Raw genomic sequence first — 72089 nt, 5'->3', positions numbered from 1 at the left:
TCTCGTCTGTTAGCATTAAACCATGAACATAAATAAAAATTTCATGCAAATATAACTAATAACAGAAAAATAATAGATTACACAGAAAAAAGAACACAAGACACCAAGATTTAATGTGGTTCACCCAATCCATGGGCTATGTCCACCAAACAACAAGTCCGATATTTTTATGATCCAGTGATTACTACCTGATTACAATCCGTAATCCCTTACAGCTCAATACCACCGCAAGAACCAATTTCACACCACAACTATAAAAAAACCCTAACCCTAAGCCCTTTCATACAAGTATTAAATCGCTTTAGGGTTACTACATGTCAACCATAAATTGGCAAATATTAGCCATTACTTTAGTGGTGAATCTACGAATAGTACCAAATAATTTATGAAGTATGTACAATACGTTCTTGATTAGTCACCACTAACTAACACTATTGAAATGGGACCTCTCTAGAATCAGGATCAAACAACCTGTAGACCTTAACATCCTCATAGTAGCCAACAAAAATGAGGTGTCAGCTCTTCTGCTCCATTGCTCTCCTCTGAGCATCTGGTATAAATGCCCATGCTTCACTACCAAAAACTCAAAATGAAGATACATCATTCTCGACATGAGACCAAGCCTCCTCAGGAGTCATTAGTTGAACTGCCTTGTGAGGCATCCAATTCTGAATATTGTTGGCACAATTGACTGCCTCTACCTAAAAACATGAACCTATGGACCTAGACTGAATCATACAATTAGCCATCTCCCGTAGGGTTCTGTTCTTTCTCTCGGCCACACCATTCTGTTGAGGGGTGTAGGGCATTGAAAACTAATGTTGAAGACCATGTTCAGAGCAAACATCCTTGAAAGCTTGGTTCACATACACCCCCCATTATTTGTGCATATCTGCCAAATAGAAAGACTAGACTACTTCTTAATAAATGTCTTAAATACTTGAAATGAATCAAAGACATCAGAGTTGTACTTCAAAAAGTACACCCATGTACATCTGGAGAAGTCATCAATGAAAATAAGCACATATCTAGCACCTAAAAAGGAGTTGGAAATGACATGAGGTCATTATAAATCAACTCCAATGGTGCCAAAGCACGAGTGGCTTGTCCATGAGGAAAAGGATCCCTATGTTGTTTTACAAGAGCACAACCCTAACAAACACCATTTGTGTAGGAAATCTAGGGAAGCCCAAGAACAAGTGCCTGTGTGCTCATCTGCTGAAGATATCTGTAATTGACATGGCCAAAATGCTCATGCCAAAGTCTACTTACTGGATCTGCATGTGCTATAAGAAAAGAACTTGTGTCATGAGAAGACTCAAATCCATCAAATCTGTAGAGGTGAGATGCATAGTCAACACTCCCAGTGGCCACAATCAACTCAGAATTAAGTAAGTCCCGAATAACCACATCATGTGGTGAGAACTCAACTGTCTTACCAAAGCCAGAGTGGAAAATCTAATAAATAGACAATACGTTTGTCAATATGTCAAGGACAAAAAGAACATCCTAAAGAGAACCCCCAGCTAATGCAACATAACTAGAACCTATGACTGAAAGATGTGATGAGTTTCCAACAACAATCTATGAAGTAGCACAAGGAGTACATGAGGTAACCAACTGTTGAATGTTTGTAATATGGTGAGAGGCACCAAAATCAAGAATCCAAGTAGGCCCAGAAGTCATAGCTCGTGCAGTAAGAGCGTGATCTTTCCCTACAGGGGGGGAATGAAAACTTAGGAGCTAAAATGTGATGCTCCTGCATGGCTTCCTCTAAAGCCTCTAAACATTTCCAACACCTACAAATGAGATGTCCATCCTTTCCACAAAAACTGTAGGTCTTAGCTGATTTCTTCTTAGTCTTGGAGGTAGACTCAGTAGACTTCAAAAGAGATTTACCCTTGGAAGGGTTAGCTAGAGGCTTGGCATCAATTTTTGGTGTATCTTTCTTCGGTTTGGCTTTCTTTTTTGGTTTCCCCTGAGAAGTCTAAGCAACCAATGCTTGGATGGAAGAGCTAGAGGCATCCATCTATTGGATCTTTGCCTGTTCCCATGTCAATCGATGACAAAATGTCTCAAAAGAAGGCATCTGATGTCTGTTACCCAAGGCATCCATAGTGGAGTAGAAAGTGGAAGAAAAGAACTGACACTGTCCTCGCAACTTTGAGAGTATAAAAAAAATACACTCATCATCTATTTTGTTTTTCCCACATCCTTGCAAAACTGTATGTAGAGTTTTAAACTTCATCAAGAAGTCCTCAATGGTGGGCAAGCTAGTAGGTGTCAAAGAAGTCAACTCTGCATCAAGTTGTAGTACCCGAAACTCATTCACTATGCCAAGCAAGTTGTGAAACTTGGTCTAAATAGCCTGAGGAGTGGTTAAACCATCCAGGTGAAACAATAGACTATCAGAGATGTTCACTGCAATCAATCCCATGGCCTCATCCATTTTGTTCCTATGCTGAAGAACCTCAAAAGGGTGCTACAGGATAGGTTCATTTTCATCCAGACATGACCATAAGCCACGTGACATAAGAAGTTGAGTCATGTGTGCTTTCCAATTGTGATAGTTGTGTGGCGTTAGCCAGGCCACAGAGGGGTTCAACATTGAGAGAAAAAGACGAAAGTAGAAGGGTCGATTTTGAAGTAAATTATAGAAAAGAAAATGGTTACCCCCACAATGGATAAATATATCCCTCAAAAACCAAAGCAACAACTATTGAAAGCACAAAAATTGAGAAAAGAACCTGGATTCCGGATGCAGAGTGAGAGGAAATTGAAGCCTCTTCTTCAACACAAAAAGTGGGAGCTCAAATAGACTCAAAATGGAATGAAACTAGCATCATTATCTTTGTCTTGGAACCAGCATTTTGATGCTTCTTTCGAATTGAAAAAAGACCTCCATTTTCTCAAATTATGGCCAAAAAAGCAACTGTTGCTACAATAGACAAGCTCATTGGAAAATTACAGACATGACCATCGTTGAAAAAAATTTCAGCCATTAGAATGATGACATCAACTGTCAGATTGATGATGTTAGCAAGGTAAAAAAATCGGTGCCAGAAAATGATGTGGCTCATCGAAAAGATGACATAATCAGTCGTGATGTTGATGTATTCTAGTCTGAAAATGATTTCATGCCTACATCATGCCTGCGCAGGGGTTATCAACGGTGTCACTGGCAGAGGTTGTAGTGGCAGTGGCAGATCTGGGTGGTGCCACTAGTGTTGATAGCGATGGGGTTGAGTGGATGTGGCTGGAGGGCGATCGTCGGAGGTGGCCTGGAGTGGCTAGCACTGCGGCTACGCATTCGGTGTCGACTGAGCATGAGCTGAGCGCAGGCTGTGCTCCAATAGTGGCGGGGTGGCCAATGGGTGGAGTAGCCTGTACGACCATTTTTTAAACCATTTTTTTAATTTTTTGCAATAAATTCATTTGTAGGACCTTCCAGGAGGCAAAAAAAATTTGCCTAACGCTATAGTAGTCGAAAAACAAAACTTTTATATGGATTCTGACTGTAATGGCAACATCTATTTGGGCCCAAAGTGAGCCAAAAAAATGTCCTCTTGATTGAAGGAAAAAACCTCGAAAAAGCTAGGATTTTTGACTCCTAATCATGGCTTCAAACTCTGTAAACCAGGAAGCAGTAAGGACGCTCTGATACCATGTAAAAGTTGTCAAAACCAACTTCATAAATCGCCAAGAACACATGCATGCAAATAACCTGTACTGAAGAGAAATAAAAAAAGGAAAAAGCAGAGCTTGGAAAATCTCAATGGTGTGAGAGAAAAATTGTATTCCATGTTATGAAAATAAAAGGTACAAAAGTTCAACCTTAAAGGTGAACAAAACCCTAAAGGCAAATAAAATTAGATTTGTGCATTATAATTAATATAAAATATTAATTATATGCATCTAAGAGAAAGCTTAAGTAACTAGAGTAATAAAGAACTTGATTAATTAAATCAATACGATCTAATTAATAAGCAAAATAAATAATTACTCTAACAACACATTTAAGTAATAGGATAAAGAGTGTGAATGAAATTGTTGAATGGTGCAAAGATCATTTTGCTACTCGAGATATTGAACACAATAATTGCTATTTTTGGGAAGTGAAAGGAAAATATTATATATACATTATTTATTTGATATAATATTTACATATGTATATTTTTATAATTCAAGTTTTAAATTAAATTATCTGTATTTGTATGTTTAGATATAGATCAATCTAATCATTACAATTGCCAAATGATTTCTAGTATTAGAAGTTTACATCAAGTGGTGACTATAGGACACCACAAGCCTCCAGTGATTAAAGTATGAGAGAAATCATATTTTTGTGATGACTACATGAAGGACAATCCAATGAGTTTATTTGAAAATATTACGAATGGATATGTTTCACATTGGGATTTGAAGCACATAGTCAGAAAGCCTCCTTTTGAAGATGCTGACATTGACATTGACATTCATGATCCTATATATTTAGTTGATTATGAGTGTGTTTCTAATTCAGTTATGGCAGGTTTGTGGCATGTATTACACACACACACACACACACACACACACACACATGTATGCTCATTAAAGAAAACTTATATATATATATATATATATATATATATATTAAAGTTTTCACTTTATAAACATGTCTATTTTTATGTAAATGTAGGAGATATTTTTGCTGTCCAAGCCTTAGCAGATAATGTAGAAAATGTAGACTATTATCTTCGAAGATGCACAAAAGCAAAACACAAGTTACTAGAAGGAACTATAGATGTTGATGGACAGTCATATCCAATTGGATCAATTGTTGTTGAAGGAACATATTATCAACAAAATAGGATAACCAATAGTGGTATTGAATTTATTGAATACATGCTTGGACAATTTTTTTTACAATACAGTAACCAAGTTATAGCGACAAAGTTGCAATTTGACACAATACCAAGAAGAGGACATCATGGAAATCAAAAGTGGAAACTGTCTATTGAAGAACATGATAATATTCTAGAGATAATTAAAAATAGAGAGGATCCTAACAATAAAATGTTTGTGGAGCTCTAGTTCAGCTATTTGTACTTATTTTCTATATACAACTCTCATACTTACATATTTACTACATACACATCATTTTGGATATATGTTTTATAAATTTATATACATTTGATCATGGATCTTGGATATATGGTACAAATTATAAGTTACATGTATTGTTATTTATATCTTGTGTATGGTTTGATGTATATATATGTATACATCCCATTAGGACTTCCTCTTTGGACCTCCCCTTAAGACTTCCCCTTAAGACAACCCCTTAAGACATCTCATTAGGACTTCCCCTTAGGACCTCCTCTTAAGACTTCCCCTTAAGACAACCCCTTAAGATATTCCATTAGGACTTCCCCTTAGGACATCTCCTTAAGACATTCCATTACGACTTCCCCTTAGGATCTCCCCTTAAGACTTCCCCTTAAGACAACCCCTTAAGACATCCCATTAGGACTTCCCCTTATGACCTCCCCATAAGACTTCCCCTTAAGACCCTCCCATAAGACTTCCCCTTAAGACAACGACTTAAGACATCCCATTCTAAGAACTTTCCCCTTAGGACCTCCCCTTAAGACTTCCCCTTAAGACATCCAATTAGGAAAACCCCTTTACTAATTAAACACACTCTTATTAGATTCTATAGCTCATGTATTACATTCTTTACGTTTGTATTTATTATTTGTGTTCTTATATGTATACAATTTAGTGATTAAATGTTGTAACACATGTTTTCTTTACTAGTACTCTTTATGTTCTTAAATATATATTAAATTTATTGATTAAATGTTGTAACACATGTATTCTTTACTAGTGAGCTTTATGTTCTTAAATATGTATATAATTTATTGATTAAATGTTGTAACACATGTAATCTTTACTAGTACTCTTTATGTTCTTAAATATGTGTACAATTTATTGATTAAATGTTGTAACACATGTATTCTTTACTAATACTCTTTATGTTCTTAAATATGTATTAAATTTATTGGTTAAATCTTGTAACACATGTATTCTTTACTAGTGAGCTTTATGTTCTTAAATATGTATACAATTTATTGATTAAATGTTGTAACACATGTACAAAATAACACATGATCTATGAAATAAAAATATCAATATTGAAAACATAAATACATTCAACATGAACATAACATGTACATCTACAAAATAGCACATCTATGAAATAATGGACCCATGTAAAATGTATCCAAAATACCACATCAATTGTCTCTAAAATGGCACATCAAATGTATCCAAATAACATATAAACAACATCAAGGTCTCCAAATCAAAGTATCTGAAATAACATGTATATATATAATGTCCCAACAAATCAATGAAATAGACATCTAGAATGAGATTAACCACATTCCCCTCTGATCCATGATCCCAAGACGCACTATGATTTGGGTCTGAACCCTGTGTCAAATGAACAAAATTTGTTATATTATATAAAATTATGTACGTGCATATATATATATATATATATATATATATATATATATATATATATATATATATATATATATATATATATATATATATATATATATATATATATATATATATATATATATATATATATATATATATATATATATATATGAATCAAATATATATTAAAAAATACAACATACCTGTGACTCATGTTGTGCAGGATCTATTGGGGTCTGAAGATCTCAAAAATCCAACGCACTATCACTAAGACCCTATAGAACAAATGTATGTACACAAGTCAGATTGAATCACTTGAATATATGTATGTCTTTAAGTACATGTATAAAAGCTCAAGTACACGTTAAACTTATAAGTGTAAATTATAGTAACAAGTAAATTTAAACATATATAAATTTATATTTACCATAGCATCATGTAATGCTTTGCCAATCTGATTGATATCTGAATCATAAAGTGATAAAGTAGCTTGGTCCAAGTTGACTACCTCATCTGAAAGCATAGTGGTAAATAAACTTCGTTGTACTGTGGGGGCCTGATTATGGGGGGGTGCTTTAGGAGGTGGTACAAGATCCTGAGCAGTAGGTGGGGGGTGGGTGCTGTAGGGCCCCGTATAGGAGCAGGTGTTGTAGAAGGTGCAAGGATATCCTCCTGTCTCTGTGAACCCAGTGATCTTGCTATGCATGAGAGAATATGGCTGATGTGTCCACCAATGTCACTAAGAGTGATATAAACCAAGAAGATCAGATGCTAAATAGGATGCCATACAACACAATTCATCCACATCTAATATAGCAGAAACCTTCAGTGGAGATGTTATATCTGCTATCACATACACATCATCAACTCCTGTGCTAGAGGGTGTAGCTCTCAGAATGGTACCACGAGATCATAACATATATCTACCACATCGATCTGAAGACATCTCCTGTAACTGTGTAGTAACTGTGGCAATGCTAGAATAGATTTGAGTTGGATTGTATCATCTAGAATAGTCATACCTACAACAACCATCTGTGGAGCTCTTAGCATGACCAAAAGGTTTGGACCCATCATTGCTCGTTTACTAACGGGTGTAGGGGTGTCTGCAAGTCTAAATCTCTCTGATAATATATCGAGGCCCTGTCCAACATGACTTGAAAATTTTGTATAATCTACACTTAAAATAATATTAATTTGATTACTAAAACACTTTAAAATAATTAATTTGATTACTAAAACACTTAAAAAACAATTAATTTAATTACTAAAATACTTAAAATACAATTAATTTAAGTAATACTCATGGTTGTGCAAAGATTTGGGATGGAAGATTGTCACAAAGTGTTAAGTGAATGCCGCCTTTGTCAAGGCTCTTTAAGCAATGATGTTGGGGTGATATTAGAGTGGATGCAAAACTCCATTAATGGGTCTTAAATATATCTTTATATATGTATTACTGATACTCTAAGATGTATGTGGGCATGTTTTGGAAGAGGGCAGCCAACTCATCTCACATGTTAATTTTGTAGTAGAATTTATAGGTAGTCTAAGGCCATCACTCTATTATCAAATTTATATTATGTTCTGCTTTTTTTCTTAATGTTGGGTATATTTTGTTGTTACAATACTTGGAGGATTCCACTCCAGTATTGTGTTTGGTCTATCATTTTGTACATTTTTTAGATATATCATATCTGTTTATCATTGAATATTTTGCCTAAATATAAACTGTAAGATCGTAATTCCAATGCAGCATTCACCTAAGTTTTTGGTTCTGCAGCTTTTTGTCTCCATTCCTCTCAAATTGCCTGCACCAAACCCTGCATGGAATTATCCGAACTCTGTACAATTGAAGCTTTGGCATTATCGGTGGTCACAAGCATAACTATGACTGATTTTTATGATTTATCTATGCTCATCATACCTACTTAAATGCTTACCTTGTTATAAAAGATGGCATGCTAGGTTAGCTTCCTCCTGAGCTTTACTTAAGGTAGGGTGTTAGAGTAATTATTTGTTTCTCTTATTAATTTATAGATCATGTTGATTTAATTAATCAAGTTCTTTATTACTCTAGTTACTTAAGCTTTCTCTTAGGTGCATATAATTAATATTTTATATTAATTATAATGTGCAAACCTAGTTTTCTTTCCCTTTAGGGTTTCGTTCACCATTAAGGTTGAACTTTTGTACTTTTTGTTTTCATAACTTGGAATACAATTTTGCTCTCACACCATTGAGATTTTCCAAACTCTATTTTTTCCTTTTCTGGCTTCTCTTCAGTACAGGTTATTTGCATGGAGGTGTTTTTCGTGATCTATGAAGTTGGTTTTCATAACTTCTACATGTGTAACATGCATGTATATATAATTTAAAAAAAATTAAATCTATGTGTGTGGGTGTGTGTGTGTGCGCGCGCACGTGTGTCTCTCTAGACATAATTTATACATGTATATATTCTATAAGTAGATCAAGAACACACTAAATGTATGTACATATGTACCTACAAATTCATGTTGTTTAAGTGCGCACTTTATACATGCTCTTGCTCCATCGTGCTCCCCTTTTCCATGTCCACTTTCAAAGCAGTTCCACAAAAAACTAACATTTCTTCTAGCAAGTTGCATGGCTAACCAATTAAATCCTTTTGCAGATTTAAGTTGTCTTGTGAGTTCATGAAATGAGATTATTAAAAATAAAAATATATACCAATCAAATTGAAATATGTGTACAAATCAATTTAAGTTTCGAATTTAAAGTTAAATAAAAATGTACACATACATACACTAACCTACACAACCACCAGACCAGATCCATTGCTCTGAAAAATTTATTCGACAATTTTTAAGATCTTGAGAGATCATTGCAAAAAATGAGCAACATAGCTCCTATCATGAACTCTATCATCACTAATATAGAAATGAACCTCCTTGATGATAATGTGTTCATTTTTCTCCAAACTTTCTATCTCATCCACCTCAAATTTTGCATGTCTATAAACCACTTGCACAAATATTGCAACTTGTTCAAAATGAAAATATTTTCCTTGAAGCTCTGTTTGAGGTGAAAATGTATAGTTCTCAGAGAAATCTACAACTAGAATACAACCAAGTGGAAAACAATTTTTTGAATCACAAAATTGTCTAGCTTGCCATCGTGCACCATGACAATGTTGGATATGTAGATATATCAATGGACGAAAGTTGTTCGCAAACTCATCATACCACATTTCACTCTCCTTCAATACATTTTTTTTGGATTCAACTCCTGTCTTATTTTGGTATGTCTCATATTCATATCTCATGCATGAAACTGTTGTTGATTCATCAATATTCTCAATTTGCGATGGAAATTTAGATAAATCTCCATAATCTGGACATTGATTTATGATGCACTGTACTTTGAACTCATCTAAATCTTCTAGTATATCACGAAACATAGACTTCACAAATTGTGATGTACTGCTAAGGATGACCAAATTTGGATCAATTACTGGCATAACCTTTTTTTATGATTACAAGTGTAGACCAAATTCAATATGGTTTTGACAACACCAAGTTTTACGTTTCTTATTTATGCATACAAAGGAAGGATGTAGGCTCTCAAACATTCTCTAACATATTTTCACATTTGAAAATTTTTGCTTGAATATTTGAAATAATTCACTTTGTGTTATATCTATAAAATGTTTTGGATGTTCAATTTTTACCCCTGTCTCTTGATCTTTAATTTGTAGAGTATCATGTCTATTGGAAGAAACACGAGACGATGTGGTCCCAAATTCAATAATCTATATTTTTTTATATCTTCAAAAATTTTGTCTTTTCGAGGAGCTCTGCAAATATTCACCCAAATATTCTCAATGTTTTCATCTAACATATTTCTCCTCCTAATGTATCTTTGAATAGTTCTAGATATATGTAGTAAATCAAAAATTGCACGTACTTGTTTTCTATGTGTTAACTTTCTACTAGATATAATAGTCATCAACGCTCTATATGTAGCACTCAAATCACCTCCTTGAGTTGTGTTGTCAATTTTGTTATAAGCAGTTTGCAAATTTTTAACTATTGTTTTATTAACATTATGTGCATGGTTTTTCCTGTTATCAACACCCAACAACTCCAAAACAGGCCTCATATATTTTCTCCTAAATAACTTGACAAATAATTGTGTCTTTCCAAATATACTTTTGTTTTTGAAATATTCATCCCACATGTTTTGACAATGCTTTTTAATAGTGTTCTCTTTTGCCATTTTTGTAGATGGAATTCGACTATAAAATAGGTCCTCATCCATATCCATCAAATTTCCTACACCTAATAATATGTTTCTATCATTAAAACTATCAATTTGTTCATCTTCATGAATCTCGTCCTCTTCATGAATCTCATCTTCTTCATTAACTTCGATAGGTTGGTTTTGATTACGTTTTGTATGACCCTTCATTTTGTCATCTCTTATTCTGTCGTATTTCCTTGATCTAGCCTTTTTATTACCTATTCAATACTTTGACGATCCTTTAATTTAGATTCCACTAGAAATATATTTCAATACTTCAATATAGAGTACATAAAAATAACTAGGTGAAAAAAAATACCTTATTGACGATCCTTTGTAATTGTCATTAAACTCCACGAAACAATTGATAAACACGGCTTCAAAAAAATATTTATTTTTGAAAATGCTCCTTTAAATTTTGCAATTTATTGTGCAGTTATTATAAATTGAAATTAAAAGAAAATTATTTTATATGAAACCACCAATGTAACCAGTAGCGATTTTTTGGGGCCGATAAGGGTTACGGCCGAAACCGTTACAGCCAAAAGAGTTGCGGTCGAAAGGGGTTTGGTCATAACTGTCTATGTGTCATCCTAAGTGGCAGCCACACAAACAAAAGATGCAATTTCTCGAAACTTTTCACTTTCAATACTAATTTCTCCATACAAAATGAAGTTTTTCTAAAAACTAAAAATACCCTTTTGACGAGCTTGGGGTCAAGATTATGTTCATATAAATTTTGTGGTATTTTGATTATTTTAAGTATGTTATATTTATAAAATATTACGAGTAGGTCTTTTAAAATTCAACAAAATGTTTGTTCAAAAAAAGAAAAAAAATAGTAAATCATGTTCAAAAAATAAAAACTTTATGTGTACCTCTCCAGGAGAGAGTCATCTTCAAGAATATGTAATTTTTTTTTTTTAAATGTGTATATTTGATAGAAAAAGTTTGGCGGGAAAAAAAACTGTCAATTTCTGACAAGTTCGACTTTGAACACTTATAACTTGAAACATATAAGTTTAAAATCTTTTTTTGTCCTCTAGGTATACAAGTCCACTATAACATAGTTTAAATTAGACCAACATATGATCATTTGCATATATTTGTTTGGTGCGAACGAAACTGTATATTTTCAACATTTTAAAATAATTTAAAAATAGACTTAAAAAAATTTTAAAATGATAAAAATTTCACTCAATTAAAAAATAAAAAATTATGGGCATAAACTTCATCCAATTTTACACATTTCATTAGTTTACATCATCTTGAAATTTTAAACACAAATGTCCCTTTTCTGTCATTAAATTTGAACAGTTTAAATTTTGATATCATTTTCCTTTATAAAAGGGTGACACATGTTTGTGCTTTTACCCTTAAGTCTAAGTAAACCCACAAAGGATCAAGAACAAGAAGGAACCAAGACTGGTAGGAAGTAATGATGATGTTATGAAGATGTTTTCATTGATGTCAAGGCATAAGAAGGAACCAAGATTGGTAGGAAGTAATGATGATGTTATGAAGATGTTTTCATTGATGTCAAGGCACAAGAAGGAACCAAGACTAGTAGGAAGTAATGGCCAAAAAGGCACATTAATCTTATAGGTGTGACTCTAGTTCACAGGGGTGATCAGAGAAAGATGAAGTACAAGCCTAGTAGAGGCAATGACAAAGGAGATCCACTTAGATGGAATTATGCTAAGTGAAGAGAGAATCTGTTGAAGGATGTCAAGCAGAAAGAATGTCAAATCAACTAGTGACTATGAAAGATGGCTTGGCCAAGTTAGCAAGAAAAACATGAAGCAAGATACTAATGACTGCGATGTCACCAAGTGGGTAGAACTGCACTCATCATTGCACTTAATGGTGATGGGGTTGACATATCAAGGAACGGTCGAAAGAATTCAAATTTGAATTCTTTCCAACAAAAGAAAGTCATCGAAGACACAAGACACCCATGACTCCTATACAAACATACTACATCTAACAAGAGTGATGCACTACTGCAACGAGATTGTTGATTGATTAGCCAAAGAGTCAAGATAAGTGTAATCTAAAAGTGTGAAGAAAGTGACAAAGTGAGGGAAGATCTTACACCTAAGAATGTGTTGAGGATAATCTAGTGAGCCAAAACAACACAAGTGTGATCATGTGCGAGAGTGAGCAGAGCCAAGTCCACAAGTGATCGTGTATGAAGTTGTTTAGCCAAGAGAAGATGGAGCATAGTTCCAAATGTGTTAGAATGGCTGAAGAGGGATCTATTTCCAAGCTAAGTGTAGTAGCTATTTTATTAGATCAATCCCTATTGTTTACTAATCTCTATAACAGAAAATCTCATTGAGAGTGGACCCTAACAGGGTTCTTGCGTCAAATTCCCTAACAGGGTGACACATTAACTTGTGTTCCAAAGTCCTTTGACAGGGTTGCTCCTAATAGGGCAAGATTTTTATAGGCCTCATCAAAATCCCTTAAAAATGTCTTTGTAATCTTTTAACACAGATAAGATTGACCAGGCGCACTTTAGGAGAGTGCAAGCTTTGTGAGGATCGACTTACACATTGTAGTTTTTACCCTAGCCGGATTTCCATGAGATAAATATTGTGTTATGTGTTGCTACGTTCATGTTCATTGTTTTTACTTAATTCTAACTAGTTAAGTTGTAGCAAGCACAAACCTGTAGACTAGTGTGAAGTGTGATATAAGCAAAAAAGTTAAAACTAGTATAGTATATTAATTCACCCCCCTCCCCCTCTCAGTATACTAATTTGTGTTTGGGCCAATTGTATTATCAATTGATAAACTGATGTGGGCAAGAATAAAAATACAATTTTTAAAATACTTGATAAAGTAGTTAAGTATGGTATCTTAGTTCCTATTAAAGTGTAATCAATTGTCTAATGAAGAGGATAAAAGAAAGTTAGAGAAATGAGTTATTGATCAATTGATAAATTTTAGTAGAACCTTGGTTGAAATTGAAGATCAATTACTCGAGCATTGATATGGTATATTGGAGGAGAGATCGATTGCTTTAGACAAAAATTGGAAGATTAGTGAAGCATCACTACCTATAATACTCCATTTAATCACTATCGATGAGATATGTAACATGTTGGAGCAAGCTAAAAGAAGAATAAGTATTTTCACAATCGAGAAGCAAAGGAAGTTACCGCAAAATTGATGATGTTATACATAGAATGATTGGGGAAGTTAGACCAGATGTTCCAAGGAAGAAAGAGCCAAGAACTAAGAGGAACAAAGACAAGAAATTTGTTGATGATCAATTCTTTCACAGTTAGAGAATCAAATTTGTTTATAGCTAGAATCCTTGTTACAATTCATTCACATGAGGATATCAATTTTGAGATGAATGAGCTCAAAGATGTAGAAATTAATAAAGGCCAATCTTTAATTGACCCTATAAATATTGATTCTAGACCATAAAGTAATGTGCCTAATGTATTAGACAATTTGAGATCCATTTTAGTCATTTTAAATTGTCATTTTCAACTCAATGAAGTAGTATCTAATTCACCTTCTGCTAAAACCTTTTCAATCAAATATGAGCTTGAACCAAGTGGGTCCACTTTCCTTGGTGTAATCAAAGGATATAGCTCTATTTCCTAGTTCGCATAAATAAAGTCAGGAACACATTATCCAACATTATAACTACTATCAACAATCATAATTAATCTTACATATAAACAAGATTTATTGGAAGAATAACACAACACATGAGCATAACACATTGCCTGAGAAATTGTATGTCATCTCTAAGTCCTATAAGTCTGAGCATACAATAAGAATCACCAACCAACAAATGAAAAAATCACAATGAAGATAAGTGCAAGCATCCATGTTAGATCTCTTAAGATCATTACTCACTTTCAACTGAGAAATGTTGTCCTTGCTCAAACTTAGATGCAATGTGTGTAACCTCAATTGGATAGTCAACTGTGTAGTGGTTTGGGGCAACCTCTTAACACCGAGTTGCAACAAACTTTTCATTGGATTTGGGATTAGGGCAATCAATGACCACATGCCTAATGGTGTAACATCACCAACAACAAACGTGTAGTTCTTTGCTAGTACATGAGAAACCTAATTTGGTCATCCACGCTGGGCTTTAATTTTCTGGTAGATCCTTTTATATGTTTAAATCTACCAAAATATGTGTAAATGTTGTGGATGAAATATGGAGTAATTGTCAATATCCAAATGTAACCTAATGCATCACCAATCACCTCAAAACAAGAATCACTACAATAATGTAGTGGGAGATGTTGAACCCAAACCAAATTGAATATAGAATGATTCTACAGAAAGATCAAAAAAATGGTCACAGTTTGACCAAAAGATATTGTTCCCATGCCTTTAGATTGTGGAGAATTGCATTACAGTCCTCAATATGATCACAATACACAATTGAGAAGCCACTAACACAAGGATAAATTTCTAAGATTTCCTTCAAAATAAGCTTCTGGATATTAGTGATCCATTGATATATAGCAAAAAGAGAATGTCAAAAAATTAAGTGAACAAGAAACTCATACAAGCCTTGGTCGATTAGCATCACCATTGTTGAGTCCCTTGCGTTATCTTTAAATATCAAGTATTCCCCAAGCTTTTCAAAAGAAATGATCACATAAGACTTTAGATACTATATCAACACAAATCCAGATCATATAGTAAATTTAAGATATTGTTAGATTACTTGAATAATTATATTGATGTGCTCTATAAAAACTTTAAAATAAAGACATCCTAAGAAAACAATCTTTTTACATATTGTTTTTAATACTAACATTATAGAAATTATTCAAATTTGATACTAATTATACTTGATAAAACAAATAAGAATTTATATCTATAAATGCAAGATAACTTTCCATTCTCCAACCATAGTAAAGAGATCCACTAAAGGACTAAAGGCGGTGGGATGTCAACATCGGTCTTAATATGTACCTTTCTAAGATTAGGCAATCCAATCTTCCTTCGAATGGAAGAATTATTCAAAACTAAATATCTCGAGAAGGATAGATAAGTTCAAATAATGGAAGACATTATGACGTAGATAGAGATGAGGAAAATAATAATCCAATGAATACAAATTATTTAGGTGGATGACTTTATTAATTGAAAGGCGTATAAAAGAGAAATATTAGTTTGCCCATATTCAACGTGATTTTAGAGAAATTACTAAGAGTACAAATCTTAAATAAAAGAGTAAGGCACAAAACATAAAGCAGGTATATATGTACATCAGTATATTTAAAAATATTGATGGTTATGTTACAATCCTTATTTTACTTTATTGATTTATGTGCGTCTGGTGTTTTATTATTAAATGATAATAATAAATTATTTAATTTAGGTTTGATTCTATTTGTACTTTTTTAAAATTTATATGTAAAATATCAATTATGTTAAAATATATATATATATATTAATTAACTTATTTGGTAGTCACGAATTGATTGGCTTGTGAGAATATTTAAATTGTGTGCTATATTTATGGAGGAAAAAATTTATTTTATTTTAAACATTGAAATGAGAGAGCATAGGTCATTTATAATCCATTGCACAAGCCTACCTCATACTTCAATATGTAGGAGACATCTGATTGCACTTCCAATATTAGTTGTACAAACCCTATCTCTCATACATTTGAATTCGTGACTTCTCTTACAAGAACACAAGTTTCTCACCATCTAGAGTTGGAGTATTTAAATTGTATGCTATGTTTATGAAGGATGAACTTTATTTTATTTTGAACATTGAAATGGCATAACACATAGGTCATTTATAATCCATTATACAAGACTACCTCATACTTAAATATCTAGGAGACATGTTATTGCACCTCTAATATAAGGTGTGCAAACCCTATCTCCTATACATTTTAACTCGTGACCTCTCTTACAAGAACACAAGTTTCCCACCATCTAAAGTTGAGCATTGAATCATTGTTTTAGCCTTTTTTAACATTCAAAGAATATGATATTAACATTATTTCATCACTTGTGCTTCTTCCAATGTGTATAGCACCACTTATGCTCGGATCCTAGTTGAGGTCAACATCTCCAAAGGTCTCTCAGCGAAGATTTGTTTGGCCTCTCTAATTGGATCTTGGATCCAGTGTCTTGATTACGAAGGTATCCCTTTTCGATGCAGGAAGTGCCACAAGACCGGTCACCTTGCTGCTCCTCTGAAAAACCTAGACAGAAGAAGTCTCCTTGGTGGAAGAATGTGTCGAATGATCATTACACTATCCTCAAAGCCCCCTCTGTTGGGGATGGTGACTCTCCTTAGGACTCTTTGGTGGCTGCCACGACTGTTGTCTCAAATGGCTCTCTTGTGGCCCCTTCTTTGGAGACCTCCTCTATTCTACCCTTGTCTACGGATGTCTCCCTTGCAGATGATTCTTCGGTGGAGGAGTTTGTTGTTCCTCGTGGTCCTATTGGGGGCCAGGACCCTGTTCCCTCTCTTGGCCCCGCCCTTGTTCTGGACTTTCCTCCTGTTTCAGTGGGGGGCCAATTGGCTTTGGGTTCTTCTAGGGAGATTGTTGTTTTCTCGAATTCTCTTGGGTTCCATTGTTCTGTTTCTTCTGGAGATCGGATTGCTGAAGCAACTAAAGTGGAGGATAGTTGGAATGCAGTAAAAAGAAAGAAAACTAGGCCATCTGCTCCTTAAAAAGAATATTCGATCATGCAAGGGAGGCTCTAAATCAAAGGGCAAATCGTGATGTATCTGGCCCTGCCTCCTAGCTGGATCTTTTCTTTTGGCTGGTGACTGGCTTTTTGTCACCATGGTTACCCTTAGATTGGGGGGTGACTAGTTCTACATTTATTTATTGTACCTTTTGTTTATGCACTCATTGAAAACTTTAGGCTTGTACAAGGTTTCAAGCACCCTTCAAACCCTGTTTTAGTTAATCAAAAACATTATTTCATCACCCTAGGATAGTACTCTTTGGTCGATTGCTATTCTTATTGTGCTTATATTAATGCTTTTAATATAAGGTGTACAACCCCTCCCCACTACAGATTTGAACTTTTGACCTCTTACAAGAGCACAAGTTCTCTACCATCCACAATTGGCAAAGTATCAATTCATTTTTCACTTTCTGTATCATTCAAAGAATATGATATTAACATTATTTCATCATCCTAGGGCAAAAAATTTGGATTATTGTCATCCTTCATCTTTGCTCCAGGCCTTTAAATCTATTCATCTCAAGGTTTGATGAATGGAGAAACTAACCTTGCCTAGTTTTTGTGTGTGCGTGTCATCATTTACAATTTGATGAAGCAAATTATGTCATGCCCTTACACATCAACAACAATGATTTTAAGTGATTGTCACTGTTTTTGCACCAATAGACTCAACAAGACTTTGCATAAAAGCATGCAAATCAAAAGCCAACTTATGTTGTCAATCTTCAAATGTATAGCTATGGAAATAGCATGCAAATAAGCTCAAAATGTAAAATCATAAAGTTCACCCCACATGCAATATTCTGATATGTGCAGTTCTCTACCACTGAGTGGAAGTTCCGTACAGAATTCAAAATGAAAAGATATGCAGATGAATGTGAAAAATTGTACATTTAGCATTGGTTTGTAGCTATAAATCAACAAGCAAGGAAGCAAAAGTATAGGAGCAAATAGGATTTATTGAAACCAGAGCCCTCCCTTTCCCAAAGACATGTAACACCATATCCAGTACATTTAGTTTGGATATGTAATAACTTGTTAAATGTATTGGATGTAGTATCACCAAAAAAATCAAGCCATGAACTAATTAACAATAGTGCAATGCAGTCTTTTATAACAAGGTAAGCATTTAAGTAGGTACGATGAGCATAGATAAATCAAAAAAATCAGTCATAACTATGCTTGTGACCACCGATAATGCCAAAGCTTGAAATGTACAGAGTTCGGATAATTCCATGCAGGGTCTGGTGTAGGCAATTTTAGAGGAATGGAGACAAAAAGCTGCAGAACCAAAAACTCAGGTGAATGCTGCATTGGAATTACGATCTTACAGTTTCTATTTAAGCAAAATATTCAATGATAAACAGATATGATATATCTAAAAAATGTACAAAATGATAGACCAAACGCAATACTGGAGTGGAATCCTCCAAGTATTGTAACAACAAAATATACTCAACATTAAGAAAAAAAGGAGAACAGAATATAAATTTGATAATAGAGTGATGGCCTTAGACTACCTATAAATTCTACTACAAAATTAACATGTGAGATGAGCTGGCTACCCTCTTCCAAAACATGCCCACATACATCTTAAAGTATCAGTAATACATATATAAAGATATATTTAAGACCCATTAATGGAGTTTTGCATCCACTCTAATATCACCCCAACATCATTGCTTAAAGAGCCTTGACAAAGGCGGCATTCACTTAACACTTTGTGACAATCTTCCATCCCAAATCTTTGCACAGCCATGAGTACTACTCCCTTGCACTAATTACAAAAAACAAGTTGCAATGAAAGATGTCCCAATAGAAATGCGGTTAAATTAGCATATAAAGGTAGAATCATATAAAGCGATTGGGAAGCATGAAACTATTGGAAGTAACCTAGAACCCTAATAAAAACACTTATATATTGTATGTAGAACTTCGCAGAGAATTATGTATCCTCTTTGCCATAAGTCACAACATGAATGAATGCATGTCTCAAGGTTCGCCTTTTTAAGCTTATTATTTGAGTCTGTAAGACATGATTAAACTCTCCTTATGAAACAGTGCAACAACTTAAGGACAATGAATTAGTGAACAGTAACCAGCCAGGAAGAATGGCACACATTAAAGCAATTTAAGCATAAGAAGAAGTTTCGTGCAGTAAAACTGAAACACAAAATAGTAATGCGTAACAGAGGAGTATATGTCCGTCAATGGAAGGGTGGTTTTTAGGCCTTATTTCTAGATCTGAAATCCTTTGACCTCTTTGCCGTTTCAAATTTCTTGTAGTGTTACTTTTAATATTTTATTGATCTGTGTTAGTATTTCTTTATTTAGTTATTAAATTTTATTTTTATTTCTATTGAATTGACCCACAAATCAGTCAGCAACCTTGGTTAAAAGCCAGCAACAATTCTTTCCAGCCTTTAATCTGATAGAAACTTATCTTCAAAATCAGACACGGTAGCTGAATGCAGAACATTAATTGAACCTTTGTGCAGATGCACAAGGCAATTGCAAGCATTTCTATCATTGGTTAAAATGAAGCTTCTGTACAGTAATACTTACAAATGTTTAACAGGATAAACTCAACCTTAATGTGTATTGATTTCAGCATCTGTGTAATTAGTAGACACGTATTAAAGAGCTCAGGAAATATTGAACTCAACCGCAGTGTTTTCAGAATTACAAATTTTATGGTAAAATTGTCAGTGTAGCATAAAACTTCCAAAAGATTCTACAAAAAAAAATGGTTTGACGGTGAAATGTTTGCAAATTAATGATAGACTACTTAATTTGGTACAAGCAGTTCTATGTCTTGTCTGAGATGCATGAGTTGATTTCTAGCACCACAATGCACAACATGGAAAAAAATTATCCTGTTTTTTGAGACAATTTGGTATGTATTGCCATCTCACATCAGAGTTAGGCAGTGAAAATGTCTTAAGGTTGTTCGATCCCAGTGATCTCTGCCCTTTTTTTCTTCTGGCATTGGTACTAACCAGTAATTGCTATTGGTGTGTGATGGGTACGCCAAAGAGGAGTGGAAGGTGAAATGGGGAAAATTTTGGTCTATTTTTGACATACGTTTTTGATGTCCATGAGAGAGAGAGAGAGAGATACAGAGGTTGAGGAAGAGGAAGCTAGAGAGGGAGAGAAAGAGATGAGAGGAGAGATGAATGGGCAAAGAGACTAAGACATGTCTAGAAGTAGATGCAGATAGAGCGAGAGAGGAAAAGAGAGACAAATAGATAGATGTAGAGAGAGAGATAGAAAGAGAGAAGGGGAAAAGGGAGATAGAGAGGGAGAGGGAGAGCATAATGTTCCCTATTAGAACTTCACTTAATTTTCACTAGGACCCCTAAACGAGGTCTGGATTAATACCTTGGTTTAAAGCCCGCACCAAGTTAGTTATCAATAGCTAAACAAACACATAGTTCAACAATGTTCCAAAGAAAATTCTAATCATTATTATATAATCCTAATGTACACGAGATTTCCTTAAGGCTTTTTCAAAGAACCCATCCTCATTATGAAGCACCATGGGAGATCGTACAGGGCACATGGAACCTATCCATCAAGCCCAAGAGCGAGAAAGTGACAGCCACCATTCAACCTCCCTGCCCCACTCAGGGTTACCACTCTCAAATGGATCTTATACTACTTACAATCCCTATATGTACACTCCCCTCCATGATGGAATGGTAGATTAAGCTTATTGGAATCTTCATTATTAATTATACATTAGAAGCAATAGAATATCGGCACACATTCCCACTTCCCATCAAATGAACGTCCAATAACAAAAATTAGCCAATTGATATTGTAAACCATTCTTGCTTACTTTGAGTGGATACTCATACATTCCCATAGATGATCAGAAATCGTGACCTCTTGTATGGTTATAACTGTTATATAGGCGTGATTGGGCTATTTGCATTGTTTTGAATATTGGATTCATAATACATCTTTGATCCATTGTTGGCAGAATTCGTGATCAAGTTACCGATTCACAAAATGGGCAGCGTGATGGGCATTATATTTACCCCATGCTTGATTTGTTTCAAGGTCACTGTTTTAGCAAAATTATTCTAGAATCACAACTAAAAATGAGATCCATAAATATGATGCAATGGACAAATTTTATGGCATTTAATTGACAAATGTTGGAGTCCATTATGAATAGCCCTATGATCGACTATGCAAAGAACATTGGGAAGTAGGAGAAACACTTCTTTCTTATAATCCTTGGTTAATTTATGATGTAGATATTATTGGGTGGCTAGTGAGTTTCAAAGAAAAGCCCGACAAGAACGCCCAAAGTTATATTTTCTCCCGGCAGTTTATAAAGGCTTTGGAATAGCTGAGATAAGCAGAGGATCGGGCTCTTTCTTAAGTTCAAAAAAAATGCATGCAACTCCAATGCCGAGCTCCAGCTCTTACGGTCAATCTCCGAAGTTGCAAAAATAGAGGATTATGAGGCAAAATAGTGGTTGAATTGTCTATGCATGTGACTGTATCATGGTTACTCTAGAGAGAGCTCAAGAAATGGTGGTTGCTGCAATTGGAATGTCTGAAGCACATCATCAAACCATTCTGTTGTGACTTCTCTATTGGAACATTTCCCAGTTGGCTATACTGCACCGGTGGATTGGACTTCGTGACACAGTGACAGATATTCACTGTGTCTTCAGTACCTTTGAAGAGAATGTCACATGTCATAAAAGAATGCTTATTGATTTTGAAGCCCAGGGGGATGCTGTTTTTCAGAGACTGTGGTCTTTATGACATGGCAATGCTATGATTTCCTTCTGCTCAAAACATTGCAGATCGTCATTATGTACAAGGTGACAGTGTAAGGCCTATGGATACTCTACATGTTTTATTTGCTGACATTTATCAAGCAATTCATGAAATTGTGACGCTGAATGGAAAGACTGGGGCAGATCATACAAATTGCCAATGTCTGGTTGAACGATTGAAGCTTTTGAAGCCTCTGCTGGATGATGTTAAGGACTCAAAGATAGCTTTGACGGGATCAGTTGTCAGGGTATTTGAAGAACTATATTCTTCTTTGAAGAAGGCTCAGGAACTTATAGAAAGATGTAGTACAAAAGGGAGTCAAGTTTATAGGGTACTTTGCAGCCAGCAGAATATCACTAAATTTCAAGAAAAATCTTTGGATATCTATCATGTCCTGAATTCCTTGCCTCTTCTCTACATACTCCAGACCAGTTACAACTTCAAGTTGAAATTTGTGCTGAGGAATTGCGCAGGTTAAGATACACTATCTCAAACATAATGCCATTATAGGAATCGACACAGTTGGTAAAGGAGAAGCTCCATGAATGGTTATTCAAGGTTAGGGCGCAACTTCTGCGGGAGATGCAGGATACAAGTTTTGAGTTTGTTCTTCAAGATATAAATAAGGCAAAGAAGGCAATGGATAAGGCTCCTTCTGGGAGTATTATCAAAGTTATTGAAAACATGCTAAATACTGGAAATCTCAATACTCAATCTGGTCTTGATCTTCAATAGAGTTCTGTAATGACTGTCATTGCAGAGAAGCTCAACTTTTTCCATTTTCTTTCACATTTCCGATCTTTTCACAGGGGAGCATAGTTTGCACAAATGCAACCAGTGCAGTGTGCAAGCTGCTTCCAGAGTCATGGGGCTTTATGTGTCTTGTGCACACACACCAGATGATCACACTCCAAACCGAAGTGTTAATAATGTTAACCTGATCACCTACAGGTCTGATAGTACATACCATAAATGTTCTTCTCAATATAATATATCTCTAAATTAGCATTTTATATAGGACTCTAAGGGCCAGAGACTTCTTAGGAAACAAGATTATAATGTTTAACCAAACTAACAATTAGTTTGTTAAGTGCTATTAATTATATCTTCATGAATCGCCGACTAGGAAGGAGTTTGATTAGTGCTCATTTAGGAAAGGTTATGTCCCTCTAAGGGACATATCCTTTAGAAAGGATATATAGTAGGTTGTAAATGCAGTTTATATGACACACAGTTACAGCAGTCTGCTCCTCCAAGCATTTTACATCCAGCGTATTCTAAATCAGAGATATTCTAATTCAATCAAGATCGATTGTAGAGTACTGGATCTGCATTTAGGATAAGTGTTAAATTCCTCAACAATCTGAATATTCATAATATTTAGAAGACCATTTCAGCAATTCAAGACTGAACTAATAGTCTGATCCAAAGAACAAAGAATTAGCAGAAACTTTACATGGTATCAGAGCCAAGTTATCGGTTCTAGGGCTCTGCAAAACTCAGTTATCAAACTTCATATATATTTAGTAGCTTTCTCCTATCTTCAGTGGCATACACAATCAGACTTGAGGACAAGTTTGATGGAAAAGAACACTTTGAAGCCTGGAAATTCAGAATCTTGATGATTCTTGAAGAGAACAATGTTAAACAATTCGTTGACGGAGCATCCAAACAACCCCCAGTTGAACCTCACAAATCTATATGGCGAAAAGAAAATAGAAAAGCTATTCAAATCATCTTGGATGGAGTTAAAAATGATATTGTACCTATGCTTACAAAACATCAAACTGCCTTTGATATGATGAACGTATTACAAAATGCATATGAAATAAAAAATGCAACCAGGGTTCTTGCACTAAAAAGGCAACTAAATCACATTCAAATAAAGAAAGGAGAATCGATAAATTCTTATTTCCTAAGAGTTGCCGGCATTAGAGATGAACTATCAAGCATAGGAACCATCATTAGTGACACAAAATTAATACTTATGGCTATACATGGATTGCCAGATTCATGGGAGACATTCGCACAAAGAATAAGTGCTAGAGATCAGCTTCTGGACTTTAACAAACTCAAGAAAAGTTGTCTTCAAGAGGAATCTAGAAAACTAAAGAAAAGAGGGAAACCAAAAATAGAAGATGAAGAACTTCACGTTCTTAATACAAACTCTTATAAGGGCAAGAAGAAGCATTTCAAGAAGAAAAAGGGAAATCAAAAAAATGTGAAGCCCAAGAAAGATCTATCTAAAATAAAGAGTTTCAAATGCGAAAAATTTGGACACTATAGATCTAATTGTCTTAAAAATTCCAAACAACAGGCAAATTGTACATATGTCACTAAAGAAGAAGATACTAATGATCCTGAGAACCGTGTTTTGTATTCCTCTCTATCAAATGAAATTTCAAATAAAGCATGGGTAATTGATAGTGGATCTTCTAGACATATAACGAGATACAAAGAAACTCTAGATTTTTTATCAGAGAAGGTTAATAGTGAAGCTAACATTGGTGATAACTCAGCACACCCCGTTGAAGGAATTGGAAATTGTACTTTGAAACTAAAATCAAGAAATACTCTTCTTCTTAAAGGTGTACTCTATGTACCAGGGATTAAAAGAAACCTAATCTCAATTACAGCACTTGAAGATGATGGACATAATGTTGCATTCATAGATGGCAAAGTATTAACTTGGGCTAATAACTCTTCTATCAAAAAAGCAAAGTTAATTGGTCAAAGAAAAGAATATTTGTATGAATTAAATACAGAATCTAGTCAATCCACTCAAGCCCTAGTCCATGAAGCTATAGATACAAATGAAATATGGCACAGAAGATTAGGGCATCTAAATTTTAAAACCTTATCAACTATGGAGAAGATGGTTACTGGATTACCCAAATTAAATAAAGACCATCCTAGTATTTGCAAAGGGCGTGCTCTGGGTAAAAGCACCAGAAGTCCCTTTCATGATAGTACTAGAAAAACAAATAATGTACTAGAATTAATTCATTCCAATTTATATGGACCTATGTCTATTCCTTCTCTTGGAGAATTTTGGTATTATATCTTGTTCATATATGACTTCTCTAGGAAAACATGGATTTACTTTTTAAAATGCAAGGAATTAGAAAAAATCCTACAAAGATTTAAAGAATTCAAAGCATTAACTAAAAAAATTTCAGGACATAAAATTAAAACCCTTAGAACTGATAACGGAGGAGAATATACCTCAGACTTGTTTAAAAGTTTTGTAACGAATCAGGAATTAAGAGGGAGTACATTGTTCCTTATAACCCAGAGCAAAACAGGGTAGCAGAAAGAAAGAATAGGACAATTATAGAAGCTGCTAGGGCTATGATTTTTGACCAAAATCTAGAATACTATCTTTGGGCAGAAGCCTCTTGTACTGCAAAACAGAAGCCCTCACTCCTATCTTTAAGATAAAATCCCTGAAAAAGTATTTACTAAAGTAAAACCCAATATAAGTCCTCTTAGAATTTTTGGACGTCCTGTATATATCCATATTCCAAAAGAAAATAGAACCAAGTTAGAACCCTCTGGGAGGAAAGGTATTTTTGTAGGGTATAGTGAAACTTCTAAAGCATATAGGATTTTCATACCTGGACAAAAAACTATTGAACTTAGCAGAGATGTAATCTTTGACGAAGATCTTGCATTCAAAAGAGTCATAAGTTCTGATGAACCTTCTTCTTTATCTATTTTTGAAAGAAATAGTGACTTTGGGTCCCAGAGGGAGAACTTAGAAGAAATCAAAGATGAAATTCAAAATATGAACCTTAAAGAAAATTCAAAGAAAAGACCACTTTGGGCCATTAAAACAATTGAAGCAGCCCAAGACTTTGTTGCACCTTCCGAAACAGTCAGAGAAAGCAAAAGACCTAGAAGATTCTCTGGTTATACAGCTAACATGAGTGACTTATCCAAAACAAAGCCAACCAATCCCTCTGATGCTATTAAACAGATAGCTTGGAAAGAAGCTATGACAGAAGAATACCAATCTATCATAAAAAATGATGTTTGGAAATTGTTCCAAGACCTAAAGGAAAACCTGTTGTTTCTTCTAAGTGGATATTTAGAATAAAGCATGTTGTTGACAGTAGTATTGAGAAGTATAAAGTCATATTTGTAGCCAGAGGATTTTCTCAGAAAGAAGGGATTGATTATGAAGAAACCTTTGCTCCTATTGCCAAATATACCTCCGTAAGAGCAGTCTTAGCAATTGCTGCATCAAAGGGATGGAAGGTACATCAGATGGATGTAAAAACAACATTCCTAAATGGAAAGATTTAAGAAGAAGTCTATCTAGAGCAACCGGAAGGATTTGAAACTCATGATCCTAACGCTTTTGTTTGCAAGCTCAAGAAAGCTCTTTATGGGCTTAAACAAGCTCCCAGGGCCTGGTATGAAATAATTGATAAATATCTCACCGGCTTAGGATTCTCCAAGAATGAAGCCGATTCAAACTTGTATTATAAAAGAGATAAAAATGATATGGTAATTCTGATATTGTATGTTGATGATTTATTAATCAAGGTGATGATCATCTTATAGATCAATGCAAGAAAGATCTAACTAGAGAATTCGAGATGAAAGACTTGGGGCTTCTCCATTACTTCCTAGGATTAGAAGTACGACAGTATTCTGACAGTATCATACTTAATCAAGGCAAGTACACATCAGACATTTTGAACAGATTTAGAATGTGGAATTGCAAGTCTATGTCTTCTGCAATGGAGACTAATTTACATAAACTTAAAGAAGCAGCAGCAGAATCACCTTCCATAGATTCTACTCTCTACATACAGATGATTGGATCACTTATGTACTTCGTAAATACAAGACCAGATATTTGCTATGCAGTTAATGCCTTAAATCAGTTTATGTGTGAACCAAAGGAGATTCACCTAGTTGCGATTAAACACACTATGAGATACTTACAAGGCACCCTTAATTTTGGACTCAAATATGAGAAAGTTGCTTTAGATTTGCATGGATTCACCGATTCAGATTGGAGTGGAAGTGTTAAAGACGGGAAAAGCACTTCAAGATGCTGTTTCAATTTAGGATCAACTCTAATATCTTGGATATGCGGAAAGCAGTCTTTAGTTGCTCAGAGCTCCATAGAAGCAGAATACCTTGCAACAGCAATGGCCTCTCATGAAGCAGTCTGGCTGAGGAAGTTACTTGTAGGATTATTAATTTACTTGGGCAAGCCATGAATCCTACGATTATTCATTGTGATAATCAGAGTTCCATCAAACTCTTAGTGAATCCAGTTTTCCATGACAGGTTTAACATATTGAAATTTCTTACCATTATGTAAGAGATATGATAGACAGGAATTCTGTAAAATTGGAATACATTTGTACTGCAAATCAGACAGCAAACATACTCACCAAACCTCTATCTAGAGTAAAGATAGAACATTTCGAGAGGAGACTTGGTATGGTTGAGTTGTAATCCATTTGTACTCTTTTGATTATTAATAAAATAATTTTATTTTTGTCAAGCTATCGACTGTTATGGCTCCACCATTTGTATTCATTATTTTAAGAGGTGACGATCTCTGAAAAATAATGGACACTTGTACAAAACATTATGAGAGATGACTATCTCTTAGATAATGTGTTAAACATAAGAGTTCTACTGTAAGATCTAGATGAGTTCAAGATCATATTGTGATGTAGACATTGCTATGTTTATGAGTCACAGATTGGATAAAGGGAGAATTTTCTTCTTCTCTGAGGTTATCCTGTTTTTTGATAGATCTTAAACTCTGGATATTGTTGTGATACTAGTTTCTATGAAATCACAATTTGGATAAACGAAGAGATTACTCTTCAGATTTATCCTGTATAATATCACTAGTAGTAGTGATTTGTCATACCACAGGTTTAGTAATATGACTTTGTATCATGTGTTCTATGATACCATATACTAAGAAGAATCAAACAGATAGAGAGTATTAATTCTTCTGTATTGGTGTTGCTAGATATAATATCTCTCTATAGGATTATCAGTTTAAGAGGGAGTGTTAATAATGTTAACCTACAGGTTTGATAGTACAGACCATAAATGTTCTTCTCAGTATAATATATCTCTAAATTAGCATTTTATATATGACTCTAAGGGCCAGCGACTTCTTAGGAAACAAGATTATAATGTTTAACCAAACTAACAATTAGTTTGTTAAGTGCTATTAATTATATCTTCATGAATCGCAGACTAGGAAGGAGTTTGATTAGTGCTCATTTAGGAAGGGTTATGTCCCTCTAAGGGACATACCCTTTAGAAAGGATATATAGTAGGTTGTAAATGCAATTTATAGGACACACAATTACAGCAGTCTGCTCCTCTAAGCATTTTACATCCAACGAATTCTAAATCAGAGATATTCTAATTCAATCAAGATCGATTGTAGAGTATTGGATCTACATTTAAGATAAGTGTTAAATTCCTCAACAATTTGAATATTCATAATATTTAGAAGACCATTCTCAACAATTCAAGACTGAACTAAAAGTTTGATCGAAAGAACAAAGAATTAGCAGAAACTTTACACAAAGTGGGTTCAACTTTCCTAAATTTACCCTTGAATGGCAAAGGTACATCAAAAAATTAAAAATTATATCCATTTCCAGAAGTAAAGGGGATTAAAGGCAACATTTTGCATGAAGTATGGTATTGAGAATTAAAAAATTATAGTTCTCTCTAGGCCCAACAATATGCCAAGTGAGTATTGCTACTCAATTGAAAATATTTACACAAAGTTCTGAAAGGTGAAATTCACTGGACAGGAAACCTGGATATATATTTGCGATCTCAAGTGAAACTATATTCACCCAGATTAGCAATTTTTAATATCTATTAAGAGATTAAATCTTTTCATTAAAGGTGAAAATTATGTTCACGGGAGAGTTAACGTAAGTGTTAGCCATTTTTGCCTCCCATTCAACCCACCATCAATAACCGATCAGGGATATCTTCAATGGGCTATTTTCTTTTTGTGGGTTAACACATAATTAGGTTGGGGTTAACATTTTGTGTTAACTCGGTCTCTTCATGAACCAAATTGACTCGGTTCCTTCATCAATCGAGCTAGTTCAGTGTGTTCTTTGACCTAGTGAACTAGGTCGTCTCATTTGTCAAGTTGCAGGTTAACACACGTTTTCTGTCAGGGTTAACCATTTTCGCCATTTTAGAGAATGACTTTGCTCCTCTTTCCGAAATAACGAAATTTGCTATTTCGGAAGGCTTACCCTTTTGCTTTCATGAAATCGCATGCTGCCTCCTCCACCGTGCAATTGGGAATGTGTTGACCAACTGATTCATGCCACATGGAAAATTCTTCTTATGTTGGGTTGCTTTTGATCCAATGGTTTTTGTATTTTTGCATAGCTGCCTTAGATCTGGACGCATCTTTTAAAATTTATGTATGCATCTCAGCCATCCATTTGTTATGAAGATCTTGATCTACAGTTGGGTTTTATTCACTTGTTGAGGAGATTTCTTGCAGCATTTGGGCCGTCTATTTCAGAATGAAGATCTACATCGAGGATTCATCTTTTTTGGGGCAAATCAGATTTATTCCACGCGGGTTAACTCTACAATTTTGCTGCAGGTTAACATTGCATGTTATCCCATCACGCGTTTTCTAACAGTGGTGTGAATTCATTTGTTGCGGCCATGACACATTACAAGGATTGTTCTTTAATGCTGAACTACATTCTTAGGCCTTGTTTGCACGACACCTTTGCATCTCCATGCCTCTTTATTGAATGTAATGATCAAATCTCATGGGATTTGATTTCTTATGGCTGGGTGCATTTGTTTTTCCCTTCTTGTCACTTCACTACAGCAAGCTGATTTTAAGATCAGATTTTACTCTGATATTCATTTATTGCTCTCTACAATTCAACTCCACTTAGGTTGGGGTTTGAACTCCATAGTTTAGATCCGAGTTATGCCTGCTCTATAAAGACAAGTTGTAAATACATTTTCTGGGTTCTTCTCTGTTCTTCTCTGGTTCATGACAGCAGCCTTGTGCACTGTTATTGTAACTGCAACTTTGCCTTCCATTAATAAAACTTGTCATTTTCTTACCTATTCTTACCATTTTGCTCTCTAGGGCATGTATTTGCCTTGTAGTGAATAGTTCCTTTCTATTTTCTTGATTCATATGTTGTGTTAAGTCTATTAGTAATTGTTGCATAGTGAAATATCTTTCCTTTCAGCACTTCAATCAGTTCCAAACCTGCATGTGGTTCCTTTGACATAGAATAGAGTCAAGACTAGAGTATTCTGGATTTTCATTGTTGTGTAGTGCAGTCATAGGCAGAGCTGTGACCACACTTCTATCTCGGTGCATCACCCCCTTTCCCTTTCTACATTCTCTTTCAGTTCTCCTTCTCCCTTTTCCTTCCCAGTTTTAGTTTAGGTGCATAATAGTAAGGAAGCCAGCCTTCTCCGAAGATTCAGCCTCAGAGCGCAAGTCGCACATTTGAAGGTTGTTTCCATGTTACACAAGGTCGCTTGAGGGTCATACCTCAAGCAAGGGTGCAGATTTTTTGTCAATAGTAAAGAAATTGGTAAAAATAAAATGATATTTCCTTACAGCAAAGGTAAACATAAGGGTCAGATATTTTAAAATAGGGAAAAGTGAGAAACCAATGAAGAGGGACCTTTTCAAGATTCAGTTGCAAAACTGAATAATGTTTTCAAGGGGAATCTGTTTATTGAAAAAGATGGGCCAGAAAAGGTTGCTTCTTTCTCGAAAGTCTGTAGGCTACAGGGAAGAGAAGATGGTTTTCGAAGTTCTGATTGTAACAGAGAGAAAGGGGAATTATATTTGTGTTTTCTGCAGCTAGATTTTAATGGCAGGGTTAAAAGTGATCCAGGGATCATTTTTGTTGTGTATTGAAAATTAAAGAGAAGTTTGTATCCTAGATGTTTTGGTCCAGATATTTACTTCTCTGATTGAAATAAATCAGTTGGTTGTTTCTTTCATGTTTTTTAATATTATCCTGTATCATCTTGTCAAGTAGATGTTTGCAATGTGAATCTGTTGGTTTATGTATACATGTTTTGCAGATAGAGATATTAAATTCCCTTTTGATTTCTCTGTAATAGGGAAGATTGAATATGTGATCTGTTGATCATTTGTTTATTTTTCTCTGAATCTTTCATGTAATCACATTCATTTCGTATTGGTGAATGAATGTCAGTTGCCTTCGTGTCTTCTAGTTAAAGAAATAATCAGTAACTAATTCGTTGAATATCTTTTAGGAGGGAGCTGTAGCTCTCAATTCAGAGGAAAGCTAGCAATTCCATGATAGTCTTTCCAACTGTTGGTTGAGTTTGTTCTTCTGTTAGGGCATTCTGAGTCTTTCTGTATCATTCATTTTGAAGGATAAATCTGTCAACCAACATATGGTATACCTTCTCCCGAATGTACTGTGACTGTTTCCAACTAATTGTTGGCCTTGATCGCTTGTCTTAATTAGGTGGTTGCTCTTAACTATGACTATCTCTAACATCTATTCACAACACAACTAGTAATATTCTTAATACATAATCGATTGCGTACTGCTGCTTGACAAAAATGTATCATCAATATCCATGGTCTGCTGTAGACGATGAACTACCATCACCACCTTCACTGGAGGAGAGTAACAGTTTTTTGGGTGGAATACATATATCTTCATTATCAATTTAAATATTTGTTTTTACTTTAGGTTATTGCGGGGCCATGACAGTCTTCCCTTCCCAATATTGCTTATCCTCGAGCAATCTCAAATTCAGACAATTGATGATCTTCTCTTTCCCATGTAGCATCTTCTATAGGCAGGCCTTTCTCCACTGAACCAATAATTTGGGAGTCTTATTCTTTTATCTTTTCTTCCCCATAGCTCGGAAGTCTTATTCTATAATCTTTTCTCCCGCATAGCAAGGAAGATTTCAAGTTTCAAAAATAAATTTGCCTTCGATGGAAACATGAAATATATTGTGGATTCTAATATTTCCAAACAATTCCAATTCCAAAGCTATCACATCTCTCTAATAATCTTGTATTATCCGAAAAATCGAGCTTCCACTCCACTAGCCTTGATTGAAAATTATTTGTGGTTGTAACCTAGGATACCAATGTAGGCATTGTAGGCTTCCGTCCACATTTGGATGCCTGTGGGTGGCATCTGGGAAATTCCAGTCACATCCACGTGAGTCAGCCCAGAAAAACAAAAAAACAATGACTTTTCACTTTTACAAGAAAATTAAAACATGTACGTTTTAGCACTTTAATAACATTTTATATGCCAAACCCTAAAACGGCCCTAATAGAGGCCTTTCAACCATTCAACTATCATTTTGTTGCAGCTGGGTTTGCTCTTCTCATTTGGCTTCCATTTTGGCCTTTTGAAGGCAACTTAATTATATTTTCAAAGAGGAATGATCGTAGGGCGAGAGTTGACTTCCACAAGTTCATTAAAACACAAAGAGGTAAGCATTTTATCCTATTCTTGAGTGTCTCAATGAAATTTTTTGAGATTTTGATGAATCTTTGGAAGTTTGTGAAGAAATCTTCCATGTTTGTTTCAATTTATTTTTTCTAAAGAAATTTAGAAACAAGTTTAGGTATCTATTCGAATGGTTTTGTATCATTGTTTTTTACTTGTATGCTTGATAATTGATATTCATAGTTTTTTTATTTATTTAAATTTATTTAATTTCTTATTATAGAAAGAAACTACATTGTATTGTGCAAGAATGGTTGCCACCGGTAGTTAGGGCCACTAGTAGTCAAAGTTCAATGGGAGGGAGGGCAAGGTCAGAGTTCAATGGCAAGGGAAGGAGGGGATAATTTCAAAATTAATTTAGGGTCTCCTCTATGAAGACATGCAACAAGAATATCACAGGTTTCAAGTGGTGGCTCCTATAGTTGGAGTTGTAGTTATTATCAAAGTAACAAAAGAAAGCCTTTTAATAGCTCTTATTCCCGAGTAAAACTTCATTTTATGGGCCCAGTAGGTAGAGCTTTTGGAATATGCAAAGGTGCAGAGGGGAAGGGGTTGTTTGATGCACAGATAGCTTCGTTCATAAAAGAACAAGAAGTTGTCGATCGTTTGGTTAAAAGATCAAAAAAAAGTTATTATCAACCTCCTTCCTCAAAAATGAACAAAATGCAATCACCCATTGAACCGGAACCAATTGTATCCTCCAAACATTCATTCATGCAAGTACTTGTACTGGGATAGGAGGAAGAAGTAGAAAATAGTGCATCAGCCCAAAAAAGAGGCCCATCGCACTCTACATTTAAAATGAAGGAAAGAGACCACGCTAATGAAGCCATTGCACGTTGCCTCTATACTAATGGCCTTCCGTTCAACCTGGTAAGATCACCACATTGGAAGGAAATGGAAAGAGTCATCAAAGAAGCACCAAATGATTACACAAGTCCTGGGTATGAAAACGTGTGTACCATACTCTTGCAAAAGGAGAGAGTTTCTATAGAGAAAGAACTTCAACCCATTAGAAGTGCTTGGAAAACTTTGGGTGTGACAATTATGTTTGATGGTTGGGAAGATACAAGAAACAGGTCATTAATTAATGTGATTGCAGTGTCCCCCAAACGAGAAATGTTTCTAAAGGCAATTGATTGTTAGATGGAGGTGAAGGATTCAAAATTCATCTCTAATATTTTCATTAAGGCCATAGATATGGTGGGTAGTGAGAATATGGTCCAAGTTGTTACAAACAGTGCCAAAAATTGTAGGGGAGTTGGTGCTTTGGTTGAGGGTCGGTATAACCATATTTTTTGGACACCATGCACTATACACTCCCTCAACTTGATCATGCAAGAGATTGGCACTCAAATAGATTAGGTGAAGCAAATATACAAAAAGGGAGAGGACACACAAATGTTTGGAAAAAAATCACAATCCATTTTTAGAACGTACTCAAAATTGGAGTTGCTGAAGGTAAATTAATTTTTTGTAATTATTAAATTTCATGGATTTGCAATTTAGTTAATATTTACACTTTTATTGTCAATTGACATATTGTTCACTTGCTTAGGTTGTTAAGACCCGTTTTGCATCTCATACTATTGTTATGAGACGACTTCTTAAGGTGCAAGACCCTTTGAGCCAAATGGTCATTTGTCCTCAATGGGGTATGTGGAAGGCTTCAAATACAGAAAGAGCCCTAAAGATTAGGGGTATGATCTTGGATGATTGTTGGTGGACTCGTGTGCAATACGTACTAGATATCACCGAGCCCATCATGACTATGCTTCACTTTGCCGATACAGATACACCTTGCTTGGCAGATGTGTACAATGGTATGGACACCATGATTGAGATGGTAAAACATTCTATACAAGCACATGAGAGTGACCCTACAGAATGTCAAGCCTTATGCATTAAAGCAGAAGCAGTAATTCTTCATCATTGGGAGAAGATGACTACCCCATTGCACCCCCTTGCATATGCTTTATCTCTCAGGTATTATAGTGAGGCGATACTTTCAATGCCAGATAGAATTGCACCATATGGTGATGAAGAGTTTGCTAATGGGTGCTCCAAAGCTTTTGCAAGAATCTTCCAAGATGATGAGATGCATGAAAAGGTGAGGCTAGAGTTTAACTATTTGCTTTCGGAGCAACACTTACTCCATTTCCAATTAAGGACCAAAATGAAATGGGAGCAATCACATGGTGGTACATGTATGATCAGCCATACCAACATCTACAACATCTTGCAATCAAAATCATCTCACAAGTAAGTTTTGATTTTTGTTTTTAGAATACAACTTGTATTCTACAATCTAGTGTTTAACATCTATCATATTGTCATTTGCTTTTCATTTGTATGTTTAAAAATTAATTTTGTGAACACAATGTGAGTTGTGAATTCTTATGCTGCTGAAAGGAATTGGGCTACATACTCTTATATCCATTCAGTGAAGCGCAACCAATTGGGGTCAAAGAAAGCTGAGGACTTGGTCTACATTCATACCAGCTTGCATCTTTTGTCACATAAGGATGATGAATACTTGGATGGGGCAGCCAAAATTTGGGATGTACTCCCTCAGTGTGCAAACTTGGATGCAACACTTCATGATCTTACTAAGATGGTGGATGATGGTGATGATAGGTCTATGACACAGGGTGCATCTAGTGCAAGTGGAACCATTCTTGGTTCAAATGATACGGAGCTTGCAAATGTTGGAGATGAGGAGGATCCAGAATTTTTTGAGAATCCTTATGATTCTGATTAGTGAACATTGAATCGTGAACTATGTTTTTGATTTTGTAGTTTGGACATGGAGTCTAGAAAATGAATAATTGTGGCTATGAAGTTAAATTTGAAGTTTGAACTATTTAATTGACATATAAATAATCTTGAATCTTGATCAATGGTAAAGCATCATACGATACTATCAAATGATGTATGTTTGTAAATTTCTATGTTTCTAACTCTAAGTTCTTGTATTTATAAATTTCTTAAATTCTTTGCATATTTATTAATATGCAAAGAATTTAAACACATCCGTACCCAAAAAAATCCTACATCCTATATCCGCATCTGAATCGATAACTTAGGTTGTAACCATAAGAAAGCCAAACCTCCAACTTCAAGCGTTCTCTCAATGCAATTCCAATTGGTATAGATCTTTTGTTAGTTCCAGGCACGATGCTAGATGCCCTTGAGAGTCTTCGCAATATCCATATTCTGTTGTGCAAAGTCCTTGGCCCTTGGTACTCAACTTTCTTGGATGAACAATGACATGTGGTTGGAGGTATTATAACAATGATCACCAAGGTGCAACCATCTTGTCCATTCATTTTCTTGTCTAGAGACATAGTTCCTCAAGTATCCTTGTATCACTTGTTTACAATCTTTGTTTGTACATCTATTTGGGGATGGTAGCTTGTATTGGGTGTAAGTTTAGTCCCTATTAAATGGAAGAGAACTTACCAAGATAGGCTCAGGAACTATCTTTACCACTGATAACTTGCAAGCTCGTGCGGTTAGAAGTTTCAACTATTTGCAGAGCTTGACAATCCACCACTACATACATACAATCCTTTCCTTCAACCTTGAGTAACCAGATTATGAATTCCATAAAGATAATTCCCATTTTTCATTTGGATTGGATGAAGGTTGTAGGAACATGACTGGATGACTTTCTTCTTGTCATAGATGGAGTACCAATTTGAAAGAACGTAAAATCAAGGATGGCTATGAAAGAACGTAAAATTAAGGATGGCTAAGACAGGGCATAAGCTCCTATACCTCTTTTAATTTCTTAGAAGCCTATTGAGTCGCTTATTCCATACAAAAGCGCCCTTTTTAGTTAAGCCTGTGAGTGGAGTGGCCAGTTCAAAAAATCCATTTACAAACCATCAATAATAATTGCATATTCCCACAAATCCCCATAAATGTGTTAGGGTTCTTAGTTGACCATTTATTGATGGCTTTAATTTTATCCTCATCGACACTCACTCCACGTGCATTGATTTGATGACTACGGTACAAAATCTCCTCTAGCCCATATTCAAATCTGCAAGTCTTGGTGTATAGTGGTTCTTGTCACAAAATGCTTAGAACTCGCTTAATATAATTCCTATGTTCCCCGGGGATGCATACCCGGCCTAAAACCCGACATTTCGAGGACAGGAACGTCCTAGGGACGAGGGGGACAAGTAGGGGACGTCCCCTAGCCGTCCCCAAAAAGTGAAAAAATGCAGGGGACATCTCGAAAACTTGGGGACGCTAGAGGGAAAAAATGGGGGACGGCCAGCTGTACCCAGTACGAAAAGGGAACGTCCAAACGTTCCCTTTCCGAACATTCCCTTTCCGTACTGGGTATGGCTGGCCGTCCCCCTTTTTTGTTTACATAAAATTTAAAAAGTTTTAACATAAAAAAATATTTTAAAGCCTCCAACTTGGTCGGCTAGGTTGGCCCCACCCGTCCAAATGCCCTAAAAGGCAATAGAGGCAAAATAGGAGCACCAAGCTGCTTCATTTTTCTATGTTTTGTTTTTTAAGTTTAAAAAAAACATGATTATGATACATTGATACTTATTACTTTATGTTAGCCCTCTACCCTTTGGGCCTATAGCTTTGGGCATATTTTGATTTTGATTTTCAGATTTATCATGTTTATCATTATGACATTTTGATATTGACAATTGTTAATGTTTATTGTTCAGTGTTCACTGATATTGTTATGCATTTTGACAATTGGGTACTAAAATCGGATATTATTTCCTAGATGGCATTCAAATGTTGTATGTTATGGTTCTATAATGTTTAAATGACATGCTCATATGAATGATGTGTATATTTGCAAATTTCAACATATATTTTAAATTTTTTCTATATATATATATATATATATATATATATATATATATATATATATATATATATAGCTGTCCCCGTTTGCCATCCCCCCCATCCCCAAAATCACCATAAAAATTTGCCGTCCTGAAAACCCATCCTGCCATCGAACACCGTCCCCGTACAGGAAACTTAGGGGAACATAGTATAAATCATATGTTCTTTGCATGTCCTATTGTAATGAAGGATATTATCGGAGATCAATAGAAACCTCCTTAGTTGTTTCCTCAATATATTATTCGTGCACAATTCAAATGTTGCAGGGGCATTGGTCAAGCCAAAGGGTAGGACCAAAAATTCAAGTGTCCAACCTAAAAGTCGTCTTGGGAATATCTTCTTTTCTCATTTTTATTTGATGGTACCTAGACCTTAAATCGATCTTGGAAAAATATTTTGATTTGTGTAATTCATTAATTAATCTGTTAATTCTTGGGATAAAGTAGGGGAGTTTTTCTTGTCTTTTTGTTTTAACACCCTTTTATTTATGCACATCTTCATAGTGCCATTGACTTTCTCAACTAGCACCAGGATGGATGCAAAAGGTTCAAATCTTCTCTTTGGGGGTAGTCCTAGAGGAATATCACCAAATACCTTCCTATGTTCTTTTTACATGGGTTGGATATCAATGTGAACTATCTTCCCTTGGGAAAAAGTCTTGTTAATAGTCATACATTGCACAAACCATGTTAATAGTCCCTCACTGGATTTGCGACATGGTTTAACAACCTCATGTGTCTTCAATAAGTCTAGTAGTTTGTATCAGGCATTGACAAGTCGATCACTTGGTGCAACGGCACCCCTAGCAGTTAACAAGTGATATCAGAACTTGGTCACAAGTTTGAATCCTTGCAGGTCGCAATGAGCAATGTTGGGAGGGGGATTACTAGCAATTGCATACATGTGCTTGCAACGATAATTTGATAGGTGCTCAATAATAAAATTATTTTTTAAAACACAATCTTACGTGAACAAATTAGATTATTAATAATTTTTAATTTAAATAACATAACATTTTACTAAAATCTTTTAAATAGATAAATAATTATTATTTATTTAAATTCAATTTATCAAATATGAAGGCAAGAGCCTACAACATAACGGTCAATTGTGAGCCTCTTAATTGGGAGGTTTTGGGTTCAAATCTACTCAAGCTTAACTAATAATAAAAAATCTTTAACCACAAATAATAATAATTAACCGATAAATTTTTTGTAATCAAATATGAAAAAAAATTAAAATTAAAAAAAATCAAAAAATCTATTATGAAAAATTAATAAGAGAAATAAAAAAATAATAATATGAAAAACTAACATCTCTAACAAATATTCTATTGACTAAATAAAATATAGAAACTAAAAAAACTACACTAATATAAATATAATTTAAAAACTAAAATCAAAATCAATTTTAAAAATCAAAAGCTAAATAAATAGAGATCACAACATGAGCTAATGTGGAGATCACAAGTAATTATTTTTAAAATAAATAGGAAAAGAAAAACAATAGTTAAAAATGGAGATTTAAAATATAATCTTCTGTGAACAAATTAGATTATTAATAATTTTCAATTTAAATAACATAATATTTATTAAAAATCTTTTAAATAGATTAATAAATATTATTTATTTAAATTCAATTTATCAAATATGAAAAAAAATCATTTAAAAAAACCCCTTCAAAAAATCTATTATGAAAAATTAATAAAAGGAATACAAAAAAATAATATGAAAAAATAGCAACATCTCTAACAAATATTTTATTGACTAAATAAATTATAGAAACTTAAAAATAATATTTAAAGAAAAAAATAAACTAATATAAAAAAATAATAATAATAATTTAAAAGCTAAAACCGAAATCAATTTTGAAAATCAAAAGTTAAATACATAGAGATCACAACATGAGCTAATGTGAGATCACAAGTAATTTTTTTTTTTAAATATATAGAAAAAGAAAAATGATATTTAAAAGTGGATACAACAACTAATAGATATCTAAACAAGAGTAAAAAGTGGAGTGAGATAAAAACTGATCGGTAAATAATTAACGGGAAATATCTACAATTTTTCGGCTAAACTGACAACTTTTTAGTCAAAAATTTAATTTCTGGGAACAAAGTTCCCACAAATAGCCTATCAGCTAAATTAGCAATAGGCCAACATCCCTCACTGGATTCGCGACATGGTTTGACTGACTTATGTGTCTTTTATAAGTCTAGTGGTTGTATCAGGTATACACAGGTCGATCTTTTGGTACAACCCTAGTGGTTAACAAACCACTCTTCTTCCTTTGAGATGAGACTACTTTTGGTAACTACTACTCCATTATGTTGGAAACAAATCTCCAAATTTGGAAGGTCAAAAATGAAACATCCCAAGGAGTGTATCCGAGTACCCAATCTGTCATTGGCATCTAATGTTACACGGAAATCCTCTTTGATGGGGTGTTTTCCTAGGGTAATTTCTAGTCAGGGAATTATCTTGGTAAGTTGACCCATTGTAAAATCATTGAAGTCCTTATCTCCAATTTCAATTTTGCAACTAAATCTTTATTGATCAGGTTGTAGAATGCCCCACTATCCAAGATCTGGAGGCTTGTGAGATGGTGGCTAAGTTCCCATGATCTTCCCTTCTTCACCCCATCTTCATTTGCTAGGGTCTTCTTTCCCTCCTTTCTATGTTACTTTGCCAGATAATGCTTCCATATAGCATGCTTGACTTTCCTTTCCACACATGTGCCTAGTATCGATTCTTATTGGTAGCTAAACACAAATTTTGATCTTCTCATTGTCTTTTACAAATGTATCCTACTTCCCTTTCTTCCTTGCACTTAAAACACAATTTTTTTTTCATAGACTCTTTCCTTTCTTTGTAAGGCATCAATGTTTTTTCCATTTGTCTTTATAAAAACTAAAAGGTTTAGGAGATTTTGAGTCTTTGTATGGTTCTTGTCCTTTGTAAGCATGATGACTACATTAAGTTCTTTTTGAATAGCATAGTTAACAGGTGTAGGCTTAAGTGCACTTACCAAGCTCCGAATACAATCTTTTAACTTTGGACAAATAGCTAGGTCAGTCTTCTATGAGATACTTTTGGTACTATTATCAAAAGGCACAAAGAAGGGTTGTGACCCAATTCTTATGAAAGGAGGTGACTCTTTCACCAATGAAGTATAAATGAGAAATTGTTTCAAGCATTCAATGTTCGATCATTAGAACAAAATAAAATAATTTAAAAGCTAAAACCAAAATCAATTTTGAGAATCAAAAATTAAATAAATAGAGATCACAACATGAACTAATATGAGATCACAAGTAATAGTTTTTTTTTTTAAATATATAGAAAAAGAAAAACAATATTTAAAAGTGGATATAACAACTAATAAATATCAAAACAAGAGTTAAAAGTGGAGTGAGATAAAAATTGGTCGATAATAATTAATGGGAAAGATTTACAATTTTTCGGCCAAACTGACAACTTTTTCGTCAAAAATTTAATTTCTGGGAACAAAGTTCCCACAAATAGCCTATCGGCTAAATTAGCAATAGGCCAACATCCCTCACTGGATTCGCAACATGGTTTAACTGACTCATGTGTCTTCTATAAGTCTAGTGGTTGTATCGGGTATTCGCAGGTCGACCTTTTGGTACAACCCTAGTGGTTAAAAAACCACTGTTCTTCATTTGAGATGAGACTACTTTTGGTGATCTATCAAGTAACCCTCTCAAAGTGACTACTACTCCATTATGTTGGAAAAATATCTCCAAATTTGGAAGGTCAAAAATGAAGCATCCCAAGGAGCGTATCCGAGTACCCAATCTCTCACTGGCATCTAATGTTACATGGAAATCCTCTTCGCTAGGGTGTTTCCCTGGAGTAATTTCTACTCAGGGAATTATCTTGGTAAATTGACCCATTGTAAAACCATTGAAGTCCTTAATCTCCAATTTCAATTTTGCAACTAAGTCTTTGTTGATCAAGTTGTAGAATGCCCCACTACCCAAGATCTGGAGGCTTGTGAGATGGTGGCTAAGTTCCCATGATCTTCCCTTCTTCACCCCATCTTCATTTGCTAGGGTTTTCTTTCCCTCCTTTCTATACTACTTTGCCAGATAATGCTTCCATACAGCATGCTCGACTTTCCTTTCCACACGTGCCTAGTATCAATTGTTATTGGTAGCTAAAATACAAATTTTGGTCTTCGCATTGTCTTTTACAAATATATCCTATTCCCTTTCTTCCTTGCACTTAAAACACAATTTGTTTTTCATAGACTCTTTCCTTTCTTTGTAAGGCATCAATGGTTTTTTCATTTGTCTTTATAAAAACTAAAAGGCTTAGGAGATTTTGAGTCTTTGTACAGTTCTTGTCCTTCGTAAGCATGATGACTACATTAAGTTCTTTTTGAATTGCATCGTTAACAGGTGTAGGGTTGAGTGCACTTACCAAGCCCCAAATACAATCTTCTAACCTTGGATAAATAGCTAGGTCAGTTTTCTATTAGATACTTTTGGTACTATTATCAAAAGGCACAAAGAAGGGTTGTGACCCAATTCTTATGAAAGGAGGTGACTCTTTCACCAATGAAGTATAAATGAGAAATCGTTTCAAGCATTCAATGTTCAATCATCACTCCAAAATCCAACAAAACAAATCCTCCATTCATCCATCAATCAACAATCCCTAAAGAAATCAAGCAAACAAACAATCAGTTAGGTCAATCAAATCATCATCAATCATCACTTCATCTTGTGAATAAGATAAAAACAATCCAGCAATCAACCATCACTTTACTAAATCAACAATCTTAGATCATCATCCACCAATACCTCAAATCAACAAATCAAAGGAATTCATTCAATCAATCATCACAGACATCAATTTGGAAATACAAATAGAGAGCAGCAACTTGTGTGTGTGCGTGCGTGCATAGGGGTGTGTGAGTGTGTGTGTGTGTACTTGTTACATCTGTTTGAGAATAAATCTATTAATTCATCAAGAGATATTTTGCTGGCAATGATAAAGAAATTTCCTTTAGGAACATATTTTGAAGTTCATGAGACCCAAGCATGCCCACCAAGATGACTGTTATGCTTGTAGGCCAGAGGCATTAAGTGCCCCTAAGTTTGAGGCCCCATCAAGTATGCCACTCTAAGATGGTTGGAGCCATTCTCATGGGTTGAGGCGAGTTGCATGCCCCTAAGTCAGAACAAGGACAGCAACCTCCAGGGTGGACTGAGGGATGGAGGAGACCTTACGCTTGTCATACATATGGACCAAGGGCATTGAGTGCCCTTGGGCTTGAGAGTCTTATCAAGTAGGCCACCTGGGATGGATGGATGTGAGCTGCGCGCATGCTCTCAGAATACAAAAACAATTATCCTTGGGATTGCAGTATGCAAGCTATTCCTAATACATTCCTAATATGATTAAATATTGGAATATAATTGCTCAAAATGAAATTGATGTGGAATTAGATATTAATATGGATTTATGTAATTAAAAAGCTATTATGGATTATTAATATTTATTGTAGTAATATAAGTTTCTAGTGACTATTGACAAGTGCAGATCCTAAACCAAAAATAATTCCAATTAGGATCTTTAGAGTGGTCAACTTTATTACAAGTTTATGTCACTGAGCATTATGCATTCTCATCTTGAAGTTGATTTTTTATTTTTGGGCTTAATCCAAGTAAATCCCAAAAGGGACAGACATCACATGTTCACCTAAACGTGTAGGTCGACTTGCATTTACCTTGGATATCTGCATGTCCATAAGATATCTAGTGTTGCTGTTGCTCAAGAAAGGTATAAAAATGGTCCAACATTGCATTCAAAATTTTAATCAATTGAGAAAGGTTCATAAAAATACCAAATAACAAGTTGTGCAAACAATTATGAATTTGTGTTCACAAAAAAGGTTATTTATCATTCACGGTCATCCAATACTTGAGCTTAATGAAATGGTAAATCAAGATAAAAGGTATATGGGTACGTGAATCTTTATCAGAAAAGAAACCTTGAGCTAGGGAGATAGAGGCATGATGCACATTTAATCTAGCAATTAAACAAATAGACTACCCCTTATAAATCAATGTTTCAGCAGTAGGAGAATAGGAAGTATTAGGTGCAACCACATAAATGCAAGACCACGTTTATCATTAAAGAAGAATGCTCCTACCAAAAAAATGCAATGTCAATGCATGTATGTTAGAAATTTTGGCATTCTTCTAGATTGTTGAATATTAGAAGTTAGAACAAAAACAGACAAGAATTCAACCTTGAGCTGTTGTTGCCCACCATAGAAACAACAAATAAAAACCTTCAATATAAGCTGAAAATAAAAAATACAATGGTTTTGAATCATACTGAACTCAGATTGCGTATAAAAATAAAAAGCGTACCTGCCCAACTCCAGCAATAAGAAATCGTCCAGACTGTGCAAACGTAAGTGAATTAACAAATCCGGTCTGTTTTCCACATAGCACAACAAGGCATCTATTCAGATAACTGACATAACATGAACATAGGCTTAATATTTGAAACAAAATAAAGTATAGCCTCAGAGCATATGAAATGCACAAAACAAGAAATATAGCATAAAACATAATACTAATGGAATCGTGATTGTGTACCAGCCTGAAGACCCAAAAATTTAAAATAAGAATATAATTAAATATCAATCTGAGAGAGAGAGAGAGAGAGAGAGAGAGAGAGAGAGAGAGAGAGAGAGAGAGAGATAAAAAGACGATGGAGCGGAAAAATGCAGAGAAATGACAAAAAGATTGGGAGCACAAAAAAATGGAGCAATAATGCAGAATAATATATCAATTGAAGGAAAGTCTCAGGAGGCAAGAAGAGGAAGGGCAAGAGGTGAAAGTCCAAAATCTGCAAAAGGCTTCTTCCAAGTTGAGTTTGAATCAAAGATTCAAAAAAAATCAATAAGGGACACCTTGGCTAATGGATCGAGCTGGATTCTACATCAAGGATTAGGAGCCAAACTTTGACCCTTCTAACCACAATGTTTTGAATACACAATTGTGGATTAGAATGTATAACCGAACTCTAAAACTGGAGCTCTTTGCTCCTGGTAGGACTAGACAATTACCTATACACTTTCATAATGGCTGATAAAATAAAATCATAAAATGATTTTGGTTATATGTGCACATTTGTGCCTTCCTAAGCCTACCACACAATGCCATATTCAATTGGAATCCGGACCTAAGAAAGGAGCTGAATACAAAAGGATGAAGTCAAGGGTTGTCAGAGTTCTACCCTAACTGCTCAAAATGTGGTCAAATCAAAGAGAATTGCTAAAGAATTCAAAACAACTGCTAGCCTTGGAAGAACCGAGTCTCTCGAGAAATAAGAAACAAAATCAAACCCCAAAACCTGGCAATAATTAGGTAGAAATGGAGATTTGCAAATAATATTGCATACAAATCATACTTTGTTAGGGGGATATTTGGATATATAAGGACAATCTACCTTTGATATCACCTTGAATCTTTTTGGAGGTGCAAAAAAAGTAGGGGAATATTCACCCCTAGGGAGAAATGAGAAAAGGACAAGGAATCGATCAGCAAACAGCCCACCCAATTCCAAATGAAAGATAAGCGGATGCAATACAAGGAGAAGAATAGGAACAAGTGCAACAAGAGATCCTCAATTATCAAACATGAAATCACTTGGAAAGAACGACACTAGTGATGAGTAAAATTAGTAGTATTACCTATATCTTTGCTCAAATTGAATATTTTTCTTGATCAAATGTATATGGCCCAACTATATGCACTAATAAAAAGAGTTCGGGAACAAATTATCATCTTTATTGATACCATTCATGTAATGTCCCCTTTCAGAACTAATATTATATCAAATCGAATATTTTTCCACAATTAAAAAAGGATTCGAGAAAATAATTATCATATTTATTGATACTATTCACGTGATGTCCTTTTTCAGAACAACTTATAGTTTGCTCTGAATTCACAAATCCAAAATGAAGCAAGAGCAAAAATGCAGTTAGAGTTGTAATTCTTAGCAGTTAGAGTCGCAATTCTTACTTAAATAAGATGAAATAAGTTGTATGAATACCGAAAGTCCAATTTTTCATATCAGCTTGATCTCTTAAATCAATCTCCTTTATCAAATGTTATTCTTCTACTCAGTCTACTCTCAAAATCTGCATAACACTCTTTTACTGTTATTCCTCCATTTTGGCTTGGAATGATAACTCTTGTATACTTTATTGGTAAAAGGGTCACCACATTTCATTAGAATTGAGTCAACACTTATCAATGCTGCCTTTGAGAATAATATAATATTCCCCAAATTGCTCTCCCTAAATGTCCTCAAATGAAACACTTGCCCCTTCATATCTTGCAATGTGAGCTTGAACCACACCTCTTCATCGTGGCTCCCTTTGCAAAGGTTTACCCCTCTTTGGATGAGACAACCCTTAATAATTATGCCTTTGGAAAGAGTCACAACCCTTGAAAATTGGCCCTCTTTCAAAGAGTAACAAACCTCCAAAATCACCACGTTTTCAAAGAGTCACAACCCTTCAAGACTTTTGACACTTGAAGGAATCACTTCCTTATTTTCTTCTCATTTCTATTTATCCTCTTCAATTAATCTTCCTTGCTTCACACCTTCCATTTTATACTCTCTCCCCCTTTCAAATGAAGTTCTCCTCCCACTATATATCACATGTTTGATCGAGTTGCACCTTTTCATTTCATGCCTTTTGACCCTTCACCAACTTAACTAAAATTAATTATATTATATATTAATATTTATTTTATTACTTTATATTTTATTTTTATCCTTTTATATTTTGATTTAATTATGTTAAATCCTATTTCAAAAAGGGGACATTACATGCCCTTCCCAAATTTGCTCATCCTCAAGCAATGATTAAATGATCATGGAATCTCATCCATATCCACCTTCCACTGCACAATTATTATCATATGTGTTCTCTCCCTTATTTTGAAAGTGAATTATGATCAATAGTAGAAACTTGACAAAGCTTGAGAGAATTTTTTCTCTCTTCTTCTAGAAAAAAGATCAAGCCCATCTCATAATGGTGTCAATTGAATTTGCAAATGCCAATGTTCGCATGATAGCATACCACAAATTCATATCTTTTTGTTCACTCTTAGTTATTCTCTTCTTCTAGATCAACTAAAAACATAAAGCAAAGCATGGATCGTACACTTGAAAACATGATGCATACACATGAATGCGTGAAAACATGGAGCATTCACAAAGAAAACAAGTGAATATATCGAAACACAAAGCATAACATTAAAACACAAAACATACACATAAAAAAAATGGAGGGAACACATGAATATAATGTAGCCAAAGTTAACTTGGTCCACAAAATAGGTAGGAAAGTCCAACCAAGACCAGAACCATCTCTTAGGGTAATCAATTCACCACTTAGGCCACATGAGGCAATAACATAAAATCGGGACCAAAACCATCCCTTGGGGTAATCAATTCATCATTTGGCCCACAGGAGGCAAGGACGCCCAACCAGAACCAAATCCATCCCTTAGGGTAATTAATTTATCATTTAAGTTTTTAACCCACAAGAGGCAAGAATATTCAATCAAGACTAGATCCATCTTGTAATGTCCCTATCATAGATCACCACAAGTTGCAGAGAACATTAGCCTATCAATTAATATAACAACCCTTCATCATTTATGCCCTTTAAAAGAGTCACAACCCTTCATAAATGGCCTCTTTGAAAGAGTCACAAGCCTTCGTAATTAGTACCTTTTCAAAGAGTCCCAACCCTTCAAAACTTTTGCCCTTTGAAGGAGTCACATCCTTATCTTTTAATTTCCTTTTTTTTCTTCTATTAATTCTTCCTTTCTTCATACCTTTCCCTTTTTACTCCTTTCTCTCCCCTTTCTAATGAAGTTCTCTTCTCTATTTATATATGTCATGTTTGAAGGAGTCACAACTTTTCATTTAATGCCTTTTGAACCTTTATTGACTTAATTTTGTATTGTTATATTTTAATATTATTAAATTTTTATATATAAATTATTTTTTGTTCTCTTATAATTTTATTTTATTATTACTTATTATTAGGTCCTATTTCAAAAAGGGGACATTAGAATTCAACAAAAATATATTATTAATGAGATAATTTAGCGGTTGTTAAGAAGGTGAAGCAATCATAACTGGACTTTATATTATTTGTAAATGGAGCAAGTTTACCAAACACTAAACTAAAAGACGCACCCTTAACTTGGATAAATCGTCATTTGAGTTTTTTTAATATAACTAAAGATACTAGATCAGTAGCAACTGGAAATCTTTCCCACTTGTGCATAAAGTATGCTTGTTATTCTTGGATCTGACCACTTCTCAATTTAGCTACTACACAAAGAAGATCAAAACCTAGATCAATGCCCGTTTGAATTAGAAAATATGTGGCTCAAAGATCCAAATTTCAATTCCAATATGGAATAACAACGAGCTGACGCTAAGTCACAAGGTTCTACTTTGGGTTTGTAATAATAAAACTAAGATTATGCAAGGGTACAAATTTGAAAAAACAAAATCAACATTACAATCGCCTTATATAAATTTAATTATTTTGAAGTAATATATCCACAAAATTATCAAAATAGTTTAACATTACCTATAAGAGTTTCTGGATTAAATTGTGTCGAATAATTTTGCATCAATGTTCCAAATCACACTCAATTATCCATCATCAAGATGAAAATAAGAAAGCATAAGAAAAATAGGATAAAGTTACAAACCTAAACAAGTGAAATAGAGTGGGAGAGGTGGAAAAATACAATTGTAGAGAACTTGTGATGCAGGAGCATCCTGGGTTTCTTTATAATCCTGCACATTAGTTCATTCTGCCTAGTTCCAATTGGGCCGACTTCGCTCACATTTAATTTTGGTATAGTCAAATTATATTTGATGAGGGCCGACTTGTGGTTTCTCCATGTTCTAGAATTATCCGTAAGCCATTTTGGCAAGTATAAGTAGGGTGTTTAGGTTTAGGGTTAAGGTAGACTTTTGGGGAGAGTTCAATAGAAAAGAGATATGTGGATTTAAAAAGCTGATTTGAAGATCTGGAAGTTGTACATTTGTAATTGGTCGTAACCCAAAAGGCCTTACAGCTGGGCATGTATGCTGAATATTTGATGAATCAATAAATATATCCTTGTTCTCCCTCTCCTTGGTGCTGTTCCTCGTGTTTGCTTCCGTTGTGTTAACTCTTGTAGGGTGGTTTTGATAGCTGGGTGTGCCTTTGGCCCTAGTTATTCATCCCTTGCCTGCATCAGTTGGTATCAGAGCCCAAAGTTCATCCTTGTGGAGATTGGATCGTGTAGAACCCTGATTTGGATCTGGTTGTAGGGTGGCAGATCTGTGGATTTGACCTATAACTTGCAGAGGGTTACGATCTTGCAGGAACCTAATTTGTAAAGATGGTTCGTGGTAGAGGAAATAATGTTGATAACGCTATATTGGATCAGTTAAGACAAATTGCACCCAGATTAGATGATGTGGAGACAGCCCTGAAGAGAGGAGCGCATCTTGAAGATGTAAGTGATGATGAAGCAGCAACACCAGACCATAATCCAGAACCTGAAGAAGATCGAGATGAGGAAAGATTGTTGCGATTATTGTCTAGGGCAAATTCAAAGCCTGCTGTAGAAGTTGTCCCTTATGATGGGAAATTGGATACAAATACTGTGCTAGATTGGATCTCTGATATGGAGAAGTTCTTTTGGTATGAAAACACTCCTGATAACAGAAAGGTGAAGATTGCAGTCACTAGGCTGAAAGGTCATGCATCATTATGGTGGGAGCACTTGCAAACTAATAGACAAAGGAGAGGAAAGGAGAAGATAAGAACTTGGCCAAAGATGGTGAACAAGGTAAAGAACAAATCCCTTTCTGCTGATTACCAAGTTAGCTTATTGAGAAAGATGCAAAATTTGAAACAAAGGGACATGACTGTGAAAGAATATACCGAGGAATTCTATAGATTGGACATCAGATCTGGACATGTGGATGATGATGTTGAAAAAATTGCAAGGTACATTAATGGATTGAGACTCTGTATCACATGAAAAGTTCTAGTAACACTATGAGGTGTTCAAGTCATTTCAGATTGACAGGTCTAGAAAATGTGTAACTGCTATTGAAAACATCCCCAAATCCATCATAAGCCTCCATGCATGATACAAGTATTATGGTGAATGGTCATATCCCCCCCATAATATTGATGTAGCCCCTCTATCATATGGTGCGATAGTGAACATTGTTCCAAATATGCAGATTTTTCCAAATTTGACTTTATGTTAGATATATTCTAGAAGTGTTTAATGATATTTGTCTCTTCTGAAGATGAACATGATTGTTACCATCCCTATTAACAAAACATTGTTCAACTGGATCACGTATTTCCTATCTCAGCTACCGCTGTGATGACCCCTTCCTTTTGGTAAGTTTTCTCTCAATTTGTTTAGGGTGATAATATAATTATCTTATTTTGACAATAGACGTTACACTCTTACACTCTTACTCATTGAATCAACATTCCCATTTCATACTTCCTTATCACTAAAATTATGCTATCAATTTCTTATACAACTGGAGACCATATTTTTGTTATGATGACATTTCCAAACCATTTTCTTCACAATAATCAATGTCCTCAAATATGATTGCTGTCTAGTTCGATCTTGGTTATTGACTTATCATAGATTGGGATGATACAATTGCAGTCTTTAATAGTGCCTTGTGTTAATTTGGATCAGTTTGGATTTTTCATTAAACTCCTCAACTAAGTAAGAAATGGACCGACTTCCTATGAGACCCCCATCATTGTTTGTTTATATGTGGCAAAAATACTGACCGTATGTTCTAAGTGATGAATCGATTCCCTTTTCTCCAATTCGGTGATTATATCAATAATAAGCATCACAAAATTCTTCTGTGTCTTCACCTTTCAGCAAATACCCAAAATAGTTGATTTAATATTATTCCTTGGGTCGATACTTATGCTTTGTTAGCATGTTATTTGTATATAATGATCATCAGTAGTTTCTGACATATGCTGAATAGACACAAAGTCTGAATCTTCATTCGTACCATTGACTATGTATTCTTCCATGTGTATTCCCTGGTTGGATATTCATTGTCTGATTATATTCCAATCATATTAAATATTATTCGATTTATAAATTGCAATCCCTCTTTTTCCATCATAGTCATCTGGGACTAATGAATTTACCCTAGAGTTGAATTTCTGTATGATAGCTGAAAGAGAAACTGAGATTTTTTATGATATATAATTGTGAGGTTCTATACTGGTCGCTGATTCCGACTGGACCTGACTTATGTGATTCCTTCCTTCTTGATTATTTCTATCAATCATTTTTATTCATTGATTGAGGTGTCATCCTAAGCTATAGAAAACTGGATAATATATATTGATGTCTGAATTGAGTCTAATCATTGATGCTTATAGTACCAACACTGCCAATAGAGAATATTGCTGGAGCATTCGAATGAATCTCTGAGATAACTTCTATTAATATTCATCTTCCTTTATAGTTCAGCAATGGTAGGTTTTTGTGTGAAGAGAATTTGTTCAATTCTAGTTTCTGCACTGTGTATTTAAAATATGGTCTGTAGAACAAGTCTTCAAATGATAGTAGACCTGATTCTCTTCCATAGTGTGGATGCTCAATAATAGGTATCAATGTAAGTCTTGTTTGATGAGTCAATCCTTATATTCCATTGACTCGAGTATACGTGGTAGTAGGTTATTTGTGATACCTTATCTTCTTTCATTCCCATAGCTGAGATGAAGTTTGTTTTGCCTGCAGATACCTTTCATTTTTGTTGTTTGATAATCCTCTATGCACTATACATATATAATCTTTATTATATCAACATTGTATCTTATGATTAAATCAATCCAACTGTAGCTATAATCTTAACAATATGCACTCAAATACAAGGAAAGTTTTACATCAGAAGTTAAAAAGGCAGAAAAGCAAGCCCTTAATGTAACATATATTTGCAATATGCAATAGTGCAAGACAATCATCTTTTAATGAGTCTAATTAGATAACCTTAGCATTTATCTTCAATTAACTTCAGCAATATGAACTTCCCACTAAAAATATGCTCACTGGTGCTATTTAAATTTTAATTAGGCCTTTTCTCATCTGACATTGACTTCAGAACAGAAAAAGGTGATCTCATTTCTTACCAAAGGTATATCATGCACAACTTTAAGGCTTTTACTGCTGTTCTCAATAGCCCACAATCGCACAATTCCATCACCAGCCCCTGATGCAGCAAGATCACTCCCTCTACACACTGCAAGAGCTCCAACCCAGGACTCTACAGAAGAGCTACTTCCCATTTTATGTGTTACGTTACCATTTCCTGCATCCAAGCAAAAAATTCAACACAATGTTTTAAACACATAAACTAGAGAAGAAAAGAAAGAGAAACAAATGAACCAAAACAAAAGCGTGTTAAAAACATAGACATCCAAAAAGCAGTAACAAGGTCCAAGCTTGCAGGTTGTGTAATGTCTCCATTTTGGGTTTTTTTTACAATGCAATTGGTGTTGGCTTTGCAGGTTAGTGTCAGCCTGATCAGAGGAATAATTTGCCAATGAGCTTAGATGGTTTAAAGGAGTCATTAGTACTTTCACATGTTATTTACAACTTCTGGTTGTTAATGTTTTCGAACCAGAATACAGGAATGCGATAACAAATGACACAATAAGTTATCCTGAGAAAACCCTCCTACTCAGGGGTGGAAAATCCAGCCCCACAAAATATAGACCCTTTAATAGAAAGCTAAAACAAATACACAGGACTCTTAAACTTCTGATTATCAATACCAAACAATCGATCAGTCAGTAGTATACGAAGTTCAATCACTTCAACTATGCAGATACAGAATATAAAATTTCTTCAAGTATCTCACAGATACAGACAATAATGAGATTAACTAACTCACTCAAATCTGGTTTATCACAGATCACATACATACAAATACAATATCATAAGATGCACTTGATACAGAAGATTTACTCATATTTCAGAACGGTAAATATCTATGCAGCAAAATGATCAAACACCCAATACTCCCTCTCAACCCAATTTCTCTCCAACTGAACAGTATAATAAAGGCCTTTGTCTTGATAAAAGAACAGAAACATTGCCATTACAAATTTTGAATCATCAGCAATTAAAAAAGAGTGTTGATTGGAAACTCCAGCGATTCCTTATTCCAGGTGAGCTGAAAACAAGAAGCCCAACAAACTCTGCATGGAATATGAATGATGGGTGGTGACAGTTACCAAAGTATGTAGGGCATAATAAAGCAATAATGAGATTAAAGATAACCAGTAGTGGGTTTGGGGTAGTTAGGAAGCAAGGGGTTGCATCTGTTGGTCTCCTTAACCAACCGAGCACTATTTAAGAACATTGGAACATGAATGATGCACTGTTGGTTCTTGGTAATAAATAACGAATACTATTTCCCTCGTGAATATCAGGTACAGTTGCCATTGGTAATAATTGCCTACAGATTGGTATTGGTAACATCCAATACATGTTTGATCTATCCTGTACTAAAACCCCTCTACATTTTGGCATCGTTGCCTAAGTTTGAACCTGGAGGTCCTACTATAGGCAGATGGAATAATTGGCAGGCCATTACTAGCACAAGTACAAGTCGTAAATAGCCACAAGGAAGGAATAGAAGGACTAGGTGACGAGGGTTGGTAGAAACGAGGGAAGTCTTGGTTGTCAATACATGCAAGAGGGAATCAGCAGGAAGCAGTTGCTCAAAACATGGTATAGAACGAGCTTTTGAGTACCGCCAGCCTTGTACAACTGTGTGGGAAAACAACCCAAAGGCTAGAGACTTGGAGACTTGGTACGAGTGGGAACTTCATAAGCAATGATGTATCAGAGTACAAGAACAAGAGGTACGAGTACGAGAACTAGTAAGAGTACTAGAAATCTATCATGTATACGAAATCTCTCCTGTACAAAAAATCTGTCTTCTATGAGAAATCTGTCATGTACGCTGACGTACGAAGAATCTGTCATACGCAAAGTTTGAAGTACGAGTACGCCAACGCACTAGGAGGATCTTGACAAACACCAATAACCCAGAAAACAAATAGCGGAAGAGATAGAATGGCTACAAGAAAGCAAAAACTCCCTAAATTTACGGCAGAAGGAACCGAGGATCCGACATGGCATTGTAGAATTTGTATTACCATATGGCAAGCGAATGGGGAGAATGACATCGATAAATGGTTAAAGGCATTTCTTGCCACCCTAAGAGGTATGGCTATTGATTGGTATGCAGACTTGGAGGTTGGGAAGAAGGCCACATGGAAGGATCTTCGCATAGCTTTCGAGGAAGAATTCAAACTCCTAAGGGATGATGATAAGATTGTAATAGAGATATACAACACGAGACAAGGGAAAAATATATTGGTAAGAGCAAATAGCAGGAGGCTGAAGGAGTTGATAGGGAAACTAGATTACAAACCTGCAAATGAGCTAAAGAAAAGGTGGTTTATTGAAGGGTTAACTCCCTTTCTAAGGGGTAAAATGAAAATTGTCCCACCATCATCATTTGCTTACACATGTACTCGGGCAATGGATATAGAAAGCGAAAGTAAAACGGCTAAAGGAAGGAGGCATGGGAGTGGAAGCGAGAGTTCCAAAGAAAGTGGGAACGAGTCTAAAACCATACAAGCATTACGAAAAGACACGATGAGGATGATGAAGGAACTAATTGGAAGCAAGGAGGAGAAAGGAGAAGGAGAAGAATTATGGTGCACACACTGTGAGAAGGAAGGACACATAAAGAACACTTGTCCCTGAAAGGCATTCTATGACATATGTCAGGTATTGGGCCACTCCAAGGATTGTCCTTGCAATTTAGAGGCACGCAATGCTCCGATATTTTTTACTCAAGGAGAACCATCCACACCTTCCTTCTACTCCTCCACACAACAAAAATATGGAAGCATCATCTAGAGGATACAACAGCAGGTCTAGCAACAACAACAATACTAATAACACACCAAGGAGCAGAGTCCGGTACGGCTCTAGGGGGCGGCCTATGATACAATGTAGGAGGTGTAATGAATGGGGACACTGTGTACATGACTGTCAAAGTGGTGGTGGATAGAGTGGAGGGATGCTTTGTAAGTGGTGCAGACCAAGCAACCACAAGGATGCCAACTGCACCAAATAGAAAAGTGTGAACATGCTTGAGGTGGCAAGGCCAAATGGGGAAGTATTGGCTATCACCTGGATGTGGGCGAGAAAATTTTCATATCCTTACATGAGTACAGATAAGAAGAGATTAGAAGAGGTGAGGAAGGAGATCTGAGACTTCATGGAGGAGGAAAAAGGAAATACTTCCAAATCTGCTTTCACTGAATCATTTTTGGAAAACATAATCATGAAGCAAGTCCTTGAGGCCACTGTACCAGTAAAGATTAGAGATATGTTAAAAACCCTACCACAATTGAAGGTGGCAATAACCCACAAAACCAGTACTAAGGAGGACCAATGAAGGAAGAAAAAGCAAGGAAGGACAACAACACTATGCTGACCATGGGGGAACATGAGGTATTTCAGCCAGATTGTAATATGTTGCAGGTACAAGCAATAGAATCTGAAGAAGAATAAGCAAGATGTAAATTGAAACTTTATAAAGAACGGAAAGGGGAATTGCCTACTTACTCCATAGACATAAAAGAAAGCTAGGGGGAGGTAATAAAAGGAGACATAATAAAAACATAAGAGAGGACTAAAGTGCAAATAATCAATTCAGAGAGGAAAAGGAAACCTAATATTTCCCCTTTACATAAAAGATGGAGGGGTGACTTTCAAGTAAGAATTGTCATACGCAGAAGGGTTAGTAGATTGGAGGGAATTGTGGTACAAGAGCCAGCCTACGTACATAACCACACAGTACGAAGAGCCTAGACAGAAGGATAAGTAAGATCCTCCGTATGCAAGGGAGACAAGAAACATAGCATGGGGAAGCACGCGTAGGGAAGGATGCTTGCGTACGAAGAATACATCAAGAGGCTCACGTACACAGAAAGGAAGCAGATTGCATCTGAGAAGGGAAGCCAATCACCCACGTAGGAAGGATAAGAGGAGGTGGCAGCATGGGAGCAATAAGGAATGAAAAGAATGGCGTACGTAGTGAAGAAACAACAGACATACACAAAAGAGGAATAGGAAGTGTACACGGAAGACAAGCATGAAGAGGAGTAAGTGAGACAGGAAGCGCACGTGAGAAACAAGGGAATAAAAGGATACAGAGAGATGTACAAAGTGGAGTTGGTATAAGGAGGGAACAAGGTAGCGTATGGAGAATAGGAGTATGCAAAAAAATCAAAGTAAGACTACACATAGGAAGAAAGAGGAAGGACAACATACGAGCTTCCATAGCCAACCAAGAGAGCTCCAGCACCGCAAAGAAAAGCTCATCAAAGAAGAGTCGGGAGGTGTACGTTCAAGAGTGGAGGAGGAAGTGGTACAGGTTGCAGAACTGAATGAAGGTAATATAAATATTATTTTGTGTAAGAGAAAAGACTCTTTAATGTCAAACAAACTTTGCAAATGATATCCTTAATACTGGGCAGTGATAGTAAGGAAGGACATCACTTCATCTTCTGTTGAATACATACTCTCAAAGTATGAACAAAGAACACAGCACAAATATCAGATATCATCTATGTTGAAGACAAGAACCAACAAAGAACAAGAAGTTGTAGAAATCATCAACACATGTGATCAAACCAAGAGAAGACGACTTCAGTACAGCAAGTGAAAATACTCTAAGAAATCTTAGCTGATCACACATGTGAGAATGATCTCTTACACAACTACAAAACACTCACTTCCTCTTAGCAAGTGAGTGATGATTCAGGTGTCTTGCCATCTCTTAACAAGACTAGTATAAGAAGCTGCTACCAATAAGTGTCAATTAAAAATTCTCATCACAGATTTCCTCAACATAATATTGTCATCTCAGCATGACATTCACCATGGCTACTCCCAAAGGGTGAAAGATGTGCACATGGCTTCTACCATGGCTACTCCCAGAGGATGGAACAAGGATTTTCACCTCAAACTTCTCTCATAAAGAAGCATGCATTAACTAAGAATTGCACCTCGAACTTCTCCTTCACGAAAAAGAACTCAGAATTGCACCTCGAACTTCTCCTTCACGAAAAAGAACTCATTAACAAAGGATTGCACCTCAAACTTCTCCCTCACAAGAACTCATTAATGAGGGATTGCACCTCGAACTTCTCCCTCACGTAGAAGAACTCATTAACAAAAGAGTGCACCTCAAACTTTCCCCTCGTGGAGAAAAACTCATTAAAAACTCATTAACAACATGCATAAGAATCACTAAAGTTGAGACTCTCTCTCAACAAAGACTCCATCTGAACAAGGGCAGCATTCTCGCTGCTTTAATTATCATAATAAAAGCGCTGATTCCAGCGTTTGACCAGCCAAGGATCTTTTGTACTCGCACTACTACATGAGCTTGCTGATCTCTGCAAAGGACTTGGCACTCTCCCTCTATTGCACAAGCTCCCTTTAAATCTCATTTCTTACTCTTCAAAGAAACAAATCACAATGACAAACTCAATAGGTTCTTCTCTAAAAGGATGTGTCACCAATTCAGTTCCACGGCTGCAAGCATTCCCCATGTTCGTTTCTACAACCTACAAGAGCTTGAATATAATCTCTCATCTTGTTCCTTCTCATGTTGAATTTTGTTGCTGCAATAGAGATCTTTATCTCTCGAAATCTAGACGTTATTACCGTTATTGTCATCTTCAGCTGGAAAGGGCACTTAAGTTTAATTTGTAATATTAAATGTAAATGACGTGTCATTCACATGCATTGAGGCATGAATATTCAAAGAGATATAATTAATTATAGGAGTTGTGAGAATCTCAAGAGACCTTTGATTATAATGTGAAGAGTCTCTCTTATTGTTATATATTCGTATCAAGCAAAGGATATTGTACACTTGAACATTTCATTATCAATAAAGATATATTTGTGTTATGTGGCTAGGTTTTCCCAAGATAATTCTGGTGTTCTTTTTTCAGTTTTCTCTCTTTCTTATTGCTGGTTATCTTTATGGATTTCTGAGCTCTAGTTTTAACATCTCAAACAATCCTAGAAGCATATTTAGAGAGATTAGTAGAAGTTCAAAGAATCAAACTATCCTAAAGAGAAATATACAGATCAATGCTAAAAGCATACACTATTCCTAGTGTTCTAAGATGAATTAATATTAACTACATAAAATTCATAATCAATATTCAAATGCATAACTCTTTATTGCCTAAATTTACTCACAGAATTATAGTGCACAAAAAAAGTGAAGAATTCGAACACCAGCACATCTGCTATTCTTGTAGACATGAATGCCAACCATATAAGCATAGACAAGCATTACACCATACTCCCCATTGATATCAATAAAAGATGGAAGCTTCTTCAAAGATTCTACCCTCCAAGGCTCTTCAGTCACGTGTTCTCATAAGCATCCCTTATTTCTTGCATCTCTTAAATTCTCAATTTTCCTATTCTGATTGTGCATCATTCTTAAACCTGGCTCTGATGCCATGCTAATGTTTTTGAATCAGAATATAGGCAAAAAAGCAGAAACACAATAACAAATGACACCAAGTTGTCCTAGGAAAACCCTCCTACTCAAGCGTGAAAAACCCAACCTGAAAAAATATAGACCCTTTTATAGAAAGTTAAAACAAATACACAGAACTTTGACTTCTGATTATGGATACCAAACAGTCAATCAATCAGCAGTATATGAAGTTCAATCACTTCAGCTATGCAGATACAGAATATAAAAGTTCTTCAAGTATCTCATAGATACAAACAATAATGAGCATAACTCACTCACTCAAATCTGTTTTTTCAAAGATCACATACATACAAATACAATATCATAAGATGAACTTGATACAGAAGATGTACTCATATTTCAGACTTGGCAATATCTATGCAGCAAAACGATCAAACACCCAATACTCTCTCTCAACCCAACTTCTATCCAATTGAACAACATAATAAAGGCCTTTTGCTTGATAAACGAACAGAAACATGCCGTTACTAAAATTGAATCATCAGCAGTTACAAAAGAGTGTTGATTAGAAACTCCAGCGATGCCTTATGTCAAGTGAGCTGAAAACAAGAAGCCCAACAGACTCCTCACGGAATATGAATGATGGGTGGTGACGGTTACCAAAGTATGTGAAAAATACTGCAGAACTGAATGAAGGTAATTATAAAGATTATTTTGTGTAACAGAAAAGAGCCTCTCTTTAATCTTGAACAAAATTTGCATATGATATCCATAATACTTGGCAGTGACGGTAAGGAAGGACATCACTTGATCTTCGATCGAATACATACTCTCAAAGTATGAACAAAGAACATAAGACAAATATCAAATAGCATCTCTGCTGAAGACGAGAACCAACAAGATCAATAAAAGTAGAAATCATCATCTTTGCTGTAGCTCTAAGAGAAGATGATTCAAAGGGTTTCTCAGCATCAAAAGATGGTACTATTTTTCATTGGGATGTTGAAACAGGTGCAAGTGAGAAATATGACTGGCCCAGCAAGGAAGCCTCTACAAAAAGTTTAAATAGGAAGCAGGGCAGCAAACATATTCTATCAATGGCTATCAGTTCTGATGACTGGTACATGGCTACTGGAGGATTAGATCGTTTTGTTCATCTATGGGATACCCGCACACGGGAACATATTCAAGTACAAATTTCATAACCTCTAGTGCTTATCCATTATTAATCTGGGCAGAGCAATCATTCAATTTTTAATCTTCTCTATTTACTGCAGGCCTTTCCAGGTCACAGGGGAGCTGTGTCTTGTTTAGCTTTTCGGCAAGGTAAACAGCAACTCATATCTGGATCATTTGATCGCACAATCAAATTGTGGAGTGCAGAGGACAGATTGTACATGGATACTCTCTACGGTCATCAAAGTGAAATCCTAATGGTAGATTGCTTGCGAAAAGAACGAGTTCTTTCTGTTGGACGTGATCACACATTGCGTTTATGGAAGGTATCTTTTAATGTATTGGTGGAAGGATTTAGGCACTTAGAGATATCCTGTTTCATATATAATTTTTTATATAGCAGCTCAAGTTTACATTAAAAAATAACGTCACTTCTTTTGAGGTGTTTGATGATAGTATTCTGAAATTTTTGCTATCAGTATGTGTTGTGTGTCATGAAGCAAATACCAAGATCTGCTGTAATTTGCTTTGAAACTTATTGTCTAGAAAATCTGAATGATCTTATGGTGTAGGTGCTTAGCTCATCATATCATTCTCCCAATCTAGTGTCTATATTATGGAGCATTCCCGTGGTTGTGAAAAGTTCGTTTTATCTTTCACAATATTTTACCCCTTTTTTCTAGCTTCCCTGTATAGTTTTAGTATTTTATTTGCTGACATTATATAAAATGATGGATCATTTATTACTAATGATGTTCAAGGGAGATAAACTAGAAATTCCCATCACCATCCATTCAGTGGCTTCAACTTTTATGATGAAATCTATTTATGGCCTTTTTTCTTTAGAGTGCTTGTGTGATGGGTATGGTTTACTGATTATTTAATAGATTCTCCCCAATGACTAACTTTGGTGTGCAGATTCCTGAGGAGACACAGTTAGTGTTTAGAGGACCTGCAGCATCTTTAGAATGTTGTTGTTTTGTCAACAATGAAGAGTTTATATCAGGTTCTGATGATGGAAGCATAGAACTTTGGAGCATGATGCGGAAAAAACCGGTTTTTATTGCAAAAGGTGCACATGGGCATGCGGGTATTCAACATCTCTCAGAGAATCATGGCGCTGGGGAAAAGCCAGAAGAAATGACATCATCACAAGTTAATGATGGCAATGATATTGGTAAGCAATTTGTAAATGATAATTGGAAATTTGGGTTTAATGTCATGCCACTGTTTGATTAAAATGCCAACATTGAACAAAAATAATTGATCTATTGAGAAAGGTTAAAAAAGACAACATTGAACAAAATCAATTAATTTGCATAGGAAGGTGCAATTAGCAATTATGCTAGGCAAAATAAGTGTGACAACTGCAGCTTTTCAAACTTGAAGTCTCTCTCTCTCTCTATACTATTCCGGAATCTCTATGGTAGATATTTTATTAAAAATCAAGGATGAGTGGACTGTAGAGACAACCCCTGTAACTAGCCAAATTTGTTGCACTTTTGTTTTTGTCTGATAACTTGTCAAACTGTTCGACCACGTGTAGAACATAACAAGTTTGTGATTCATAGATCTATGTATTTCCAGTCCGTGTTGTTATTTTTTGCATGCGAGTGGATGTTTTAGTCATAATAATGCTAGTTTCATATGCAATAATTTGCTGAATGTACTAATTGTGTTTCCATTATTAAAGTCATCAACTCCAATGATACATGGCAGAACAACAATTCATCCATGAATTGTTGTTCTGCCATGTATCATTGGAGTTGATGACTTTAATAATGGAAACACAATTAGTACATTCAGCAAATTATTGCATATGAAACTAGCATTATTATGACTAAAACATCCACTCGCATGCAAAAAATAACAACACGGACTGGAAATACATAGATCTATGAATCACAGACTTGTTATGTTCTACACGTGGTCGAACAGTTTGACAAGTTATCAGACAAAAACAAAAGTGCAACAAATTTGGCTAGTTACAGGGGTTGTCTCTACAGTCCACTCATCCTTGATTTTTAAAAAAATATCTACCATAGAGATTCCAGAATAGTATAGAGAGAGAGAGAGAGAGAGAGAGAGACTTCAAGTTTGAAGAGCTGCAGTTGTGACACTTATTTTGCCTAGCATAATTGCCAATTGCACCTTCCTATGCAAATTAATTGATTTGTTCAATGTTGTCTTTTTTAACCTTTCTCAATAGATCAATTATTTTTGTTCAATGTTGGCATTTTAATCAAACAGTGGCATGACATTAAACCCAAATTTCCAATTATCATTTACAAATTGCTTACCAATATCATTGCCATCATTAACTTGTGATGATGTCATTTCTTCTGGCTTTTCCCCAGCACCATGATTCTCTGAGAGATGTTGAATACCCGCATGCCCATGTGCACCTTTTGCAATAAAAACCGGTTTTTTCCGCATCATGCTCCAAAGTTCTATGCTTCCATCATCAAAACCTGATATAAACTCTTCATTGTTGACAAAAAAACAACATTGTAAAGATGCTGCAGGTCCTCTAAACACTAACTGCGTCTCCTCAGGAATCTGCACACCAAAGTTAGTCATTGGGGAGAATCTATTAAATAATCAGTAAACCATAACCATCACACAAGCACTCTAAAGAAAAAAGGCCATAAATAGATTTCATCATAAAAGTTGAAGCCACTGAATGGATGGTGATGGGAATTTCTAGTTTATCTGCCTTGAACATCATTAGCAAAAAATGATCCATCATTTTATATAATGTCAGCAAATAAAATACTAAAACTATACAGGGAAGCTAGAAAAAAGGGGTAAAATATTGTGAAAGATAAAACGAACTTTTCACAACCACGGGAATGCTCCATAATATAGACACTAGATTGGGAGAATGATATGATGAGCTAAGCACCTACACCATAAGATCATTCAGATTTTCTAGACAAGAAGTTTCAAAGCAAATTACAGCAGATCTTGGTATTTGCTTCATGACACACAACACATACTGATAGCAAAAATTTCAGAATACTATCATCAAACACCTCAAAAGAAGTGACGTTATTTTTTAATGTAAACTTGAGCTGCTATATAAAAAATTATCTATGAAAAAGGATATCTCTAAGTGCCTAAATCCTTCCACCAATACATTAAAAGATACCTTCCATAAACGCAATGTGTGATCACGTCCAACAGAAAGAACTCGTTCTTTTCGCAAGCAATCTACCATTAGGATTTCACTTTGATGACCGTAGAGAGTATCCATGTACAATCTGTCTTCTGCACTCCACAATTTGATTGTGCGATCAAATGATCCAGATATGAGTTGCTGTGTACCTTGCCGAAAAGCTAAACAAGACACAGCTCCCCTGTGACCTGGAAAGGCCTGCAGTAAATAGAGAAGATTAAAAATTGAATGATTGCTCTGCCCAGATTAATAATGGATAAGCACTAGAGGTTATGAAATTTGTACTTGAATATGTTCCCGTGTGCGGGTATCCCATAGATGAACAAAACGATCTAATCCTCCAGTAGCCATGTACCGGCCATCAGAACTGATAGCCATTGATAGAATATGTTTGCTGCGCTGCTTCCTATTTAAACTTTTTGTAGAGGCTTCCTTGCTGGGCCAGTCATATTTCTCACTTGCACCTGTTTCAACATCCCAATGAAAAATAGTACCATCTTTTGATGCTAAGAAACCCTTTGAATCATCTTCTCTTAGAGCTACAGCTGTTACAGACTGCTTGTGTCTTTTAACAACTCGCCACTCTACCTGATTGGAAGGCTTCACAACCCTGTTGAGAATTGACCTTTAGCATTCATTTATTATACGGAACCAAACTAACATACCACAACATATTGTCTTGAATTTCCATTTACTAAATGAATTCTTTTCAAAATTCTGAAGGGCTAATCAATAATTTCCTGTGGCACTTATTAGAGAAATTTGGAATTTGGAATAATTGTCCACTCAATTACTTACTACTTCAAACCATCATACGAGGCTATGCATTGAACTCTTTTACAAAACTCAGCACCAACCACACTATCAACATTTCTTTAGCAAAAAAAAAATATTACCAATAGGCTGGATAGCTATTCAAAATTCATGATATAAACATCAAAAAAAGAAACTAAAACAGCTATAAACATTCATGCGCATAGACTTGTTCCTTGAATGAAGTATGCACACATGTAACAGAATCAAACGACTAGGCAGTTCAGTTGAATACAATGCCTTTTCTGGAAGTAGAGAAAAGATAAATGCACCAGCAAGCTATCATAACATCTACGAAAAAATTATCTTTAAATTGTATTTTGTTAATATTTCATTGACAATCAAGTAAACAAGCAAGTATTTTTAGATTAACAATCTTCTGTTAATATTTCAGATTATCATAACTACTAATTTTAAGTGTTTGAACCATTCTCTGGTGAATGAAACTCAAAAACTTTAAAATAAAAGCCCTGGTCTAAATAAACACAAAGAATCACCTCAAGAAAAAAAGTTCTTATAATAAAAAATTTAAACACAAGAGGTTTGAATCTCCAGGCCATCAAGTTGCTCTTATTTGTCGCATCAACAATAATACACAACTAAACCAATATACAGTTGAGAACTCCAGACACCAATAAAAATAACTAAAAGATCATTGTAATTTGACGGCATACAGTCAACTGTGACTTATTTCTGGTGCAAAAGCTTAAGCATCATTTAGAGTTGGATCCACACCCAAAAGAAAAACGTGCAGAACTTGTCCCAAAAAGATAATTTCTGCAATGTCCCTAAATTTAAGTTCCACTAAGGCCATAGCTAAAATAAAAAATGTATAGTACTGCAAAAATGCGAAGTACTATAACAAAAATTTAGGTACTATAAAATCATAACTTCAACTTGCAATGTATAAACTTACTGATAACCAAAGCAGAGTATATCATGGTTTAGAGCCCCATAAAAGCATAAATCGTTTGGGGAGTAAATCCACAAACCAGAGGAGTGGGATTTTTAAATCCGCAAACCAGAGGAGTGGAATTTTGGAAAAAATCGACAAAAATCAGATATAGACAAAAAAATGTGAAAAACTCAAGAAAAGCAGTCAAGAACTGCGCTTCTTTTTTAATTAAAGGACATTTCCATAGAATGGATGAAAAGGGACATACATAATGATTCAAAGCACTTGCACAACCTCCTGATATATTTTAAACTTGGAGTACTCAAAGTTTTAACCGTGATATTGTTTGTTTAGAATTCAATCAAGCTATGATTTGAACAACAAAATATGATGTGGCCTTTCTTATTTTTCAAAATCAGAATGAAGCTACGAAAATCTTCATATTCATTTAAGTAGAATTCATTTGTGATATTGCTATCAAGATTCGTCTGTGTAGTTTTTGAGTCAAACTCATTGACCCAAGTTTCATGAGTAGTAGTTTACAATATTCCATCTCACATAAGAATGAATGGAACACTATGCACTCATTACATCCAAGTGGTGCTCACAAACGTGAACCACTAGGACTTCCCAAAAGGTCACTCATCCCAGTACTACTCCAAGCATAAGTGCAATTAACCATGATTGTACCTTAAGAATCATTCTTTAGAAAGCCTCTTAAACTCATCAATTGATAAGTGGGAGATGTTTTCCACAGAAAATCTAATCGTTATATTTACTATCAGGATTCATCTATGTAGTTTTTTAGTCAAACTCATTGACCTAAGTTTCATTAGTGGGTCGCAAGAACCCATCTCTTATGAGATTGAATGGAACAATTAGCATTCATTGCATCTAAGTGATAAAGAGTGAAGCACCAAGACTTCCCAAGTCGTCACCCATCCTAATAGCGGTCTAGCTCAAGTGTGTTTAACAACGAAGTTTCCTCCAAAGTTAATCCCACTTGGCTTGCAACCCCATTTACATAACCTTCAATATGTGTTGTGCCTTATGAACCATTTATTGGAAAGCCCCTTATACAAATCAAATAATAAGTAGGCCATATTTTCCACAACAAGTCAAACTATGACATCTCTATCAAAATTCATCAGTGTAATTTTTGAGTCAAACTCATTGATCCAAGTTTCTTGAGTAATGGTTCTCAAGAATCCATCTCTCATGAGAATGAATGGAACACTTAACACTCATTGAATCTAGGTGATGAGCAGAGGTGAAGCATCGGGACTTTCCAAAACATCACCCATCCTAGTACTATTCCAACTCAAAGTGCACTTAACCACAAAGTTGCCTCCAAGGTTAGGCCCACTTTGTTTGCAACCCCATTCACAAAACCTTCAGCAAGTGTTCTGCCCTATGAAACATTCATTATAAAGCCCCTTAAGCTCATCAAATGATAAGTTGGAGATATTTTCCATAAGTTAAATTTTGATATTGCTAATAATTTTTGAGTTAAACTCGTTGACCCATGTTTTGTGAGTAGTGGTTCACAAGAGCCCATCCCTCATGAAAATAAATGGAGCACTAACCACTCGTTGCATCTAGGTGAAGCTCGTAGAGGTGAAGCATTAGGACTTCTCGAGAGGTCATTCATCCTAGTATTATAGCTTAGACATGCTTAACCATGGAGTTTCGTCCAAGGTTAAGGCTACTTTGCTTGAAACCCTGTTTGCAAAACCTTTAACAAGTATTGTGCCTTATGAAGCATTCATTAGGAAGCCCCTTAATCTCATCAATTGATAAGAAGGAAAATTCATTATTTAGAACTCTCTCAAGTTCCTTTCATTATATACACTCAACAAACAATTGTATACAAAGTTGGCATGACATACACATATGTGAAGTGATACATACACGTGTATATAACAAAACAATTCTATATATGTTGAACATAAAGACTGAGCTGCGTGAATTATAAATTTAATTTAAGTTATAAATATTGAGCAATTTCATAAATCATAAGAACTTATATGTCATAATTGACAAGCCTAAAGTGATTTATATAATTATCGACGGGTTCTTTGTTTTCTCTAAAATAGATAGTGAAAAACAATGTTACCCTGCTCTTTTAGATATATTGCAACAAATAAGGAAGCTTTGTTATGATCTTCTTTTGCTTCATATTGCAACAATTTAAATATTTGAAATTCACATAAACAAAATCAATGTTAGAAAAGAAATATTATCAATCAAGTTATACAATATATTCAATGCAGAGAGGAAAAATTTCTTTGTAATTGCCTATCTCTCATGCCACTTCCCGAATCTACAATACTTCGCGACTACGCAAAACTTTCAACCCCACTTTCCCAATTGCATCTTGAACGCCACGCATCAATTTCGTAGAGAAACACGTCATATTTTTGCAAGTTTTTCCCATCACAATTGCTATTAGAGTTTTTGCTAGTTTCCCGTAATTATTTTGCTTATCAAATTGTCACTTTTTGCCAATTAATCATCTAATAAATTGCAAAAAAAGTTGAAAGTCGTTGACCAAAAATCCTTGATTTTTGGGAGAATGAATCACTGCACATGCCAACTAATGATTAATCACACATAATCATGATTTTTTGTCATTTTTTGCTTCTATGCTATTAATATTTATTAATAGACAATAACAATTAATATTTTGAAACTACTTTGTAATATTAATTATAAACTATAAGAGTTTGTTGCTTCTTGTAAAAGGGCAATCTATAATAGTCATAGTTACACCGCCTTCGGGGACGGGGGGACGGCAGAATTGGGGGGCAAGTTCCTAGGACGGGCTTACAGAGGGGCCTCAATTTGGGGACAACGGGGAGACGGTGGCAGGGGACGGGGCGTTGTATATACTATACATACGATACTTAAAATGCTAGTTATGAAAAGATGTATTGCAATAGAAGATATAAAGATGTAAAAGTGTCAATACTTGAACATTGCATTGAGTTGGAACATCGAACATTGAACATAAATAGTCAAATCAGCACATAGTAAACATTGGACATCCCCCCATCCTCAGTGAAGGTGGCAGAAATTGACGGTGTCGCTTGGGATAGGGGGACAAAGTCCCCAAGTACCTGGTGCATCCCCTTCTTCGAGATGTGGGGCAAAAGGGGAGGGACGTGTCTCCATGTTACTATGATAATAGTGCATAATAATTATAGTTTCATAGCCCAAGTCCCCGGTGCATCCCCGTCTCTTCATAGCCTTTGCTCATTATAAATTAGAGGTTGCTGGCATTTGGAACACAAATACCAATCTGGCAGCGCTTAGTACATTTGCAGCGATCCTTCGCGAAAACCAACAAATAATGCTCCTCAACCAAAAGCCAACTACTCTACAATTATTGGTGTTGTCTATTATGATAATGGTCAAGATAAAGATGTAATCAACACATGCACCATCTTCATCTCCCCCTTAAAATCCACTATTATTAGATGCATTTTCCTTTTACAAGTCACTTCAATGACTTTGATTGATCAACAACTAAAGGTTTCCATTATTCCATCCATGATATGGATACCTCTACCTCATCCCACAAATTACTTATGGGCTTCAATGGATCCCTTACGAGGTTCGTCTTTTGCAATTAGTTGTCACATACCTCAAAACCTAGGCACTTGTACCCTTTTCAATCTTCATTAATTTATCTGAGCATTTTTTGCCAACATGGTGAGAAGAAAATGTTGAAAGTCAATCCCTTTGCATAGATACATCTATGAATGTGATAATTGGCAATCTCTCGAAACTCTTGTAAAATATCATTTCCAGCTATTTGATTTGGTCTCGTGTAAGAACCATGGATTGTTCTTTAAGTGTGGCCAAAAGTGGGCAATTCCTCTACCAAAAGTTCAAGATCAGATGGAGCAAGGGGGCTCATTTCTTGATGCCCTCTCCACAACCCAAAACACATGTTACATCACCAAATGTAAAGAACTAGCCTATAGAGATTACTATAACAGTGTGTCGTGGTCCCCAAGAAATTGAAGATGAGGATATTCCTTCCAAATGTCCATTTAGCTCTTCTAGAACCCATATGACTACCATTTCCCCACGTATATAAATCACCAAAAAGTGTTATACAGCACAGCTGAGATATTCCCCACATGCTAAAAGCTCACCACTAGTATTAACGAGAGCCTCAACATGTTTTGGATGTGAAACATTGACATCTACAGCATGGCCAAGTCTACCTCCACAAGCAATGCTCCTATACATCAAGCACTACAGCTGACTTCTATCACAGACTTCTGTAACTATTTATCTACCCCCTTTTACCTCATTTCACAGTTCTTGTATGATTTCTGCATGTTTTCCTCTATAGAATCATATGCGACTATATTTGAGGATTGTTTTAGGTTTGAAAGTTGCCTTTTAATGAATACAGTTTTGATTTGAACTATGAAAACTCTTCATGCCTATGACTATATAATTGCATGCTTGTATGTATTACTCATCTTGACAGATTCAAAGGAACAAAAAGTTTCCATATTTCTGAAGGAATTTAGGCAACTACTACAACCAACCATATGATACAACTTTACGTTTGCAATATATCATGCCCATGCTAGAGATCATGTTCTTAATAAATAAACCTAGGATATACAATAAAATATAATGGCAATTCATTATAATAGGCCACCGCCAACCATATCTACAAGAATTAAACAGAAGAAATTTATTTTAAAAGGGAAAGTAGAGTTAGAAGAAATTATAAAGCAATTTAATTTTTAATAGGGTTGACTGGAATATTTTTTATCATTAAATAGCGGCTAGGGGCAGCACCCTTGTAGTAATATCTAAAAAATCACATCATTGGGCAAGAGACTGTATTCAAAATGTCCTGATTATTACTTCTATCTGTAATTCATCTACCCCTCAACCGAACATCTTCTATAAATCCTACTAAACAACAACCCATCCAGGCATTTCCTTGGCAGCACAAACCTTGACTAGGCATCCAGGGCCACACTTAGAATGAATGGCCAAATCCTCTTTCACAAGTAGCTCCACACTAGAGGAGGCAACACTGATATCTTTGACCTGAACACTCTCCTCATCCCTAGCAAGACCTTCCAAAACGAATTACTTCTGCAACCAACCAGGCCACACTCCTTTAGTAGGTCCATCAATTTCTTCAGAAAGGTATTGCATCTTGCCACCATCCACCGCTACACAATTCTAGAACCATCCACCCAGCAAAGGGGATATCTCTTCACTTCCTTCCCTCATTGACATATCACATAGTAGACTTTTAGCAAAGCGATCATCTTCTTTTCATCAATGTTCTCCTGCATATGGTCTAATTCATCAAGGAAATTTTCTTGAAAAGCTTCGTACACAATGCAACCATATCCTTCGCTTCACCAACATTGTTCAAGACTGCAACAAACATTGTCGTAATATCCATATTCACACAACAACAATGCTCAGATGAGAGAAAATCCCCGCCCAAAAGCCTATGTACTGCACAGACAACCAGCCCATGGCTGTAGATCAGAAGCTTTTCAGCCATTTCTCTAATTAAAAAGCAGTGCCCCATTATGGAAAGGTGTGAGTCCCCCAACTCTGGAAGCTACAAGGGTGAGCAAAATGCATTTGTAGATGGGAGCATTCAAGACATTTTTGGAATGGAAATCGAATAAGCAGATCAGCAATTTGGATTATATATGAGGACCTATTAAGGAGTGAAAGACAAGTCAATATTAAGGAAGAGAACTGCAATCAGCAATGACACAGCAGAAAACTCAGATGAGTTTTCTTTTCAGAATTATTGAGTTGAATGATAATTAAATTTCATCATTTTTTAATATTTAAGATACAATACAGTTTTCAACCTAAATAGGAACTATTGTTCTAGGGCAAAAATAAGAAATGTCCCTAAAGAGAAAACTACACAATATTGCCCATGTAAACTGACACTAGTTCTGTTGCTCCTTGCAATGTCTATCTTGCTTCTTTAAAACGCTGTCGTGCTCAATTTCTACCTTTAGGACTGTCTCTTAACCAAAACAAAAATCAAGTGATTTCATGAACTCCATTGCTCAATGTTCTTATCAAGAAAAAGTTTTCTCGCACGTGATACCTTCAAAATCATCCTCCCAATTATTACCTTAGCCAAAAAGAGAATTTTATCAATCCGATAAATAAATTTAAATGAAGAAGGGAAATACCTCGAAGCAAGAAGACGCTGCACACGGCCGCTCTCTTCGAGCTGCTCCTGCTGAAGAATCTCGGCAACAAGCGAATCCCGTTTACCCCTCCGCCCTTCTTCATCTTCATCTTCTTCGTTTTCCTCATCCTGATCTTTTGTTATTTCCCTAATTTTGTCCAGATAAGCTTTGGCCAACTTAAGTCGCTTATCATCAGCAGTCTCTGTATCTTCCAAGGCGACGTCTTCATCTTCTTCCTCCCCATTTCTGTCAACAAAATCGTCGTCGTCTTCTTCGCTGCTGTGAATCTCCTCCCCCTTCCCTCTTTGTCGTTTAAAGGTTTTATCGTTGAAAAATGGGTCATTGCCAATTGCAGGAGTTTTTCTTTTTCTGTTACTTCCTCCTCCTCGTCCTCCTCTTCCTCCTCCTCTGGATACATTGCTCTTATGGCGCTGCTGGTTTTTCTTCATATTAAACATTGTCGGAAATCTTGATCCTTTCAGCTTTAACAATGGCGGCACCTTCCTTCAGAAACTCTGTGACTGCCACTGCATTTTTTCATCGGCTTAAACCTCTGAAAATAAATTTTAGGTTTTGGGGGACTGAATCTTGCCTATGCGACCGAAAAGAATTAAATTGGATGGAAGGAATATTTTTTTTTTTTAATTATTTAACATATACTTTTACAAATCTACATAACTATATAAATTTTACAAATTTACATAACTATATAAATATTGGTAGACATATTACAATACTTTTCAGATTAATTTGAAGTTGTTTTCATTTAATTTTTGATAACTAGTTTTAAAAATAGTTTCACATATAAATAAGAAATCTATTGGTTGTAAGTTGAGTATGATCTTCAAGTAGGCCTTCCTTGTGTGTAGAAGGTCATTTTCTATTAATAGCATTTATTTCCTTATCCAACCTTTTTTTCTATAGGGTCTTTATTTCCCAATGGCCAACCATAATCAAAGTGTTCAATGTCTCCAAAAATCGTTGGTGGTCAAACATGCGTCTTTCAAGGAAGCATTACAAGAAACCCTCTCAATCATAGATGGAGCACGCTTCTACAAGTAGTGATCAACCACATCCACCTCTACCAAGGACTTCAATGGGTGTAAGGAACTACCTACCAACGCTTAAACCTAACCAACAAATGGTCATGGCTATTGATGTAGAAAAATCTAAATTAAAGAGCTCTATTGTATTTCTAGCAACCCAGGAACTAACTAATCTGCCTTCTCAAACTTTTTTAAATGAGTGGCTTCATAAAGTGTGCGGAAAAATATTAGTTTTTCACTTTTCATGCTTTCGTATGTTACAGCAAGGATTGTTTTGGGGTTTTCAATAAACAATAATAGTGAAAAGAAAAGTATTAAGACAGTTTTGGAGGATAGGTGCCTATAAC

The 72089-nt window shown here is 35.3% G+C and overlaps 1 protein-coding gene across 1 annotated transcript; it reads right to left on the bottom strand.

Annotated features, from left to right (window-relative positions):
- Positions 1-14527: 14527 nt before the first annotated feature.
- Positions 14528-71228, bottom strand: LOC149575987 (U3 snoRNP-associated protein-like EMB2271). The gene is made up of 7 exons (XM_089816114.1): positions 70697-71228; positions 63059-63383; positions 62747-62971; positions 61896-62154; positions 51992-52170; positions 44118-44183; positions 14528-15397 (listed from the first exon to the last, which is right to left on the bottom strand). The coding sequence occupies exons 1-7, from the start codon at positions 71152-71154 to the stop codon at positions 15296-15298; spliced, it is 1614 nt and encodes a 537-aa protein (XP_089672240.1). The 5' UTR covers positions 71155-71228; the 3' UTR covers positions 14528-15295.
- Positions 71229-72089: the final 861 nt, after the last annotated feature.

Source organism: Cupressus sempervirens, chromosome 1 (genome assembly GCF_028749045.1).
Source record: "Cupressus sempervirens isolate cs-2001-9-10 chromosome 1, ASM2874904v1, whole genome shotgun sequence".
In the NCBI taxonomy this organism is placed as follows: domain Eukaryota; kingdom Viridiplantae; phylum Streptophyta; class Pinopsida; order Cupressales; family Cupressaceae; genus Cupressus; species Cupressus sempervirens.
Note: the sequence above shows the minus strand (reverse complement) of the source record. Positions and strands in the feature narration are given on the sequence as shown.

Bases quoted from the DNA above. Each gene is read 5' to 3' on its own strand.
- LOC149575987 (XM_089816114.1), bottom strand. From the start codon at position 71,154: ATGTTTAATATGAAGAAAAACCAGCAGCGCCATAAGAGCAATGTATCC. The intron at 52,171-61,895 runs GTAAGCAATTTG...GCTTGGATGCAG, and splicing joins TAATGATGGCAATGATATTG to GAAATGGTAACGTAACACAT. The intron at 44,184-51,991 runs GTAAGAAATGAG...TGTGGAAAACAG, and splicing joins TTGTGCATGATATACCTTTG to ACCGGATTTGTTAATTCACT.